Source organism: Mobula birostris, chromosome 6 (genome assembly GCF_030028105.1).
Source record: "Mobula birostris isolate sMobBir1 chromosome 6, sMobBir1.hap1, whole genome shotgun sequence".
In the NCBI taxonomy this organism is placed as follows: Eukaryota; Metazoa; Chordata; class Chondrichthyes; order Myliobatiformes; family Myliobatidae; genus Mobula; species Mobula birostris.
In genome coordinates this window covers 108,282,884-108,354,972 of record NC_092375.1, presented here as the reverse complement: position 1 = coordinate 108,354,972, position 72,089 = coordinate 108,282,884, and positions in this window count along the sequence as shown.

Below are 72,089 nucleotides of genomic sequence, written 5' to 3'. Positions count from 1 at the left end.
GGACCTTCCATTCACTGCACATTACCTTCATACCTCTGTTCAATTATTTAATCTGCCCAATGCATCGCTGGATTAATATAAAAAAAGGGCTCACTGCTGATCAACAATGCCAGTAGTGTGTGTGGTTGAGGAGTTTTGGCCCTGGTCGAGGTTTGCCTTCATTAGCTGCATTCAGAAATGTTTCCATTGTTCGCAGTGAACACAGCAGTAAGAGTAGTTAATTTGCTGCAGTGGGTAAAGAACACAAATGGGTCAGTAAATTTGTACAGCAGTTTTGTCGTACTCTTGTTCTCCTAACCTGGAACATGTAATAATTAACTGCTGATCATTCTACTTAGCAAGAGAGTTCTCCTCCGTGATCCTGGCTGCAGTTGACACACCGCCAAAAGCCAGCAGTAATCAGGCACTCGCGATACTGAATGCTGCCATCTCTAAATAAGAAACAGTCTACCTGACGCATTTCAAATCATAGTTGAGGACTTCAGTCAGGCTTGTTTGAAGAAATCTCTGCTCAGTTACCATCAGCATGGACCCTGCAGCAGCAGAGGTTCTAGTACACTAGACCACAACTTTATTACCGTAAGTTCCATGGCCAGACCACATTTCAGGAAACCTGATCACTTGGCTGTCCTTCTCCCACCTGCATGCAGGCTCCAGAGATTAGGACAATAAAGAGGTGGTTGCAGGAGGCAGAGGAGTGGATACGGGATTGCTTCCAGTCGATTGAGTGGGTCACATTCAGGCACTCATCAGAGAAATTGAACGAATACACCACAGTTGTCACAGATTTATAAAAACAGTTGTAGATGAGTGTGTCTCCACAAGATCACTCAGAGTCTTCACAAATTGGAAGCCCTGGGTGAACTATGAGATCTGCAATCTGCGGAGAGCCAGATCAGAGACATTCAGCTCTGGTGACCAAGTAGATACAAGAGGTCCAGGTACGATCGCCAGAAAACTATCTCACCACTGTCATTGGCTAAATCAAAGGTGGTGACAAATCAGCATATAGAAAGGAGACTGAAAATCTGGCTGAGTGGTGCCACAACAACAACCTCTTACTCAAGGTCAGCAAGACCAAGGAGCTGACTTCAGGAGGAGGAAACCTGAGGTGATTGAGCCAGTTCTCAACCGGGGATCAAAGATGGAAAGGGTCAGTAACTTTGAATTTCTCGGTGTTGTCATTTCAGAGGACCCGACTTGGGCCCCAGCACATAAGTGCAATTATGAAGAAAGCACAGCAGTGTCTCTACTTCCTTAGACGTTTGTGAAGATTTGGCATGAATCTAAAACTTTGTCAAACTTCTACAAAGGTGTCGTGGAGAGTATATTGACTGGCTGCATTATGGCCTAGTATGGCAACACCGATGCTTTTCAATGGAAAATCCTACAAAACGTAGTGGATATGGCTCAGCTGATCACGGGTAAAGCCCTCCCCACCATTGAACACATCTTCACGGAATGCTGTGGCAGGAAAGTGGCATCTATCCTCAAGGACACCCACCATCGTGGCCAGGCTCTCTTCTCACTGCTGCCATTAAAAGGACCCATAACGTCAGGTTCAGGAACAGGTTTTACCTCTCAACCATTGGGCTCCTGAACTAATGGGAATAACTCCATTCAACATCATTCTGCTCATCACTGAACTGTTCCCATAGCCTGTGAACTCACATTCAAGCACTCTCATCTCTTGTTCTCAATATTTATTGCAGATTTATTTATTATTTTTTTCTTTGGTATTTAGATTAGATTAGATTATGAGGACACGCAGTCCTCATTTATTGTCATTTAGAAATGCATGCATTAAAAAATGATACAATGTTCCTCCAGAAAGATATCACAGAAACACAAGACAGACCAAGACTAAAACTGACAAAACCACATAATTATAACATATGGTTACAACAGTGCAAAGCAATACCGTAATTTGATAAAGAACAGACCATGGGCAAGGTTAAAAAAAGTCTCAAGTCCCGATAGACTCATCATCTCACGCAGGCGGCAGAAGGGAGAAACTCTCCCTGCCATGAACTTCCAAGCGCCGCAAACTTGCCGATGCAGCACCATTGGAAGCACCCGACCGCAGCGGACTCTGAGTCCATCTGAAAACTTCGAACCTCCGACCAGCCCTCCGACACAGAGCACCGAGCACCATCTCTGCCGAGCGCTTCGATACCTCCCCGGCCGCCGAGCAACAAGCAAAGCCAAGGACTCGGGGCCTTCCCCTCTGGAGATTCTGGATCACACAGTAGCAGCGGCAACGAAGCAGGCATTTCAGAAGTTTCACCAGATGTTCCTCCGTGCTCTCACGTCTGTCTCCATCAAATCAGGATTGTGCACAGCATCCTACTTGACAGGTAACAGACATCACCACCGGAGTGGCCACGCAAGCTGCGTCGCACTGCCATCTTCTCCTCCCCTTTTCACTGGTTGATTTATTGTTGTTTGGTTTGGTTGGTTTGTCTGTCCTGTTGGGTGTGGTCTTTCATTGATTCCATTACGTTTCTCAGATTTACTGAGCGTGCTCCCAAGAAAACGAACATCAAGGTTGTATATGGTGACGTATACTATATGTTCTTTGTAATAAATTTACTTTGAACTTTGAAATCCGTCATTGTGACTTCAATTCAGAAGTCAAATGAAAGGTGAAGGTAAAACAACCTCTCTCTTCCATTTCAATCTTTTATGGACTGCCGTCATTGCGTCTTGTATTGGTTCCTTAAGATGCTAAGTACAGGAGTCCATTTAGTCCTCTTTTATTTGTTACATGTACATTGAAACATCGAACATACAGTGAAACGTATAGTTTGCATCAATGACCAACTCAGTCCAAGGATTTGCAGGAGGCAGCCCATAAGTGTCACCAACATAGCATGCCCACAACTTACTAGCCCTAACCTGTATGTCTTTGGAATGTAGGAGGAAACTGGAGCACATGCAGGAAACCTTTATGGTCACAGTGAGAACATACAAAGTCCTTATAGACAATGGAGTGAAATGAACACTGATCTTACAACAGGGAGTAACCATACTGATTTACACAGCAGACTTAGGAGGGGAAACGATTTATTATTGCTCCTCTTTTCTAATATAATAATATGTTTGTATTATTCTCAAGATACATTTATCCTGGTAAATATCCTCTGCAACTTTCCAAAGCTTGCACATCCTTCCAATAATGAGGCAACCAGAACTGAACACGGTTTCTCCACTCTGATATTCTTTTTACAACCTTGAAGTGCTTATAGAGTCATAGCATTATAGAGCATTACAGCACAGAAACAGGCCCTACAGCCCATCTAGTCCATGCCAAACTATTATTCTGCCTAGTCCTATTGACTTGTACCTGGATTATAAACCTCCATATCCCTCCCATCCATGTACTTATCCAAATCTCTCTTACATGTTGAAATCAAACCACTTCCACTGGCAGTTTGTTCCACACTCTCACTACCTTCTGAGTGAAGAAGTTCCTCTCATGTTTCCTTTCCACCTTCGCCCTTAACCTATGAACTCTAGTTCTTGTTTCAACCGATCTCAGCGTGAAAAGCCTGCTGGCATTTACCCTAACTATACCCCTTGTAATTTTGTATACCTCCATCAAATCTGCCCTCATTCCCCTGGGCTCCAGGCATTAAAACCCTAATCTATTCAAATTTACTGTCTACCCAGACAACTAACACAGTAACTGTAATACCTGTACAATATTCAGAATACTGTTAGTGCCTTCCCATTGTAGTATCTTGATGTACAGATGTTAAAGAGATAAGATTAAAAATTATTTGTCACACGTACATCAAAATTTTCAGTGAAATATATCGTTTGCATCAAATCAGCGAAGACTGCAAGTGTCACAACACTTCCGGTGTCAAAGCAGCATGCCCACATCTTACGAACCCCAAACATGCATCTTTAAAATGTGGAAGGAAACAGGAAACCCATGCAGTCATAGGAAGAGCATACAAATTCCTTACAGACAGCGGTTGGGACTGAACCCTGATCTTACACAAACCATCACATTATTTTGAAATTATCTATTTGACTGGTACGCAAGTGTTTTCACTATATATCAGTATATGTGACAATAATAAACCAAGTTACCAATTAAATTACCATCGTGTGCAGAACAAATTTTGCAGCAACCTCTCCCCCTCACTCAACCCCTCTAGGAACAAGTCATTTTCTATTTAATATCTCGCAAGGCAGAAAATGACTGCTGAGCACATTTTTCACTCAGTATAATTAGCCCATTACTGAACTTTGTTTGGAGATGGAGATATCGAACCACATCTTTGGAAAACAGATGCAACGCGTTATCTATCTTTCGTGTTTCAATTTAATCACTCAGCTTCTGATTAAATGTGATTCTAATCAGTTGTTTTTTTTTATCTGTACCTGTATTTGAAGTACAAACCTGATCTAAGCACAGAATTGCTTGGCACTCATCCAGTCCCAGATGGGGGCCACAGTTAGAGGATGAGCTGGACGCAATAGCCAACCTTGCTTCAAGCTAACAGAAGGAGCAGGCGGTTAGTGCGACACTCTTACAGCTGGGGATGATCCAAAGTTCAGAGTTCAAGACCGGCACCATCTGTAAGCAATTTGTACATTCTTTCCGTGACCATGTGGATTTCCTCTGGGCACTCTGGTTTCTTCCCACAGTCCAAAGACACACCGGTTAGTAGCTTAATTGGGATTATCAATCGCCCTATGACTGGGCTAGTGTAACGTAGGATGTTTGCTGGTTGGTGTGCCTCGTTGGCACGGAAGGGCCTATTCTGTGCTGGATCTCAAAATAAATAAATGAACGTATATGCTTTCTGGACACTATTTAAAGGGAATTCAGATTCAGATTTACTTATCTTATCGAACATTACAGCCCACAATGTTGTGCTGATCTTTTAACCTGCTCTAACATCAAGCTAACTCTTCCCTGCTACATGGCCCTCCATTTTTCGGTCATCGGCCTGATCTACAGCTAATTGCCACTCTATTAGGCACACCTGTACACCTGCTAGACAATGCAAGTATCCAATCAGACATTCATGAGGCAGCAACTCAGTGCAGAAACGCATGGAGATGTGGTCATGGGGTTTGATTATTGTTCAAACCCAGCATCAGAACTGGGAAGAAATGTGATCCAAGTCACTTTGATCATGAAATGACTATTGGTGCCTGATGGGATGGTTCACGCGTTGCAGAAAGTGCTGATCTCCTAGGATTTTCACGCCAAATAGCCTTTAGAGTTTACAGAGAGAATGGTGCAAAAAACAAAAACAAAAATATCCTGTGAGCAGTAGTTCTGTGAGTGTAAACACTTTATTAATGAGATTGATCAGAGGAGAATGGCCAGACTAGATCATACTGATGGGAAGGTGACAGTAACCTAAATAACCACACATCACAACAGTGGTGTGCAGAAGAGCATCTCTGAAAGCACAACACATCGAACATTGAAGTGGATAGGCAGGAGGTATCTAATAAAGTGGCTACTGAGTGTATGTCCCTTATCATCTTGTATAGCTTGATTATTACCTTTCATCCTCCATCACTCCAGAGAGAAAAGCCCTGCTTGCTCAACCTATCTGTACAAGGCTTGCTCTCTAATCCAGGCAGCATCCAGGTAAGTCTCTTTAGCACCCTCGCTGAAACTTCTACTGCCTTCCTGTTATAAGGTGACCAAAACTGAGCACAGTATTCCAAATAAGGTCTAATCAGAGCTTTATGGAGCTGCAACATTACCTCAAGGCTCTTGAATTGAAACACCTGACTAATGAAGGCCAACATACCATATGCATTCTTAAAAACTTTATCAATTTGCCAAGCAACTTTGGGGGATCTAAGCACATGAACTCCAAGATCCCTCTGTTCCTCCATGGTGGTAAAAATCATGGCATTAACCCTGCATTCGGCCCTCAAATTTAACTTTACAAAGTGAATCACTTCACACTTTTGAGGGTTGAACTCCATCTGCCACTTCTCAGGTCAGCCCTGCTTTCTGTTACTGTGTCATTGTAACCTTTTACACTGTTCACAACTCCACCAACTGTTGTGTCGTCTATACACTTACTAAGCCACCCTTCCACTGCCTCATCCAAATCATTTATAAAAATCACAAAGAGCGAGGCTCCGAGAACAGATTCCTATGGAACACCACTGGTTACAAATCTCCAGGCAGAATACACTCCATCTACAGTACATCCAACCTCTGCATTCTATGTGCAAGCCTTTTCTGAATCCACATACCAGAGTTTCCCTAGATTCCATGCCTCTTGACTTTCTTAAAGAGCCTACCATGGGGAACCTTATCAAATGCCTTATTAAAATCCATATTCTTCTTTATCAAAAACCTTATTAAAATTCATATTTTGCTCTATCTTCATCAATATACTTTGTCACATCCTCGAAGAATTCAGTCAGGCTCATGAGACATGACTTACCCCTCACAAGGGCACACTGACAATCCCTAATCAGACTATGCTTCTCTAAATGCTCATAAATCCTGTCTGTAAGAATCTTCTCAGACAATTTGCCACCAGTAAAATAAGATTCACTGGTATATAATTCCCAGGGTTTCCCTACTCCCTTTCTGGGAAAAGGGAATAGCATTTACCACCCTCCAATCATCAGGAAACTACTGTGGTCAGTGAGGATACAAAGATCATTGCCAAATACACTACAGCCTCCTTCTCATAGTAACCTAGGGTATATCCTGCCCAGCCCCGGGAACTTACCTGTCCTAATGTTTTTAAAAAATTCCAACACATCCCCTTTCTTAATGTCAACATGTTCTAGCTTAATGCTGCCCTCACAAACATCGAAGTACCTCACACTGGTGAATACTGAAGCAAGGCATTCATTGCTGACCTCCCCTGCCTCTTGAGTTTGGAAGAATGAAGGCTTCTCATTTAAACCTACCAAATATTGAAAGGCCTAGATAGAGTGGAAGTGGAATGGATGTATCCATTAGAGGGAGAGTCTAGGACCAGAGAGAAGAGCCTGAGGATAGAAGGGTATACTTTCAGAACAGCGATGAAGAGGAATTTCTTTAGCCAGAGGGTGGTAATCTGTGAAATTCATTGCAGTGGAGGCCAAGTCATTGGGTATATTTTAAGCAGAAGTTGATAAACAAGGAAGCCAAATGTTTGCGGAGAAGACAGGAGAATAGGGTTGAGAGGAACAAATAGATCAGACAATATTGAGTAACAGAGCAGACTCAATGGATTAAATGGCCTAATTCTGCTCCTATGTTTTATGGACTTTTGTTCTAGAACTTGATGTAGTTGTACTTTAATGGTTTTAACAATTAAAGAGAACATTGTACAGATATTGGTCTCGTCCGACAACAATGGAAGCATACACTCAGTGTGTATGTTAGTAGACATCTGCTGCTTTAGTCCATCCACTTCAAGGGTTGACATGTGCATTCAGAGATGCTCTTTTGCATACCATGGTTATAACATGTCGTTATTTGAATTATTGTTACCTTCCTGTTAGTTTGAACCACTTTGGCCATTCTCCTCAGACCTTTCTCATTAGTAAGGCATTTTCTCCCAAAGAACAGCCACTCATTGGATTTTTTTTTTTGTTTTTTGCACCATTCTCTGTAAGCTCTAAAGACTGTTGAGCTTGAAAATCCCAGGAGATCAGCAGTCTCAGGCAGTGTGGCAGTTAGCACAATGTTATTACAGCATGTCGGAGTTCAGAGTTCAATTCTAACGTTCTCTGTAAGGAGTCTGATTGGCGTGAACTCTCCAGGTGCTCCCGTTTCCTCCCATAGTATAAAGATATTCCAGTTAGTAGGTTAATTGGTTATTGCAAACTGTCCTGTGATTAAGCTGGGGTGCAATCAGGTGTTGCTGGGTGGCATGGCTTGAAGGGAAAGAAGGGAGTATTCCATGCTGTATCTCAATTAATCAATTAATAAATAAATTGAATAATTAATTCTGAGATATTCAAACCACCCCATCTGGCACCAACAATTAAAGTCTCTCAAATCACAATTCTTCCCCATTCTGATGTTTAACATGAACAACAATTGAGCCTCTTGACCATGTCTTCATGCTTTTATTCATTGAGTTGCTGCAACATGATTGGCTGATTAGATATTTGCATTAATGAGCAGGTGAATAGGTGGCCACTGAGTGTACAGTACACCACTGACAACAATTGGAGTGTGGGAGGACCTGGGAAAGGCAGAGGTCAAAGTAAATGGCTCAAGACCACAGTCTGTTGTCTAATTTGTATTTGGAATTGGAATTTGTTTATCATTTCCAAATGTACCAAAGTACAGTGAAAAGTCTGTCTTGCCTACTGCTCACATGGGTCAATTCACTATGCAGTGCATTGCACAGTTCTTTTTGAATTAACATGAATTAACTTTTTGAACTTTCCTGTGAGGTTAATGACAGGGGCTTCATGTAATTTGCACTCCTTTCCAAGTACATCTCCTGCACAAAAACCAACAGACCCAATACAAGTCGCCTGATTCTGTTTGAGGGTCAGGCAATGAACCCGGGGCTATTTACAGACTTAGTTACTTATTTAAGCCCATCACCCCTACTGGAACATGGACCGCTGTCAGCAGCTCGCCAGAGTCCTCTGCTCTGGGTCAGTCTTTCAAGTGTAACTCATCTTGAGATCTTTCCTCTCCCAGAGATGAGGTCTTTGGAGCATTTGCTGGCAATTCTGCAGCCCTGGGATTTTACGGATAGGGCTGCTATCCCCAGCACTCCTCCTTTGGCAGCCGGGCGTGGGACCATCCACGGTGAAGTTGCTATCTGCAAAGCTGGCGTAGAAACAGGTCTGCTCAATCGGTGGCCCTTGTTCTTTCTGGGCCTCATTAGTGCTGATAGAAGGGAGTCTGGTCCAAAGCACTAACATCTGTTGTGTTGGCTCAAATGCACATTGTACAGCGAAAAACACGAACCAATGACTCACTCTCACAAGCACAGCACCGGCACACAGAGGGAGGCTCTGCTTGTTAAACATAAAGCGGAATGTAGAACAGGAACAGGTCCTTCAGCCCACAATCTTGTGCTGAACCAATTAAATTAGTATTCAAATGGCCAACTAAACTACACTTCTGCCTGCACAAAGTCACTTTCTACTTTCTTCACATTCTAAATGACTCTTATGTATCTGCCTCTACCACCATGCCAGGCACCCACCAAAGTTCAAAGTTCAAAGTAAATTTATAACCAAAGTGCACATATACAACCCTGAGAATCATTTTCTTGTGGGCATACTCAATAAATCCATAATAGAATGATAACCATAATAGAATCAGTGAAAGACTGCAGGAGCATGGACACTCAACCAGAGTGCAAAAGACAAACACCACAACAAAAAGAAAGAAATGATAATAATAAATAAATAAGCAATAAATATCAAGAACATGAGGTGAAGTGAGTTCATAGGTTGTGTGGATATTTCAACGATGGGACAAGTAAAGTTGAGTGAAGTTGCATAGAACATAGAATAGTACAGCACAGTACAGGCCCTTTGACCCACAATGTTGTGCCAACCCTCAAACCCTGCCTCCCATATAAGCCCCCACCTTAAATTCCTCCATATACCTGTCTCCTTTGGTTCAGGAGCCTGATGGTTGGAGGGGTTGAGGCTGAACCTGGTGGTGTGAGTCCTGAGGCTTCTGAATCTTTTGCCTGATGGCAGCAGTGAGGACGGAGCATGTTCTGGGTGGTGGGGGTCCCTGAGGATGGAAGCCGCTTTCCTGCGACAACGTTTCGTGTAGATGTGCTCAATGGTGGGGAGGGCTTTACCCGTGATGGACTGGGCTGTGTAAAAAAAAATTACTCTGTGTCAAAAATTTCCCCTCACATCCTCTTTGAATTGAATTCCTCTGACCTTCAATGCATTTTTATTTTAGTTCTGCTGCTGTCATGGCCCAGATATGGATAGAAGAAGGTGTTATTACAATATTTAAAAGACATTTGAATAATATAAGCATTCATTTTGAGGGGACTAGAATATAATAGCAAGTAAGTAATACTGAGGCTTTATAAGGCATTAGTCAGACCGCATTGTAGTATTGTGAGCAGTCTTGGCCTTTATCTAAGAAAGGATGTGCTGGCTGTCCAGAGGGTTCAGAGAAGGTTCACGAGACTGATTCCAGGAATGAAAAGGTTAATGTATGAAGGGCATTTGATGGCTCTGGGCCTGTACTCACTGGAGTTTAGTATAATGAGAAGGATCTCATTGAAACCTATTGAATATTGAAATGCCTGGATAGAGTGGATGTGGAGAGGATGTTTCCTGTAGTTAGAGAGTCTAGATCCAGGAGGCAAAGCCTCAGAATAGAGGGATGTCTATTTAGAACAAAGATTATGCGGAATTTCTTCAGCCAGCTGGTGGTGAATCTGTGGAATTCATTACCACAAAAGGCTGCGGAGGGCAAGTCACTGGGTATATTTAAAGGTTGATAGGTTCTTCATTAGTCGGGGTATCAAAGATTATGGGGAAAAGTCAGGAGAATGGGGTGGAGAGGAATTATAAATCAGCCATGATGGAATGGCTGAGCAGACTCGATGGTTTTATGGCCTTATGAACAAATATGTGAATAGGAATGGGTTAGAGGGACATGGGCCAAACGCAGGCAGGTGGAACGAGCTCAGGTAGATAACTTGTTCAGCATGGATGATTTGAGCCAAAAGACCACTTTTCGTGCTGTATAACTCTGGAACTCTAATGCGATAGACTTTCTAGACTTACTGTACCTATAATAAGGAGCTGGAAGCCCCGAATCAGTCATGCTTTGCAATGAAAATGCAGGAGCCCCCGGCACCCACCAATAATTACAGTGTGGTTGCTTGAGGGTTGAATAATGGTGAGAATATCACAATGGCGGCACAGCAGCACCACTGATAGAGCCTCTGCGTCACAGGTTCAATCCTGGCCTCCGGTACTCTGTGTGCGGAGTTTGCACATTCTTGCCATGACGGCATAGGTGAGCGCTGCAGTTTCCTCCTGCTTCCTAAGGCCTTGTGTGTTTGTAGTTAATCAGTTGCTGTAAATTGCTCAGGTCAGCTTGCAAAATGGATGGAATTCTGTGAGCAGACGAAAATGGTGGACAGGAAAGGACTTCCCTTCCATCCAACATCTCCCACACATTTCCCTTTGGAATATGTAAGTGAGTGAGAGAACCTGTGGGGAACTGAGTAGAATTTGGGGAGAATAAAAACTATGGGATTAATGAAGGACGAATGTAAATAGGTGATTAATGACCTACACACGCTCAATGGGCTGAAAGGCCTGTTTTCATGTTGTGTTCCATGACTAAAATTTTGTTTTTGTAGATAGAGCACAGTAAAAGGTCCTTACATCTCAAAGAGCCCTCAGCATCCAATTCCATCCATGGGACCACCTACCAATCCATACATCTTTGGGATGGAGCATCCAGAGGAAATCCACAGGGAGTACAAAGTCCTTACAGACAGCAGCAAAACTGAACCTGGTTCACTGGCACTTTAATAGCATTTTGCTAGCCACCACACTACAGTGCCACCCCTTCTAAATTCTTCGGCTCTTCTTCTCAACAGTGGTCTGGGAACTTCTTTGTCCACCTGATGGGTAACAGACTTTGGTTCAAGTATCAACCAAACGAAAGCACCTACAACTCTACAGCACCCTCTCCGTACTGCAATAGCCAGTTCAATGTCCTGACCAGTGAGGTAGTAATTGAACCCATAATGGGTTCAACGAGACAAGAACAACGTAGATGCAGAGTCTGATCAGGAATAGTCAACATGGCTTTGCAAGGGGCAGGTCATGTCTCACAAGTCTAATTATCAGCATTATCAGGGATGCATCTCACCCTAACCGTGGACTTTTTACTCTCCTCCCATCCGGTAGGTGCTACAGGAGCCTCTGCTCCCACACCAGCAGGCACAGGAAGAGCTTCTTCCCTGAAGCTGTGACACTGCTGAACCTCACATCACAGCGCTAAGCAGTATTGCACCCATATTGTACTGTCTCAGTACTTTTATATTTGTGTGCTGTAGCGCTTTTTTTATTCACAGTTATTTTGTAAATAACACTATTCTTTGCATTTCTGGTCAGATGCTAAATGCATTTCATTGGCTTTGTATCTGTACTCGGCACAATGACAATAAAGTTGAATCTAATCTAATCTAATGAGTTCTTTGACGATACGACTATAATGAGCTAGAGCAGTGGATGTGATGTGTATGGATTTTAGTAAGGAGTTTGATCAGGTAGGCTCATTCAGAAAGCCAGGAGACACGGGATCCAGGGAAACCTGCCTGTGTGGATTCAGAAACGGTTTGCCCAAGGAAGGCAGAGGAGAGTTGTAGACGGTGCAAGATGTTAAAGTATACAAGACGGTAAGAGGCATAGATCAAGTCGGCAGCCAGAGACTTTTCCCAGGGCAGAAATGGTGAATACCAGGCGGCATATGTTTAAGGCGATTGGAAGAAAGTACACAGCAGATACCAGAGGTAAGTTTTTTACATGGAGAGTTTATGTGCAGGTGATTAGGTCAGCATGAGCTAGATGGGCCGAAGGCTCTGCTTCCCTGCTGTAGTACTCTGACTCTATAAACGGAAGCCCCTCATAAGGTTGAGGAAGGGTGGTGAAGGCGGCAGGAGAGGCTGCGTGACTTGAAAGAGTAGCATCAAAGTTCAAAGTAAATTTATTATCGAAGTGTGTGTACGTCACTAAATGCCACCCTGAGATTCACTTTCTTGCAGGCATTCACAGTAGACCAAAGAAATACAATAAAATCAATGAAAAATCTGCACATAAAGACTGACAAATGACCAATGTGCAAAAGAAGACACGCTGTGCAAATGCAAAATAAATATTTAAATAGATGGATGGATAAATATGTTGAAAAACCGAGAGCATGAGTTGTAGAGTTCTTGCAAGTGAATGCATAGTTTGTGGGATCAGTTCAGTGTTGAGGTGAGTGAAGTTATGTACGCCAGTTCAGGAGCCTGATGTTTGAATAACTCTTCCTGAGTCTGGTAGTATGGGACCTTAGGCTTCTGTACCTTCTCCCTGATGGTGGCAACAAGAAGAGAGCATGTATGGTGGGGTCCTTGATGATGGATGCTGCTTTCTTGTGGCAGCATTCCTTGTAGACGTGCTCAGGCAGAAACGTCACACACTTTAGCAGCTGAATCTATCCGACAGTGAGCCTGCAGTGTCTGCACTGATTACAGGAGCTGAAAGTAAATAAGTAATAAGGGATAAAGAAAATAACATCCCAGCCAGGGTCTAACGTCGAGCTGCAGTATACGTTCCTGCCAAAGTCTTTAGGATTTAGCCTGCTTCCAATTTCACATCTGGAGTCCAGCTGCTTGCAGACAATGGGGCTTGTATCTCCTCGAGGACAGGCTGCCACCTACTGCAAAGGAAACAGAAATTCATCCTGGAGACACAAGGGGAGACATAGTCACGTAGCAGTCAACAGAACACTTCACAGCGCAAGTGATCATGGTTCAATTCACACAGCTGTCTATAAGGAGTTTGTACATTCCTCCTGAGTTTCTTCCTTGTACTACAATCCGAAGACACATGTTTAGGGCTAGTAAGTTGTGGGTAGGCTATGTTAGCACCAGGAGGATGGCAACAGTCAAGGACTGACCCCAGCATATTCTTGGACTGTGTTGGTCATTGGCACAGACTACGCTTTTCACTGTATGTTTTAATGTTTTAATATACATGTGACAACAAGGTTAATCTCTATCTGTAAAAGATATTCTGAAAATGCTGGAATCTGGAGTAATAAGCAATCTTCCGGATAAACTCGGTGGGTCACACAGCATCAGTGGGAGGAAGGATATTGTCAACATTTCAGGATGAATCCCTGCATCCATTCCAGGCTGGCACAGGACCTTTGTCTGCTTGGTATTTCTTTTAAGGTCCCATCTTTCCATGTAATTCAGGTCCTGATGCAGGGCTTCAGGGGGAAGCGTTGACGATTTGAGGCAGCACAGTAGCATAATGGTTAGCACAATGCTTTACAATACCAGTGACCTGGGTTCAGCTCCTGCTGATGTCTGTAAAGAGTTTGTACGTTCTCTTGTGAATGCATAGGTTTTCTCTGGGTGCTCCAGTTTCCTCCCACAGTCCAAAGACGTACCAGCTGGTAGGTTAAGTCGTCATTGTAAATTGTCCTGTGATTCGGCTAGGATTAAATCGGGAGATTGCTGGTAGTACAGCATAAGGGCTGGAAGGATCTGTTCCACACTGGATCTCAATAAATAATAAGTAAATAAATTAAAAAATAATAAATAATAATAAATAATTCCTCCATTCCCTGTGCAAATAACTCTCAAGTGTTGCTATATAAACTTCTGGCAGCATATTCCAGTCATCTACCACTATATCTACACTCAGTGGCCACTTTATTAGGTGCCTCCTGTCCCGAGTAAAGTGGCCACTGACTGTTCGTGGTCTGCTGCTGCTGTAGTCCACCCACTTCCCAGCTGCTCTTCTGCACATCATTGTTTTAATATGCGGTTATTTGACTTCCTGTTGCCTTCCCTTCAGCTTGAAACAGTCTGGCCATTCTCCTCTCACCTCTCTCATTAACAAGGTGTTTTTACCCATAAAACCACTGCTCGTTGGATATGTTTTTGTTTTTTGGAACATTTCTGTCTGTAAACTCAAGAGACGTCCTGAGCACAAAAATCCCAGGAGACCAGCAGTTTCTGCCATATTCAAACCGCCCCGTCTGGTACCAACAAATGTTCCATGATCAAAATCACTTAGATCTCACTTCTTCCTCATTCTGATGTTTGATCTAAACAACAACTGAACCTCTTGACCATGTCTGCCTGCTTTTAGGCATTGAGTTGCTGCACGTGATTGGCTGATTAGATATTTCCATTAATGAGCAGGTGTACAGGTGTACCTAATAAAGTGACCACTGAGGGTATGTAAAAATCTTGCCTTGTAAATCTCCTTGTTAAACATTCCCCCTCTCACCAAACCTATTCTCTTTAGTACTTGACGTTTCCATCCTGGGAAAATGTCTCTGACTGTCTAACCTGTCTGTGCCTCTCATAATTTCGTAAACTTCCATCAGGTTTCCCCTTATCCTCCAAGCTTCCAGAAAAAGCAATCAAAATTCATCGAACATCTCCTTGTAGCTAAAATGCTGGTGAATCTCTCCTGTCCACTACATCCGTCCTGTAATGGGGGAGCAACAAAAACTGCATACAATACTCTGAATGTAGTCTAACCATTGCTTTATACAGCTGCAGTGTAACTTCCTGACTTCTATACACAGCACCCCGACCGATGAAGGTAGGTAACCAAATGGTTTACTTGTGTTGCCACTTTCAGGGAGGCATGCACTTGGACCCTGAAATCTCCTGAGAGCCCTTCCACTTACTATAGACTTCTGACTTCAGATCTACCAGGCTGACGCTGAACTGCCCCCTGACCCTTGAACCAAAGGGTAGTGAATCTGTGGAATTCATTGCAGGGAAGTCATACTGAATTTTTAAGGTCAAAGTTTAGTGTAACTTTATTATCAAAGTTCACATATTCTACCCTGAGATTCATTTTCTTGCAGCCATTCACAGCACTAAAAATACAATGAAAAACTACACAGGAATTAGACAAACTCCGCAAATACAAAAATACCAATAAATAAACAAGCAAATAAATAAACAGTAGCTTAATTAATTACTGAATAATACTGGGAACTTGGGTTGTAGAGTCCTTGAAAATAGGCTCATAGGTTGTGGAATCAGTTCAGTGTCGAAGTGAGTGAAACTATCTGTGCTGGTTCAGGAGCCAGATGAACCTGGTGATGTAAGACCTAAGGCTCCTGCACCTCCTTTCCAATGGGAGCAATGAGAAGAAAGCATGGCATGGATTATGGGGGGTCCTTGATGATGGATGCTGCTTTCTTGTGCAAGCACTCCTTGTAGATGTGCTCAATGGTGGGGAGGGTTTTTTCTGTAAAGAACTGGGCTGTATCCACCACTTTTTGTAGGCTTTTTCATTCTTGTGTATTGGTGTTTCCACACCAGGCAGTGAATCTGCGCAAACCTCTAAGAAAGCAAGTCTTATATAACTCTGGTCTGACCTCAGCTGGATTATTGTTTTCCATTCTGGTCCTGAAAGAACAATAGATGGTCCAGAAGAGATTCGCAGGAATAGGGTACACAAGACACGGTAGTTGCTAGAACCTGGAGCAACATGCAGTTTGCTGGAGAAGCTCGGTGGTTTTGTCAGTAATGTAATTCGTGGAAATGTACATAATTCACAGCCACTGACATTGAGTTGGGATTCACTTTAAGAGGCTGGTCTGACATAATTACATGAAATATTTTTACCATGCTTTGTGTTCAGTGTTTGGAGTACAATAAATGAGTTGATACAGTTTTTCTTAAACATAAAATGCCTCACTTCACCTTATTTGCGAAAACCTACATTATGACTCCGATGGTCTTGGACGATTCCAGAGTTATTGAACATGTTGGTGAACACAGTTACTTTGAAACTGCAGAGTTTTAGGAACAAAATGCTGTTGTTTGGTTTGTACAAGCTGAGGCACAATTCATGCTGCGAGAAATCTCTGGCAACAATACCAAGTATTTCTATGTGGTAGCATCGCTCAGCAATTGCACGGCTGTGAGAGTGGTGAGTCTGCTTGGACACCGCCTGAACACGATAAGTATGAATCACTGATGCCAAGCCATTGGACCTAATGGACCACATGCTGTCTCTCCTGGGAAATCACCATCCTTGTTTTGTTTTTAAAGATCTCTTCATGCAGCAAACTCCTGACCAAGATTCCACAGTCCCCACTAATGCACCCATGAAGGGCTATAGGGAGATAGCTAAAATGGCTGGTAGTCTACACTCAGCTAGGCAGCAGTTCATCATTCCTCTTTTCCCTACCTCAATAAGTCTGGTCAGCAAGGCCCTCAGCATAAGGATACCTGCAGCTGTGAAACCAATGATGCCAGGCCTGGTTCAAAGGTTCATTTCATTGTCAAAGTATGCATGTACAGTACAACTCTGATAGTTGTCTTCTCCAGATAGGCGTGAGATACAGAAAAACCACAGAGGTGGTTGAAAGAAAAGACATCAAATCCCCTTCCCGCATGAAAAGGCAAAAGAAACAAAACTCACAAACCCCAAAACCCCCAACCTCTCCCTGGCACAAGAAAAACCAACAGATCTCCCACATGGAAAACAGAAACCCCTCCCTCTCATAAAAACCAACAGACCGTGCACATGGAAAACAGCAGCCAGAATAGCAAAGAACCCAAACTCCCAACCTCGCCTTGCAAAAAAACTGAGAATAATACCAAACCCCCAGCCCCCTCTCTCTCAAAAAAAGAACAGCACCAACAGCACCAGACCCACAAACCCCTCCCCCACACACAAAAAACAACAGATTGCCCACATAGAAAAACTAACTAAAACTTCAGAACCCAAATCCCCAACCCCTCCTTTGTACAAAAACTAGCATATTGCCCACCCGGAACCACAGCCCGTCAATCGGCAACAAGAAAGAAAACACAGAAAACTGAAGGAGCAATATATATTCAGACCAATAATCACATACCTGTAAATCTCAGAATTTTTCAAACATCCTCCCACCAGAACCGAGGATAGCAGACTTCCCGGGAAGAGCAACCACTACACTGCTGACCTGGCTACCAATCGCCGTCGACCCGTGGCCGCTAACTTCCTCTGCATTCGCTGCAACACTTCAATCCTCCTCTGTTCTTCAAAATGGAGGCATTCATGGCCCCGCACTTCTGCACGAGGCAGCTCATACTCATGGCCCTCTCCGGGGATAGCAGAGTGTCAGATTACTAGTTTGAACTCCAAACCGTACGTCACAGGCTCCGAAACACAATTAGGGCAAAAAGAACAAGCAGAAGGCACAGAAGAGGTGAAGTGATTGAAGAGATTGGCTATTAGGCAACAGTACATCATTCCTCCTCTTTTCCAAGCCTCAATAAGCCTGGTCAGCACGCCCCCAACGTAAGGATGCCCACGGCTGCCAAACAGACACCACTGGGCCTGTGCTTTTACCATGCTTGCTTTGCTACGAATGGCAGGAAATGCCGACCGCCTTGCAACTTCAACAGTGCCAGCACATCAGGACATGAGAGGTCTGTCAACGCTGTGGGTTCCAGATGCCCGGGATGTCTACTGTTCACTATGGACACCCTTTCAGGGCGACACTTCCTGTGCGACATGGGTGCTCAAGTGAGTGTGCGGCCGGCATCGGTGATTGATGAGAAGGCAAAGAGCAATGAAACCAGTGGCAGCAGGATTCAGACCTATGGGACATGATGGGTGATGTTCTGCTTCAGCAGGCACCGTTGCACATGAGACTTCATCCTGGCTAAAGTGATTAGACCTCTGCTTAGTGCAGACTTCTTGCGCCCCCAAGGACTATTAGTCGACCTTAGAAACTGCCAGCTTGTGGATGTCAAGGGGAAGAGTAATGTCATGATGATTATCTCTCTCACGGTCAACCATTGAGGCCATGCACAAAGAGGTTGACTGTACCGACATGGCAGCCGACCAAGCTACTGACCCAGAGGTATAGGCTTACCGAACAGCAGCCACAGGCCCGCAGTTGGCTGACATTAAGTTCAGAGAAGCTGGGGCTTCTCTCCTGTGTGATGTCTCAGCAAGTTGCCTGGCCCCCAAACTGGAGGCAGACTGTTTTCAACTCCAGACATGGTCTTTCACAACCAGGCCGGAAAGCCTCACAGAAATGGATTGCACTAAAGTTTGTGTGGCACAGCCTTAGAAAGGATGTGCGTGATCAGGCTACAGCCTGTGTTGAGAGCCAGCAGGCAACCATCATGTTCATGCATTGTTAGCACTTTTTGAGGTCCCTGAGTGATTGTTTGACCTTGCTGGTCCTCTTTCCCTCTCCTGCATTTTCACACACCTCGTTACCATGGTGGACTGTACCACCAGGTGGCCAGAGACCATCTCTCTGGCATTGAGGACAGCCTCAGATGTGGCTCGGGCGTTCATCAGCACCTGGGTTGCTCAGTTTGGCATTCCGTCTGAAATTTCCTCTGACCACGGTCCCCAATTCATGTCAGACCCCTGGGCTGCCAGGTGACCCAGACCCTCGGTGTTAGGATACATCCACACTATGGTGTATCACCCACAGTCCAATGGCCTACATGAGCGGTTTCACTGCTCCTTAAAGGCTGCTCTGAGGGCTTCCCTGACGGACAAGTGTTGGCATGATCATCTTCCACGGGTCCCGCTGGGGCTCACAACAGCTCCAAAACGAGACCTGTGGCTGAGCTGGCATACAGGCAGCCATTAGGAGTGCCAGATTTTATTCCTGACGCACAACCACCCGGCCGGCCTCTCAACAGCGTTCCACCCTCCCCAGTAAATACAATTCCTTTGCACCTATTCCTATTTCCCACTTTGGTGCACAGCACTCTTGGGTTCCTGTTGATTTACGTTCCATCTCATTTGTTTTTGTCCCCTTAGCCCCTTACGGTAGCCTGGTCTGCATCTTGGAATGGAGAGATAAGAGGGGTAAACTTGGATGTATTTTGATAGACAAGATGGAATAGACAAACTGACCCAACAAGGTTTGGAGGATTCCACTACCACGCCCCTGCCATCACGTGTCATGGGCGTGTCAACACACCTCTGGACAAGCCAGAGGCCTCTGAATGAATCATCGGACCTGGGTTGAGCTGCTCGTCCGAGCTCCAGACAGGCTCACGGTGCTGTTTTTCAGGAACCCTGAGAGGGGGATCTGTGTAGGATAATGTAGTTGGTGGAAGTGTACGTAATTCAGAACCACTGACATTGAGTTAGGGTTCACTTTAAGAGGCGGGCCTGACGTGATGATGTGATTATGTAGAGTACTTTTATGATGCTTTGTGTTCAGTGGTTGGAGTACAATAAATGAGGTGTTACAGATTTCCTTAAACACAAAGCACCTCCACTGTTTTCATTTGTGACAACCTAGAGTCTAAGCATCATTTGATATAGGGTATTGACTTGAAATACTGACAGTTCCTCTCCCCCTTATAGATGCTACTTGAACTGCTGAGTTCCTCCAGCAGATTGTTTGTTGCTTCACAATATGGGTTTCCTGAACGAGGGTTCAAGTTACAAGGAACACAGAGATGAGGAGGAATTTCTTTAGCCAGAGTGTAGTGAAGACTGTGGAGGTCAAGTAATTGGGAATAATTCAAGTAGAGCTTCATGTCTTTTTGATTAGTGAGAGTGTCAAAGTTTAAGGAGAGAAAGCAGGAGAATGAGTTGAGAGGAAAAATAAGTCGGCCATGATCGAACTTGGGAGCAGGCTTGATGGGCCGAATGGCCTAATACTGCTCCTGTGTCTTATGGTCTAACAACACAATGACTCTTAATAGACAATAGGTGCAGGAGCCAGCACCACCATTCACTGTGATCATGGCTGATCATCCACAATCAGTACCCTTTTCCTCCCTTCTCCCCATATCCCTTCACTCTGCTATCTTTAAGAGCTCTATCTAACTCTTTCTTGAAAGAATCCAGAAAATTGACCTCCACTGCCTTCTTAGACAGAGCATTCCACAGATCCACAACTCTCTGGGGTGATAAAGTTTTTCCTCAACTCCGTTCTAAATGGCCTATCCCTTATTCTTAAACAGTGGCCTCTGGTTCTGGACTCCCTCAACATCGGGAACATGTTTCCTGCCTCTAGTGTGTCCAATCCCTTAATAATCTTATATGTTTCAATCAGATCCCCTCTCATCTTTCTAAATTCCAGTGTATACAAGCCCAGTCGCTAAAACCTTTCAACATATGACATTGCCGCTACAATCTTTTCTGTATTCTTTCTAGTTTAACAGCATTGCTCTGACAGGAGGGTGACCAAAACTGCAGACAACAGTGGTTCATGAAGACAGCTCGTCAGCACTTTTGCAAGGGAAATTAGGAATTATTTGCAAAAAGCAAGGATGGTGTTTGAACTCCAGTTCATGCCAAATTATTATTCTGTCTAGTCCCATCAACGTGCACTCAGACTATAGGCCTCCTTACCCCTCTCACCCATGTACCAACCAAATTTTTCTTAAGTGTTGAAATCAAACCTGCATGCACCACTTCCACTGGCAATTCGTTCCACACTCACACACCCTCTAGGTGAAGAAGTTCACCCTCAGGTTCCCCTTTATTTATCTACTAAAAATATATTAAAAAGAGGAATCAAAATGGGGAAAGTAATGCGGGAGATTTATAATGTTCTTGTTTAAACTTGACAACAGAATTGACTTTACCACTCTTGAGGAAGGATGTGAAGTGATTCACCAGGTGTCCCAGGGATGAAGGTTTTCAAATTTCAAAAGTAAATTTATTATCAAAGTGCATACATGATTCCATCATAATACCTGAAGATTTGTTTCCTTGCAGGCATTCATTCACAGGGGAACAAAGGCATACAATAGAATCAATGAAAATCTACACAAAGACTGACAAGCAGCTAAAATGCGAAAGAAGACAAAAGGTGCAAATAAAATAAAGCAGGAAAAAAAACATAGAAACCGTAGAAACTACAGCACAGAAACAGGCCTTTTGGCCCTTCTTGGCTGTGCCGAACCATCTTCTGCCTAGTCCCACTGACCTGCACACAGACCATATCCCTCCATACACCTCCCATCCATGTATCTGTCCAATTTATTCTTAAATGTTAAAAAGAACCCGCATTTACCACCTCGTCTGGCAGTTCATTCCATACTCCCACCACTCTCTGTGTGAAGAAGCCCCCCTAATGTTCCCTTTAAACTTTTCCCCCCTCACCCTTAACCCATGTCCTCTGGTTTTTTTCTCCCCTTGCCTCAGTGGAAAAAGCCTGCTTGCATTCACTCTATCTATACCCATCATAATATTATATACCTCTATCAAATCTCCCCTCATTCTTCTACGCTCCAGGGAATAAAGTCCCAACCTATTCAACCTTTCTCTGTAACTGAGTTTCTCAAGTCCCAGCAACATCCTTGTAAACCTTCTCTGCACTCTTTCAACCTTATTTATATCCTTCCTGTAATTTGGTGACCAAAACTGAACACAATACTCCAGATTCAGCCTCACCAATGCCTTATACAACCTCATCATAACATTCCAGCTCTTATACTCAATACTTTGATTAATAAAGGCCAATGTACCAAAAGCTCTCTTTGTGACCCTATCTACCTGTGACGCCACTTTTAGGGAATTTTGTATCTGTATTCCCAGATCCCTCTGTCCCACTGCACTCCTGAGTGCCTTACCATTAACCCTGTATGTTCTACGTTGGTTTGTCCTTCCAACGTGCAATACTTCACACTTGTCAGTATTAAACTCCATCTGCCATTTTTTAGCCCATTCTTCCAGCTGGTCCAAGTCCCCCTGCAGGCTCTGAAAACCTTCCTCACTGTCTACTACACCTCCAATCTTTGTATCATCAGCAAACTTGCTGATCCAATTTACCACATTTTCATCCAGATCATTGATATAGATGACAAATAACAATGGACCCAGCACTGATTCCTGTGGCACACCACTAGTCACAGGCCTCCACTCAGAGAAGCAATTCTCTACCACCACTCTCTGGCTTCTTCCATCGAGCCAATGTCTAATCCAATTTACCACCTCTCCATGTATACCTAGCGACTGAATTTTCCTAACTAACCTCCCATGCGGGACCTTGTCAAAGGCCTTACTGAAGTCCATGTAGACAATATCCATTGCCTTCCCTTCATCCACTTTCCTGGTAACCTCCTCGAAAAACTCCAATAGATTGGTCAAACATAACCTACCACGCTCAAAGCCATGTTGACTCTCCCTAATAAGTTCCAGTCTATCCAAATGCTTGTAGATTCTGTCTCTTAATACCCCCTCCAATAACTTACCTACTACCGACGTTACACTTACTGGCCTATAATTTCCCGGATTACTTTTCGATCCTTTTTTAAACAACGGAACAACATGAACCACTCTCCAATCCTCCGGCACCTCACCTGTAGACAGCGACATTTTAAATATTTCTGCCAGGGCCCCTGCAATTTCAACACTAGTCTCCTTCAAGGTCCGAGGGAACACCCTGTCAGGTCCCGGGGATTTATCCAAAAAGTTGAAAGAAGTTCTGAGAGAGGTGACAAGGCCTTGTTAGATGCAGATAAAATGCAGATCATTTGCTCCAAACCTAACTCTCTGTCCCCTCATTAGTTACCTTTGGGGCACAGGGGAGTTGAGAATGAAAGCCTTTACACAATGACCTTCTTGAAGTAAAGACTTCAAAATTTGCATTGACAAAATGTGAGCAAGTGAGTAAAGGCCTCCGTCAGTCAGGGTCGACCATGGATGTTGTGTCCTGGCTGTCTAGATACACAAGCCTGGGCAGTACGATATGGGGAGCAAGCTGTTGCCCATGGAGCAAGCTGCCACTCTCCTTACACCTGATGAACTCAAAGGAACGACAGAAACGGACCCAGTTTGGCACCAGCAGCGTCACAGGAGTTGCCAGTCAGTGTTGAACGCAACATAGAACTGCCTTAGGGACTCCAGCTCTGGACTTTTCCTTTGGGGTTTACTCCTGAAGCCATCACCATGAATGGGTACAGCTGAAAGGCAGCGGAGGTTAGGATCAGTGTTTTCCTTCTCCTAGATGAGCTGCCAACCACGACTGACGAGCCCCATCTGCCCGAAGCGACTGGTTTTAAGGTGCCAGTAACCCATCTTTGCCCTTCTCCTATCAGTAGAAATGGTTCCGCAGGGCTTAGTAGCTAAGCCACACGTGAAGGCCAGGAGCTGGGCCTGATTGTCAGAGGCTATTTGAGGTGCACGCCATTGGAAGCATTTCATAGGTTGTGGGAGCTTGTCCACATTATCATCCTCAGCTACAATAACCTTAAGGAGGATCATTGGAACTACTTGGATTGCTCTAGAGAGAGTTAGTATTGACTCAATTGACTGAATGTCCTCCTTCTCTTACAGTAGGTGGCCGGCACAGTCGTGTAGTGGCTAGCGTTATATTGTACAGCACTGCGAGTCCACCAGTGGATCTGAACAAAGTTCTTCCTCTGGTTCCCCTTTAACAGTTAACCTTCCATCCTCAACCCATGACCTCTGGTTCTATTCTCACCCAATCTCAGTGGAAAAAGCCTATTTGCACTTACCCTACATATATCCCTCATAATTTTATATACTACTATCAAATCTCCTCTCAGTCTTCTACATTCTATAGAATATAGTCTGAACTTATTCAATCTTTGCTTATAACTTAGGTCCTCAAGTCCAGGCAACATCCTTGATTTGATCTGTTAATTTAAGCCAAGTAAATTGCTTTTAAGTGTACATGTGTGTCTGTTTATATGTATCCTTGTAATCTTTTAACTTCTGAGGTTTGTTTTAATGGCTACTTTTTCAACTACATTTTTATTTTATAAGAAGTGATGAGAGGTTTTGAATGCTTGTTAATACTGTGTTTAATGTTCAGAAGGTGTCATCTACTTCTGGAAGATTAATGTGAAAGATTTCAAACCGTTTTACCTCAGATTCTTCCCGTGGGGGTTAATTCTGACACAAGAACACTTTCAGTCACAAAAAGGGGAAAGGATTCCGCTCTGATTCCACATCTGAAGCACTCTTCAGCTTTACATCTAGTGGGGAGGTAAGGATATGAATGACATACATTTTTCAGATGCTACGTACAAACCACAACAGTCACTTAATGAAGTACAATGGTTATTAAATGCTCAATTGGCTGCGTGAAATTGAACCATTTTCCTGAAAATTCTCTGAGTTCCTCTCAAACTCTTTAAACACATACAAATGAAAAGGTTCCTGCAATAATTAAGCAGATCTTTCTCTTTTTGAAGTTATCTTTCTGTTGTGGGTCTCCCTTATTTCCTGTAAATATGCACTCTGTGGCCTCTTTATTAGGTACCTCCTGTATCCAATAAAGTGGCTACTGGGTGTACAGTATGTTTGTGGTCTTCTGCTGCTGTAGCCCATCCACTTCAAGGTTCAACATGATGTGCATTCAGAGATGCTCTTCTGCACATCACTGTAGTAACGTGCGGTTATCTGAGTTGCTGTCACCTTCCTGTCAGCTTGGAGCCAGTCTGGCCATTCTCCTCTGATCTCTCTCATTAACCAGGCATTTTCACCTACAGAACTGCAACTCACTGGATGCTTCTTACTTATCAATCATTCTCTGTGAAGTTTAGAGGACAGTTGTGCCTGAAAGTTCCAGGAGATCAGCGAATTCGACATATTCAAACCACCCTGTCTGGTCCCAAAAATGTTTCCATGATCAAAGTCACTTAGATCACATTTCTTTCCCATTCTGATGTTTGATCTGAACATCAACTGAATCCCTTCACCACGTCTGTATACTTCTACAGATTGAGTTGCTGCCATATCATTGGCTGACTGGATATTTGAGTTAACGAGCAGGTGTACAGGTGTACATGTAAAATGGCGACTGAGTGTAATCTTGGAGTATTGGAGACAGGCCCTTAATTCAAACATGTCCATGCCCACCAGGATGCCCATCTAAACCAGCACCATCTACCTAAATATGTTCCATGTTCCTATCAAAATACCTGTCCAGATGCCTTTTAAATGCTATAATGGTACCCACTTGATCTGTCAGTTCACTCCATATATTCATGACTCACTGTGTAGAAAAGTTGCATTCTCAGGTCCCTTGCTAAATCCTTCGCCTCTCAATTTAAATGTACGTCTTCTGGTTTGGGACTCCTCTATCCGTGGGGGAATGGCTGTCTCTTTTCACTCTATATGTGACCCTCATGATTGTATGAACCTGCATGAGCTCTTAACTCAACTTCCTACACTCTAGGAAAAACGCCCTAGGCTGTCCAGTCACTTTTTATAACGTAAGTCCTCTAGCCCCATTAACATCCTCACAAATTTCCTCTGCACCCTCTCCAGTCTATTGACATCCTATCTATAATCAGGGTGAGCAGGCTTTTATCAGGCACTCCAAATGTAGCCTTACCAACGTCTTGTACAGCTGTAACCAGAGTCCAGAGTTCAAGGCCTCGTGTTCGGAGTCCTCATCAAGGGTCATCATCCGTTGTCATCGTTCAGACTTGGTGTCGATGCTGAAGATCAAAGCCCAAATGTCAATCAGAAGTCCAGAAGTCTGCAGAAGCCTGGGTCTGTGAGTCTCTGTGGGTCCACTGCGGAAGTTGAAGCTCAATGTCTGTGAATCTATGAGTGCTGGAGGTTGAAGATGCCCTGTCCTGGCGTTGGAGGACTGAGTACTTGGGTGGGTGGAAGTGGGAAACTAGGCTTGTTTTGTTGTGTTCAGTGTTGTTCTGTCTAGCGTTGTGAGTATACTATGTTGCTGCTGGAATGTGCGGTGACATTTGCGGGCTGCTCCCAGCACATCCTTAGGCTATGTTGGCTCTTAATTCAAACAATGCATTTCACAGTATTTGATATGCATCTGATAAATAAATGAATCTGAGTCTGAACAAGTATGTGAAAAAGGATTTCAGGATGTATATTGTATACATTTCTCTGACATTAAATGTACCTATTGAAACCTATTGTAAATATACACATGACCACCAGGTTCAAAGACATCTTCTACCCCGCTGTTATCACACTGCTGAATGGATCTCTTGTACAATAATCTTGGCCTTGTTATGACCTTGCATTTTATTGTTTACCTGCACTGCAGTTTTTGGAAGCTTTTACAATTTGTTCTGCAATTTTATTGTTTTACCTTATTCTCTCACATGCTTTGATTTGTGAGAACAGTATGCAAGACAAGTTTTTTCTGTATCTTAGTACATGTGAGAATAATTTTAAAAAAACACGAACAAAACAACGTGTATTGCCTGTTGTTCATCATCACTGGGTGTAAATCCTTGAACTCCCTCACAATAACGTGGTAGAAAATCTTTACCAGGTTCAAGGAGGGAGTTTACCACCATCTTCTCAAAGAGCATTAAGGAATAGTCAGTAAATGCTGGAGTTGTCAGTGATACTCAGATCCTAGATTGGATTAAATTTTTTTTATAGGCATCCGTTAGTCTCATGAGACCATGGATTTGCGCCTTGCAAGGTTTCCAGGGCACAGGCCTCAGCAAGGTCGTATGGAAGACCGGCAGATGCCCATGCTGCAAGTCTCCCCTCTCCACGCCACCAATGTTGTCCAAGGGAAGGGCATTAGGACTCATACAGCCTGGCACCGGTGTCGTCGCAGAACAATGTGTGGTTAATTGCCTTGCTCAAGGACACAACATGCTGCCTCAGCCAAGGCTCAAACTAGCGACCTTCAAATCACTAGACGTATGCCTTAACCACTTGGCCATGCGCCAATACGATTAAATTAGTTGATTGTCATTTACACCAGGAATGCAAAGGTTGTATGAAGCTCACAGAGAAAATGGCAATAATAAATACAATGATAAATAGAGCATAATGAGTCAGAGTCCATATCAGAATTGCTTTTTTATCACTGACATATGTTGTGAATTTGTTGTTTTGTGGCAGCAGTACAGAGCAATACATAAAAACTACTGTAAGTTACAGAAAAAAATACTAGTACAATAGCACTAATGAGACTGTTTTCATGGACCCTTCAGAAATCTGATTTCAGAGGGAAGGAGGCTGCTAAGTGTGTGTCTTTGTACTCCTGTACCTCCTCCCTGATGGAGGTAATGCAAAGAGAGCATCTCATAGATAGTGAGAGTCCTCAGTGACAGAACTAGAATCAGAATCAGGTTTATTATCACTGACTTATGTCATGAGATTTGCTGGTTTGCGGCAGCAGTACTGTGCAATATATAAAAGAACTACTAAGAGTGACAAGGAAAAATAAGTAAATAAGTTTTGCCTTCCTGGGCCATTACCTTTTGAAGAGGTCCTCAGTGGGGGGTGGGGGGTGGGGGGAGGCTTCTACCTGTGATGGAACTGGCTGAGTATGGAACCAGTCTCTTTCACTCCTCCATCCAGACAGTGATACAACAGTCAGAATGCTCTCCACTGTAAATCGGTAGAAACCCGCTGAAGTGACGGGATCCTGAATTACCCCTATTAACTGTGCTTTTGAAAAGAGAGAGTTATTTAACACCAGGTTGTTTGTAAAAGAGAGAGAGAGAGAGAGAGAGAGAGAGAGACAAAGACTAACGGTTGGACTGTCACTTTAAGGCACTGGAAGTAACTTTGGATTTCTACTGAGCTGAAGTGGAGATAGCACCGAGCAGCTGGTAAGTTGCTATGGTGACTGAAGGCGGTGTTATTTAATGGACACTCGATGTTATGATTTCCGGCAGGTTGTTGAAGCTTTCTTCAAGGATTTTTGCCTGCTTGCTTTTCTTCACAGAGGGAGGAAGGAGGAGTTATTTGAATGACAGGTGGTACCCAGTACAGAAGATAAAATAGGAGGTCAGATGATACAGACCTCAGGCACATGTTCTGGACACTGAATGAGCATTGTCGTACCGGCAGGAAAAGTGGGTTTTGGAGGATCGATCAGGCAGATCGATCCATCGCTTTTGCAGTGAAAAGAGGAAAGGGGTTGACTGGTGGGGAGTTGTCAATGTGTCCACCCTCGCCTGGGGGATAGCTCCACCACAGAAAACTGGTCCCCCTGGTTAAAGTCACAGTCGGTGACTTTTAAAGGGTTTCGAAGGACAACGAGAAGATCGATGGCGTCAGCTCACCTGAAGACTCAAATCTCTCCCTCTCTCTCTCCATCACTACTCAACTAAATACCACGAACTGATCTGAACTGAACTTTATTCATCATTGTAAGACTGTATCTTTTTACCCCTAGACTTAAAGAAGCTTGGTTTTTCATACATATATTTCCAATCTTACTGATATACCTACTTATATATATATAAACTCATTGCTAACCTGTTTGATTTATCTACATTTATATTACTGTATTGTGTAGTTACTAATAAATATTATTAGTTAATAGCAATACTGGACTCTAAAGTGTTTTCCACCTCTGCTGGTTCTTTATTCCCGTTACGGGGTTCGTGACATTGGTGACGTACCAAATCTCCTCAAACTCCAAATAAAGCATAGTCACTGGCATGCCTTCCTTGTAATTGTGTCAACGTGTTGAGCCCAGGATAGGTCCACTGAGATGCTGGTGCCGAGAAACCTGAAGCTGCTCACCTTTCCACCACTGACTCCTCGATGAGCACTGATGTGTGTTTTCCAGAATTCCTCTTCCTGAGGTCCACAGGTCTTACTGACGCTGGGTGCAAGGCTGTTGTTGCGACACCACTCGTCCAGCTGATCTCTCTCTCTCCTGTACACCTCCTCCTCACCATCTGCCATTCAGCCAACAACAGTAGTGTCTTCGGTGAGTTTATAAATGTTGTTTGAGCTGTGCCTATCCGCACAGAGAATAGAGCACTGAACTAAGCTCACATTGTTGAGGTGCATCATAGTTGATTGTTATGAAGAAGGAAGTCTGATCCACACTGACTCTGGTCTTCTGGCGAGCAAGTCAAGGATCCATTTGCAGAGGGAGGTATAGAGGCCCAGGTTTTGAAACTTGTCGATTAATACTGGGGATATGATTATGTTAATGCGCCATACGCAGAACTCCGTACTGAGTACTGAAAGTATAATGGATGAAGGGTTCGGCCCGAAATGTTGATTGTTTATTCATTTCCATAGATGCTGCCCAACTTACTGAGTTCCTTCAGCAATTTGGAGTGTATTGCTCTGGATTTCCAGTGTAATGCCCTGGTTCACACCTTTTCTGTTATGCTGCAGGTATTTCATTTAGCAGCTCAGTAAGAGCTGTTTGTTCTGCTTTCAGCCTGTTTTGGGTTATTGTTGCAGATAAGGGATGATGTGGAATGTGTGCCATCCAATTAGCGGGAGATTTTCTTGGTGAGGGACAATAAGATGGAGAGAGAAGACGCTAGGGAGAACCGGTCATAGCATACCATCTGGTGGGAGACCCGCTTGTTTCGAGGTGGATTGCGAGAGACGTTTGGAAGGTGATGTGTGCTTTCACATTGACCGAAGACCCAGCACGTGAGTGACAGACACGTTCAAGACCAGCTCCAACTTGTGCACGTTTGAGTTTAATTAGAATGGGCCCTTTTCGTTCTCTTGTTCTTTACTAACCCTTTAGTTAAGTTTAGATTCATAAATACAATTCCTTAAATCATTTGCAGTGTACTGTCTGTTATTTTGTGGCACTAATTTGTAACAGGGTAGCAAGTTACACAGTATCCATACAAACTGGAGTTTGGGGTGGGCCGCGCCGTCTCAATCTCTCGAGTTTGGCGGGACTTGAGAGTGTTTCCTCTGCACTTACACAGCTAAGGAAACCAGGATGTTTCACCGGCACCTGCAGAATCTCTTGTTTTATAATGGATGCAACCTTCTGCAGGCTCTTGTGCTCTCAAACCAGCTACGATGCAACCAGTCAAAATTAGAATCAGGTTAGTTGTCACTGAATAACACACACAATGTTGAAGGAACTCAACAGGTCAGCATCTATACAGAGAAATAAAAAGCTAAGTGTAATGTTTGGATCAATTTCTTTTAGAGCAATGACCCCACCCTCTTATCACTATTGTGATGACTAGAACTGTATAATATTACTAAAGCAGATCGCAAAATCATATGAATCACAATAGATGTGTTTGGTGTAAAACTGAAAATGGAACTGGACACAGGATCAGCTTTGTCTATAATTTCAGAGGCTGATTACAACAGACTGTTTTCTAAGATACCTTTAGAGAAGACCTCAGTGATGGCTAAGACCTATACAGGTGAAAAATTGTCTCCCAAAGGAAAACTGAAGGTAAATGAGACATGGAGGCCAAACACCGCAGTATTGAAAGGTGGAGAGCCAACACTTTTCAGACGTGAATGGCTGAGAAAAGTCCAACTAGACTGGCACTCAGTCAAATCTCTCAGTGTGACAACAACAGGCAACGGCAGACCAAACAGTAGCACCAACCAGAGACTGGCACAACTGCTTAATGCCAAAGAAAAGGTGTTCGAGAAGGGGATTGGTAAACTCAAAGGCATGAAGGCCAGAATTGAACTGGGTGAAGCAAAAACACCAAGATTCCATAAAGAGTGTCCGTTGCCTTACAGACTATATCTTAAAGTGGAGGCTGAGCTGCAGAGCTTGGAGGCATCTGAAATTCTCTCCAAGGTTGAGTGGAGCGATTGGGCCATGCCCATTGTCCCAGTGATCAAGAAAGAGAAGGTCAGAGTCGTTCACATATGTGGGGATTTCACAGAGAGCATCAACCCAATGCTGTGTACTGTGCAGTATCCCCTGCCACGAATATAAAACGTTTTTGCATTTTTGGCAGGTGAGGAGAGGTTTTCAAAGATTGACTTGTCACAAGCCTATCTGAAAGTGGAGATTGAGGAGTCAAGCAGGAACACACATAAAAGTTGCTGGTGAACGCAGCAGGCCAGGCAGCATCTCTAGGAAGAGGTACAGTCGACGTTTCAGGCCGAGACCCTTCGTCAGGACTAACTGAAGGAAGAGTGAGTAAGGGATTTGAAAGTTGGAGGGGGAGGGGGAGATCCAAAAAGTCAAGCAAGAAGTTCCTCACAAGGGATTTTTCATGTGTAATCAACCCGTCTTTGGTGTTGCATCAGCTTCAGCAATTTGGCAAAGAGCAATGGTCCAAGTGCTCTCAGATATCCTAGAAACACAATGTTACCCTTGATGACATCACCGTGATGGACAAGAATGATGAAGAGCACCTCCAGAACCTTGGTAAAATGCTTACCAGGCTGAGTGAGTATAGTCTGCGCCCAAGGAGAGAGAAATGTGAGTTTTCAAGAATGGAATCTCATATTGTGGACATGTCATTGACAAGCATGGCTTCCATAAGTCTCAAGAGAAGACTGAAGCAGTGCTACAGGCACCCAAACTGGAAAATGTGTCACAACTCAGGTCATACTTGGGCCTTGTAAACTACTATCACCAGTTTCTCCCAAACATTGCTACAGTGCTGCACCCATTCAATGCACTGTTACAGACAGGAGCAAAGTGGGAATGGTCAGAAAGATGTGAAAGAGCATTCAAGGAAACAAAGAGACTAATAACATCTGATGAACTGCTCACTCATTATGACCCATCCCTGCCCATCAGACTGATGTGTGTTGCGTCCCCTTATGGCAATGGTACTGTTTTGTTATACATTATGAAAGATGGATCTGAATACCCGATTACGTTTGCTTCAAAATCACTGATGGCCAACTCATGGTAACCCTGTGTTTCCAGAGTTCTCAGCAAGAGAACAGTTCCCAACTGTTGGTATGTCAAAGAAAGCGGATGTGTGGATCTCATGTTGTGACTTCTTCTAAACTGTGCACCAGAGTGTTGGAAAATCTACATGAAGGACACCTAGGTACAGTCAAGATGAAGAGTCTCGCACAAACTAAATGTCGTGGCCAGGAATAGATAAACAGATTGAAGAGCTGATTAGATTCCAAAATGTTCAAAGTGCACTCCCACAGGCACTGTTTCACTCATGGAAGTGGCTGTCATCACCACAGCATTGAGTACATATAGACTTTGCCGGGCCATTCGTGGACTCCATGTTTCGGATTGTTGTGGATGCTCATTCAAAGTGCCTGAAAGTTATACCAATGAAGTCAACCACCTCAGCAAAGATGTCTCCACCCTGAGGAGTATCTTCACCAGAACTGGCTTGCCAGAACAAATTGTGAGTGACCACGGACCATGATACACATCAGATGAATTCTGTCTGTTCAAGAAGAAAAAAATTAAGTCATCTCCTCACCACCCAGCAAAGAAAGAGTTAGCTGAAAGGTTTATCAAAACCTTCAAGAAGTCCATTAAAGTGCTGGACAAGGAGGACATTTCTCTACAGTACGAGGTGGATAACTTCCTTTTTGTGTATTGCAACTCTGTTAATGCGACAACAAATCAAACACCTGCAATGTCGTTCATGAGCAGAAATCTGAGATCTCATATAGACCTCCTGAAACCAGACCTATGGAGGGAAGTGCAGAATAAATAGTTTAGCCAGTTGCCAAGTGAATTAGCAAGAAGCTTCGAAGTTGGACAGGAAACCCTAGTGCGTGATTACTGAGAAGACAAGCAGATACCTGGTTGAATAGCTACAAGAACTAGACCACTGATGTACACAGTAGATAGTGGAGATCAGACATGGCAACGTTATGTGGACCAGATACTGGATGCTCAACTGAGTCAACTGCATCCAACAAGACGGACACATTACAGCCACCGGACTTACTCCTCAGCAATAATCATGTCACTGATAGCAACGTGACACCAAAAACCTAGAACGTTGTCTTAGACAAGACACCTCTCAAACCTGATGCCACTCCACAAGTCCAGAAGTGCTATCCGAAAAGAAACAGAGTGCCACCTGAAAGACTGAATCTTTAAAACTGTGAAGTTAGTGGCAGGCTGTTATTGTGAAAGCATGTTTATTTGGAATAGGGATTTAGGAAAGGGAAATTGAATGTTTTGTACATATACAGTTTAATGTTGTATCAGTTTAAAAGGGGAGGAAGTGTAATATATGGATCTATTTCTTTTAGAGCAATGACCCTCCCTCTCTTAGCACCATGAATGGATCTGTTGTCCACACATGTGCATTGTTTTCTCTCTCTCTCTCTCTCCCTCATTCCAATGTGAATACAACAGTTAAAGCCATCTCCCGTGTGCATGCTTTTATTTAATTGATATGTAGTTGTACACAGACATAGTACTAATACTACATATCCAGCTGAGACCCTTCATTAAAACTGGAAAGGAAGGAGGTCCAAAAGGTCGGCTATTTATTTCTCTCCATAGATGCTGCCTGGCCTGCTGAGTCTCTCAGTCATTTTGTATATGTTACTCCAGATTTCCAGAATCTGCAGAATCTCTTGTGTATTGTGAAATTTGTAGTTTTGTGGCAGCAGTACAGTGCAAAACATAGAAACTCCCATAAGTTACGATAAAACATAAATAAATAGTTTAAAAGAAGAATAGTGAGGTAGCGTTCCTTGGTTCATGGACAGTTTAGAATTCTGGCGGCAGAGAAGAAGGGGCTGTTCCTAAAACTTTGAGTGTGGGTGTTTAGGCTCCTGTACCTCCTCACTGATGGTAGCAATGAGAAGAGGGCATGTCCTGGATGGTGAAGTTCCCTGGTGATGAATGCCACCTTCATGAGACACTGCACAAATAGCAGTGCAATTGAAGTTGTGCAAAATCAAATGTTAAAGTGACAAGTAGAATAACTGAGTGGGAAGATTGAAGAGTGAAGAGAGGTAGAACGTTGCAACACTATCAAGAAGGATATGTGAAAGAGGTGAGTGGTTCAGCAGTCTGAGAACAGTGGAAAAAAAGCTGTTCTTGGGTCTGATTATCTGGGATTTCAGGATCCTATGTCTTACCCTAGAAAGTAGAAGAGAAATTAGAAAAGCCAGGGTGGCAGGCATCTTGGTAATTTACTGAGTCTATTGTATTTCTTTATTCTACTGTAAATGCCTGCAAAAAACTTAATCTCAGAAAATGCTGGAGAAAGCTTCTTGCAGTTTATGTGCCAGTTTTAAATTATGTGCCAGTTTTAAAAAGTGAGAAGGGCCAGTTTGGATCTGCCTATTACTTGGGTTATTAGTAATTTAGCCAAAGGGCAATAAAATAAGTTAGGTCTAAATGGCGTGAGCATTGTGAGCGGTGTGAGGGTGTCAGGTTTTGGATCAACGGGCTTCATCAGAAACAGGCAGAGGTTAAGAGTGCTGAGTCTTTCAGAGTCATATATTTGATTGTAGAACTTACACTTGAGAAGTTAGAGCAAACGGTAGGCAAAGTGGTTGTTAAGGCAGCGAATTTCCCTTCTGTTAAATGTGGGATTGCAAGGACAGGTAGGCTCCAGTCAGAAGGAAGGACAAGGACGGCAAGGTAAGAGACTCTTGGATGTCGAGAGAGGTGATGAATTCGGTCAAGAAGCAAAGCTAAACTATGTAAAGCTTGGGAAGCTAGAATCAAACAGAGCCCTTGAGGACTATAAAGAAACCAGAAAAGAACTCAAGAAGGGAATTAGGAAAGCCAGGAATGGCCATGAAAAGTTCTTGTCCAGTAAGATTAAAGAGAATCCCAAGATATTCTATATATATGTAGCCTCCCCTCCCACCAGGCTTATTTGCAAATTTGGCTAGTTAGCCGGCTCTGCTAACAGCCACGTGACTCAGTGATGAGAAGGCCAGCTTTCACGAACAATATGCGTCTAGGGTTGGTATGTTTTGAGGTTCAACCAAACAGGAATGTCATGGGGTTCCAACTTCAGAAACCTCAATTTGAGGGAATGCTGTGTAAATACTGCCCATATGCAATTGTCAGTCAGTAAGCAGAAACATTGTACAAAGCATAAAATTACAAAGCATTTTCAGCTTTATTGAACGGTTAGTATGAAAAAGTAAAGAAAAAAATAAAAGGACCCACTACAGTTAAACCAGTCTAAAATGCACATAAATTTGGAGCTCATCCTGGAGTTGTCTTTTACGTACAGAGCCCACGCTCTGCGTGAAAGCACACACCACATTCTGAACATTGCTCAAAATCCATCTCAAACAAACGGGCTGTCTCTCAGGAGTATTGTCCCTTCCTCCTCGAAGCCATTCATCCTGCATGAAACACATTGCACAAGGGGGACGCTCATTCCCAGGGCATTTTCGGGCACCTTCCCTCCTGTCATCTCTGCAGTTCCTGCCCAAAAAAAAAACAGACCTCTGTCCATCACAACTCTCTCTCTCCAGAATTTTCTCCCAAGTCCACCATATTGATTGGCTGATGCAACATTCCTAGGCTGATCTGGTATTGGGAAATGAACCTGGTCAAGTGTCAAATCTCTCAGTGGGAGAGCATTTTGGAGATAGTGATCACAGTTCATTTACCATAGCATTGGAGAGGGATACGAATAGACAAGTTAGGAAAGCGTTTAATTGGAGTAAGGAGAAATATGAGGCTATCAGGCAGGAACTTGGAAGCATAAATTGGAAACAGATGTTTTCAGTAAAATGTACAGAAGAAATGTGGCAAACGTTCAGGAGATATTTGCGTGGAGTTCTGCATAGGTATGTTGCAATGAGACAGGGAAAGGATGGTAGGGTACGGGAACAGTGGTGTACAAAGGCTGTTGTAAATCTAGTCAAGAAGAAAAGAAGAGCTTACGAAAGGTTCAAAAAACAAGGTAATGATAGAGATTGAGATGAATATAAGGTTAGCAGAAAGGAGCTTAAGAATGAAATTAGGAGAGCTAGAAGGGGCCATGGCAGACAGGATTAAGGAAAACTCCAAGGCATTTGACAAGTGTGTCAAAAGCAAGAGGATAAGACGTGAGAGAATAGGACCAATCAAGTGTGACAATGGAAAAGTGTATATGGAACCGGAGGAGGTACCATATGAGAACTTTGCTTCAGTATTCACTATGGAAAAGGATCTTGGCAATTGTAGAGATGACAAGTGGACTAAAAAGTTTGAGCATGTAGATATTGAGGAAGAGAATGTGCTGGAGCTTTTGGAAAGCATCAAGTTGGATAAGTCACTGGGACCGGACGAGATATACCCCAGGCTACTGTGGGAGGCAAAGGAGGAGATTGCTGAGCCTCTGGTGATGATCTTTGTATCATCAATGGGGACAGAAAAGATTCTGGAGCATTGGAGGGTTGCGGATGTTGTTCCCTTATTCAAGTAAGGGTGTAGAAATAGCCCAGGAAATTATAGACCAGTGAGTCTTACATCAGTGGTTGGTAAGTTGATGGAGAAGATCCTGAGAGGCAGGATTTATGAACATTTGGAGAGGCATAATATGATTAGGAATAGTCAGCATGGCTTTGTCAAAGGCAGGTTGTGCCTCACAGGCCTGATTGAATTTTTTGAGGATGTGACTAAACACATTGTTGAAGGTAGAGCAGTAGATGTAGTGTATATGGATTTCAGCAAGGCATTTGATAAGGTACCCTATGCAAGACTCATTCAGAAAGTAAGGAGGCATGAGATCCAAGGAGAATAGAAGGCTATGGGTAACCCTAGGTAGTTTCTAAGGTAAGGACATGTTTGGCACAGCTTTGTGGGCCAAAGGGCCTGTATTGTGCTGTAGGTTTTCTATGTTTCTATATTTCTAACAGCAGGGCTTTTTACCTCAAGCTGAAACCAAAACATTCTATCAACAGGACATTCTGCTTTTCAGAAACTGCTAAAGTGAAATACATACAGCACAGTGGTAGAAATCTTAGCCAGGGCTTTACATATACACCAAAAGCAAGAGGATAATTAAGGAGAGTGTAGGATTATCCAAGGGTAAATAGGGACCATTTGCTTGGACGTGGAGGATGTGGATGAGGTTATTAATGCATACTTTACATCAGTAGTTTCCAAGGAGGAGGACATGGAGGATAGAGAGATCAGTCCCAGGAGTATTGATATGCTGGGGCATTTCAAGGTAAAGAGGGAAGTAGTGCTGGGTCACTTAAAGAGCATTAAGGTGAATGAGACACCAGGTCTGAGAAAGAGACAGAACAGGATTAAGGGCAGGACTCTTAACAGTGTTGATGAGCAGAGGGACCTTGGAGTCCAGCTTCATAGCTCCCTGAAAGTGGCTGCACAGATTGATAGGGTGGTTCAGAAGGCACATGGCATGCTGGCCTTTATTAGTTGAGGCATTGAGTTCAAAAGTCAGGAAGGTATGTTACAGGTTTATGAAACTCTAGAGTCGTAGAGTCATTGAAAACCACAGCACAGAAACAGGACCTTCGATCCATATAGTCCATGATAAATCATTTAAACCACTTAGTCCCATTGACCTGCCCTCCATACCCCTTCCATCCTACTACTATCCAAACTACTCTTAACTATTAACAATGAAATTGTATCCACCACTTGTGAAGGAAACTCATTTCACACTCTCACCACTTTCTGATAAAAGAAGTTTCCCTTCATGTTCCTCTTAAACATTTCGCCTTTCGGCCTTAACCTATGACCTGTAGTTGTAGTCTCACCCAATGTCAGTGGAAAACACCTGTTTGCATTTATCCTATCTGATGATCCCACTGGTGATAGCACAGGACAGTTAACATCATAGTCCAAGTGCATTTTCAATTCTTTTGTTCTGGACACCAGTGACTACCAGGAATAGTCTGGTTGGCAACTGGGAATAGTCCAGTGACAGTGTGGAGAGACAGCGGACAGTCAGGAAAGACTGGCACCGAGGGTGTCGGGATTGGCAGTCCGGGCACCAGCTCAGAAGAGCACCCACCTCTTGAAACTTCTAGTTTATATGGAGAAACATACCCTCGGGGTCCTCCGAGAAGGAGGGAGAATGATGGACCCAATCAGACGGATACAGTTAATTACAGGGAACGGCTACAACCAAGAGCTAGGATAAGAGGCTCTGAGTGTCCAGTGTGTTGGTGTGGGAGAGGGTTTTCCAGCATTAAAAGTTTACGAGTCCACCAAGCAAAGTTGAAGTGCTATTCCATCTCATGGATGAAGATGAAATTACTTCATCAAGCATAGATGATGTGGTCTTTTCAACCACTGATTCAAAGCCACATTGATTCGCTCTGGAGAGAGCCATCATACTCCAGGTCAGACGAGAGATAACCCAGGTCAAGTTTCAGACCACAGTATCCCGGTAGATCCTTCGCATGATGGCAGTGTTGAGGAGGTAGAGAAGAAGAGGAAGGTCAAGTGGCCAGCAATGGTAAATGAGAAGGCTTGGCGTGTGTTTGATGAAGATATCAGAATGATGTTGGAGAACACCCTCATGGGAACATCAAGGAGAAAGTTAGAAATGATGGGCGATATGATTTACGCTGTTGGAAAGTACCGGTTTGCTTTGGTTGAGTTGAAGAAAGCAAAACCTACACAGACACCAAGCAGGTGCCAGAAGGAGATTAGTAGGTTGAGGAGAGAGCTTAGATTGTTGAGACAGATGTGGAAGGTAATAAGTGAGGGTGACAAGCCAGGGCTTGCTAATCTCCGAGAGCATTTTCAATTAAAGTTAGCATCACTCTGCCGTGCAGAGTCACAACGTAAAAAGAGAAAGACAATAGACAATAGACAATAGGTGCAGGAGTAGGCCATTCGGCCCTTTGAGCCAGCACCGTCATTCACTGTGATCATGGCTGATCATCCACTATCAGTATCCAGTTCCTGCCTTATCCCCATAACCTTTGATTCTGGTATCTTTAAGAGCTCTATCCACCTCTTTTTTGAAAGCATCCAGAGACTTGGCCTCCACAGCCTTCTGGGACAGAGCATTCCATATATCCACCACTCTCTGGGTGAAAAAGAAGAGAGAGAAGGCAAGAAAGTCGTTCTTTGAGAACCCTCACGAATTCACTAAGAAATTGTTTGAACAAAGTAAGAGCAGGCAGCTTAACATCTCTCAACAAGAACTTGAGGATCACCTGGCAACCACTTATTCTAGTGAACAGCGGGAGGCTCCTTTGCTTGACATTTCAGGGCTTGTGAAGCCGACCAAGCCAGGAGTGAAGTTCGATCTGTCAGAACCCAAATTGGCAGAAGTCGAACAGTTCATCAGAAAGGCAAGGTCAGGTTCAGTGCCAGGACCTAATGGAGTGCCGTATAAGGTGTTCAAGAAGTTTGAAGAGCTGAGGAAATACTTGTGGAGATTGTTAAAGGTGGTGTGGAGACAAGGTGTTGTTCCTTTGTCATGGAGTAAGGCTGAAGGAGTATACATCCGGAAGGAAGAGAATTCTACTACATTGAATCAGTTCTGACCAATTTCACTCCTGCATGTAGAGGAGGAGATTATGTTTGGCATTCTAGCAGAAAAATATCTTCATTTGTGGTAGAGAATGGATTGGTAAGTACATAAGGCAGGAATACCAGGCTTCCCAGGATGCCTTGAACATTCTAGTATGATATGGCATACCATCCAGGAGTCGAAAAGGTTGAGAAGAAATCTGGCTGTAGTTTGGCTTGATCTAGCAAATGCGTATGGTCCTGTTCCCCATGTCCTGATTGAGTTTGCGATGGAATTTCTATGGATTCCTGCTAAGGTGAAGAATTTTGTTATGCAGTACTACAACGATTTTCGGATGAGGTTTTCCACCCAGCAGTTTACAACTAGGTGGCAGAGCTTGGATGTTAGAATCCCAATGGGATGTGCAATTTCACCCATCCTTTTTGTGTTAGCCATGGAGGTCATTGTGAGGGCTGCAGAATCAGTGGGACCAGGTGTCGCACTTGATGGTGGAGAGGAGTTACTACCAATACGAGCATTCATGGAGGATGTCACCTTTTTGGGTCCTAGCACGGAGGCAGTGGAAAGTGTACTATCTAGACTCAAGGAGCTAATGGATTGGAGAAGAATGAAGTTCAAGTCCAAGAAGTCAAGGAGCTTGTTCTTAGGAGAGGAAAGCTGGTTGACTTTCATTTCACCTTTTGTGGAGAGGAGATTCTATCCATTCAGGACCAACCAGTTAAGAGCCTCGGGCGATGGTACATAGAGGAGCTGAGAGACACCAAGAGGATTCAAGAGACAGGAGGACAGATCAGCAGAGGTCTAATGTCTGTCGACAAGTGTGGCTTGCCTGGCAAGTTGAAGTTGTGGTGCTTGCAGTACGGACTGATGCCACGGATAATGTGGCCACTAACTGTCTATGAAGTGACAATGTCCCACGTTAAGGCGATGGAACGGAAGATCAACAAGTATGTGATGAAGTGGCTTGGAGTACCGAGCAGCCTCACCAATGTTGCAATCCACAGTAGCCAGACAAAGCCTATCATCCCAGTGCAATCCCTTGTTGAAGAGGTCAAGGTAGCCAAGGTAAGATCATTCTTGATGCTTTGAGACTCAAAAGACCCTGTCATCAAGAACACCCAGCCGGATGTGAGATCAGGCAGGAAGTGGTCAGCCCATGTAACAGTTGATGAGGTAGAGTCTAGATTGAAGCACAAGGAGACAGCTGGGGCTACCCAGCTAGGCCGCCAGGGACTTGGGTGGACAACCCACAAGTGGTGGTCATCTTCTACAGGTAAGGAGCATCGGGAACTTGTAACACAAGAAATACAAGAAGTAGAAGAGGAGAAGAAGTTAGCTAAGACAGCTGGCCTGGCCAAACAAGGGGCTTGGACCTGGTGGGAAAGTGCTGAACAACGTCATCTATCTTGGAATGTCCTGTGGCAGATGGAACCGCTCCGCATTTCTTTTCTATGCAGAGCAGCGTACGATCTGCTCCCAACACCTGCCAACCTCAGCACCTGGTATGAAGATAAGACAGACAGGTGTGCTGCTTGTGGCGAGAAGGGAACACTTCAACATATTTTGAGTGCATGCAGAGTCAATCTTTCCAGTGGCCTGTACATTTGGAGACGTAACGATGTTTTCAAAGTTGTAACAGAAGCGATTGAGCAGAGAGTACTGCAGCACAACTTATCTCATGCCCCATGCTGCACAGAACATCGCATATCATTTGTGAAAGAAGGCTCCAAGTCAAGGGCGTACAGCGCAGGGTCACGATCAAGCATACTTTCGTCAGCCAATGATTGGTGTGTCAAGGCCGACCTGGATGGGAAAGGCAGTTTCCTGGAGCAAATAGCTTTTACCACATTGCGTCCAGATATAATCGTATGGTCTGACAGCAGTAGAGAAGTGGTTATTGGTGAACTCACAGTCCCCTGGGAGGACAACATCAATGAAGCCCATGAACGCAAGTTAACCAAGTATGCAGAATTAAGATCAGAGTGCAGAGACAGAAGGTGGAAGGTCCCGTGCTATACATTCGAAGCAGGTTGCCGTGGCTTTATTGTGTTCACTTTCCAGAAGTGGCTGCATGACCTTGGCTTCACTAGAAGAGAGATCAAGTCAACCAGCAGGGCTGTAGCTGAGGCAGCAGAGAAAGGATCAGCATGGGTGTGGACCAAGTATGTCCAGAGGGGCAGATAGTCAGACAGTGTATACATATCTTGCAAACCCTTCAGTAGTTGCATAGACACCTGAAGAGCAGACTATCTGTTGGATGGAAGTGATCAACAACTCTGATAGAGGCAGATGCCAAGTTTTTAAGCTCACCAGTGGGAGGTGGTGCTTTACACTGCTGGCCCACCACCACGAGGGAGTCTTGATCATAAGCGAGTTGAAACTCCTGAAGACAGGTGGCAGATCAACTGATGATCCCACTGGTGATAGCACAGGACAGTTAACATCTTAGTCCAAGTGTATTTTCAATACAATACTGTACCTCTCATAATTTTGTATACCTCTATCAAATCTCCCCTCAGTCTGTCATGTTCTAGCAAATGAAGCTCTAACCTATTCAATCTTTCTTTATAACTCAATTCCTCCAGTGTCAGCAACATCCTTGTAAATTTTCTCTGTACTCTTTCAACCTTATTTACATCTTTCCTGTAGGAAGGAGACTAAAAATGCACACAGCACTCCAAATTAACCTCACCAACATCTTATACATCTTCAGCATAACATCCCAACTCCTGTACTCAGTAGTTTAATCTATAAAAACCAATGTTCCAAAAGCTTTCTTCATGGCCCTACCTACTTGTGACGCAACTTTCATTGAATTATGGACCTGTATTCCAAGGTCCCTTTGTTCTACCACACTCCTCAGTGCCCTACCACTCACCATGTAAGTCCTACCATCGTTGGTCCTCCCAAAGTGCAACACCTTACACTTGTCTGCATTAAATTACGTCTGCCATTTTTTAGCCAATTTTTTCCATCTGGTCCAAATCCCACTTCAAGGTTTGATAGTCTTCCTCGCTGTCTGGTCTTGATGACATCTTGATTCCCAGTCTTGATGACATCCATTAATTTGCTGATCCAATTAACCACATTATTGTCCAGATCATTGACATAGGTGACAACAGACCCAGTACCGATCACTGCGGCATTCCACTAGCCACAAACCTATCCCTTTCCACAATTACCTTGAAATTAATGGCACTATAATACTAAATACAACCATCAGATGTAGTCAGAGAAGCAATCATCTATTGCCGCTCTCTGGCTTCTCCTGCAAAACCAAAGTTCTAACCCAATTTACTACCTCATCTTGAATTCAAACAACTGAAACTTCTAACACAGGGCCTTGTCGTGATTAAATATGTCGATAAATTTGTTAACTTTACAGCAGCAGTGCAATGAAATATATGATGAATGAATATAGCAAAAAACTGAGTTACATTAAGTATATATACTGTCTATTAAACAGTTAAATTAAGTAAGTAATGCAAAATAACAGAAATAAAACAGTAATGAGGTAGTGTTCATAGCTTCAATGTCCATTTAGGAATTGGATGGCAGAGGGAAAGAAGCTGTTCCTGAATTGCTGAGTGTGTGTCTTCAGGCTTCTGTACCTCCTTCCCGATGGTAACAGTGTGAAGTAGGAATGTCCTGGGTGGTGGGAATCCTTAATGATGGATGTCACCTTCCTAAGGCATCACCCCTTGAAGAAGTCTTGGATACTTTGGAGGCTGGCACCCATGATGGAGCCAACTATTTTACAACTTTCTGCAGTTTATTTTGATCTTGCACAGTAGAACAAACTCCCTCCCCCAGACCAGACACTGATGCAGCTAATCAGAATGCCCTCTACGGTACATTCGTAGAAGTTTTTGAGTGTTTTAGTTGACAACCTAAATCACCTCAAACTCCTTATGAAATATAGCTGCTGTCTTGCCTCCTTTATAGCTGCATCAATATGCTGGGTCCAGGTTAGGTCCTCAGAGACATTGACACCCAGAAATTTGAAACTGCTCACTCTCTGCACTTCTGATGCCTCTATAAGAATTGATATGTGTTCCTTCATCTTACCCTTCCTGAAGTCCACAATCAGCTCTTTGGTCTTACTGGCGCTGAGTGCCAGGTTGTTGCTGCAACACCACTCAATTAACTGGTATATCTCGCTCCTGTCTGGCCTTTCATCACCATCTGAAATTCTGCCAACAATGGTTGTATCATCAGCAGATTTATAGATGCAGTTTGAGCTATGCCTAGCCACACATTCATGGATGTAGAGAAAGTAGAGCAGCGGGCTAAGCACACATCCCTGTGGAGTGCCAGAGTTAATTGTCAGCAAGGTGGAAATGTACTTCCAATTTGCACAGATTGTGGTTTTCTGGTTAGGAAGTTGAGGAACCATTTGCAGAGGGAGGTATGGAGGCTTAGGTTCTGTAGCTTTTCGATCAGGCCTCTAGGGATGATGGTGTTGAATGCTGAGCTATAGTCGATGAACAACATCCTGACATAGGTATTTGCATTGTCCAGGTGATCCGAGGCTACATGGAGAGCCATTGAGATCACGTTTGCTGTAGAACTATTGTGGCGATAGGCAAATTGTAGTGGTTCCAGGTCCTTCCTGAGACGGTTGTTGATTCTAGCCGTGACCAACCTCTCAAAGCAGCGATCCTCATATATCAAATTTGCTGGTGAACGCAGCAGGCCAGGCAGCATCTCTAGGAAGAGGTACAGTCGACGTTTCAGGCCGAGACCCTTCATCAGGACGGGTCTGACGAAGGGTCTCGGACTGAAACGTCGACTGTACCTCTTCCCAGAGATGCTGCTTGGCCTGCTGCATTCACCAGCAACTTTGATGCGTGTTGCTTGAATTTCCAGCATCTGCAGAATTCCTCACGTTACCGATCCTCATAGCTGGGGTTTTATTCGCCCTTTCAAAGTGGGCATGAAAGGCGTTAAGCTCATCTGGTAGTCAAGCATCACTGTTATTCACAATGTTGGGTTTTGCTTTGTAGGAAGTAATAGCTTACAAATCCTGCCAGAGTTGCCGTGCATCCAACCTCTCCCAGAATTATTTCATGGCTCTTGAAATAGCCTTCTGCAAATCATATCTGGTTTTCCTATACAGACCTGGATCACTAGACTTAAACACCACAGATCTAGCCCACAGCAGACTACAAATCTCCTGGTCGCCACGGCTTTTGGTTTGGGAACGTACAGTAAGTTTTGTAGAAACACACTCATCGACACAAGTTTTAATGTGATCGGTGACAACCGTGGCATACTCATCCAGGCTCAAAGATGACCTGAGTACAGTCCAGTCCACTGGTTCGAGGCAGTCCCGTAAGTGCTCCTGTGCTTCTCCGATCTATACATTCTTGGTCCTCAATACTGGTGCTGCAGTCTTCAGTCTCTGCCTATACACGGGGAGTACACATACTTTATACTTTATACTTTATTGTCACCAAACAATTGATACTAGAACGTACAATCATCATAGTGATATTTGATTCTTTGCTTCCCGCTCCCTGGATTACAAATCGATAGTAAATATTAAAATTTAAATTATAAATCATAAATAGAAAATAGAAAAATGGGAAGTCAGGTAGTGCAAAAAAAACTGAGATGCAGGTCCGGATATTTGGTGGGTACGGCCCAGATCTGAGTCAAGATCCGTTCAGCAGTCTTATCACAGTTGGAAAGAAGCTGTTCCCAAATCTGCCCATACGAGTCTTCAAGCTCCTGAGCCTTCTCCCAGAGGGAAGCGGGACGAAAAGTGTGTTGGCTGGTTGGGTCATGTCCTTGATTATCCTGGCAGCACTGCTCCGACAGCGTGCGGTGTAAAGTGAGTCCAAGGATGGAAGATTGGTTTGTGTGATGTGCTGCGCTGTGTTCACGATCTTCTGCAGCTTCTTCCGGTCTTGGACAAGACAACTTCCATACCAGGTTGTGATGCACCCTGGAAGAATGATTTCTAGGGTGCATCTATCAAAATTAGCGAGGGTTTTAGGGAACAGGCCAAATTTCTTTAGTTTTCTCAGGAAGTAAAGGCCCTGGTGGGCCTTCTTGGCAGTGGACTCTGCTTGGTTGGACCAAGTCAGGTCATTTGTGATATTGACCCTGAGGAACTTAAAGCTTTTGACCTGTTCCACTTGCACACCACCGATGTAAATTGGGTCGTACAGTCCACTACTCCTTCTGAAGTCAACAACCAATTCCTTCGTCTTGCTGACGTTGAGGGATAGGTTATTGTCTTCGCACCATGCCACCAGGTTCTTAATTTCCTCTCTGTACTCAAACTCATTAGTACCCAAGATACGGCCTACAATTGTTGTGTCATCAACAAACTTAATATATTGAGTTCGATGGAAACTCCCTTTAAATAGACCCAATGACTTGGTGTCCACACCCGTCTGTGGCAATGAATTCCACAGGGTCACCACACTCTGGTTAAAGAAATTCCTCCTCATCTCTATTCTAGAGGGCGATCGTTCTAATCTGAGGCTGTGGCCACTTGTTCTAGACTCTCCCACTATTGAGAACATCCCCAGCTATAGAGACACAGAGACAGAGAAGTGTTATGTAGGACAGTCACAGACACTCTAAAGCCCACTGTTTGTTGAGCACCCACTTACGAAAATCACACATTAATACCACGTTATTCTACATATATTTCCTTCAGATTTTAGTACTCATCTCCATACTGGGACCAATTCCATTGGACAAAAAATTTAAAAAGCCTGAAAGCACACACCACCAGAATCAAGAACAGCTTCTACCTTGCAGTTATAAAACAATAAAAGAGCTCCCTTGTACAGTAAATTGGATCGTTACAGCTACCTCCTCATGATCTTGCTCCTTATTGTTTACCTGCACTCTATCTGTAGTTGTTACACTTTATTATTATTGTTTTCACCTTGTTCTGCCCCCAGTGCACTGATCTACTGTATACGTGCATATTGCAAGAGAATCTTTTCACTGTTTCTTATTAGCTGTCACGATAATAAACCAATATCAGTCTACAATGGTCAGTTAATCTTCTGATCTGCTTGCTTTTGTGAGAGGGAGAATGTGCATTTTTCATTTAGACAGCATCAGAGGTTAGGATTGAACCTGGGTTTACAGACGGAATCACTAACAGAGTGAAGCTCGCGCAGAAAACCAAGGAGACATAAGTGTGACCAGCCATTGAGCCTCAACTAAAAGACGGGCTGGTTTAACCCCTGGGACCTCCAGTACAAAAAAAATGGCTTGCTTTGAAATTGACAGGTCACTGATGAATGAAAGTAATGCGTGCAGCACTGATTGTGACTGACACTGTCCCCTGATGTCACTTTTGTCCCTTGTAAGGATTGATCAGCTGGCTTGAACTCCTGCTGGGAAGTGGGCAAAGCACAGGAGCAGCTGGGAGGTGGGAAGCACAGATGTGGGCCGGAGCCAGAGGCCAGCAGGATCACTGCACTTCACTTTCTTCTCAGCTGTTAAACTTCAATCTGCACTCTGTTACTGTTTAACGTTGTAGTGATCTGACCTGTATGAATAGTATGCATGACAAGCTTTTCACTGTATCTCAGTAGATATGATAATAATGAACTAATACCAATCACAATTCATTCTACACACGTTCCCATGGTCCTCACTGTTAACTGATGCTTGGAACTGAAGCACAGTTTTGGTTGGGATTGATGTTGGAGTTAATGTTAGCATTAGGGCTTTGATTGGTATTTGGGATGGGATTGGTGTTTGAGATGGGATTGGTGATTGGGTTGGGTTGGTGTTTGGGATGAGATTGGTGACTGGGATGGGATTGGTGTTTGGGATGGGATTGGTGACTGGGATGGGATTGGTGTTTGGGATGGGATTGGTGACTGGGATGGGATTGGTGTTTGGGATGGGATTGGTATTTGAGATGGGATTGATATTGGGGGTTGGTGTTTGAATTGGGGTTGGTGTTTGGGTTGGGATTGATGCTTGGGATGGGATTGGTGTTTGGGATGAGATTGGTGATTGGGATGGGATTGGTGTTTGGGATGGGATTGGTGATTGGGATGGGATTGGTGTTTGGGATGAGATTGGTGACTGGGGTGGGATTGGTTTTTTGGGATGGGATTGGTGTTTGAGATGGGATTGGTATTTGAGATGGGATTGATATTTGGGGTTGGTGTTTGGATTGGGGTTGGTGTTTGGGTTGGGATTGATGCTTGGGATGGGATTGGTGTTTGGGATGCAATTGGTGTTTGGGATGGGATTGGAGCTTGGCATGGGATTGGTGTTAGGGATCGGGTTGGTGTTTGGGATATAAAAACACAATAAGATAAAGAACACAATAATTAATATACACAATAAATATACAGTAAATACACAAGCTAACTAATATACATAGATTATATGTTTTTAAAGTGACTAGACACAGGAGTGTCTGTACAAATGATGACTCTGACAGGAAGTGATAAGGTACTGAAGGGGGGAGTGAAGGGGTGGGTTAGTAGGTGGAGGTGTTGATCAGCTTTACTGCTTGGGGAAAGTAACTGTTTTTGAGTCCGGTGGTCCTGGTATGGATGCTACGTAGCCTCCTCCCTGATGGGAGTGGGACAAATGGTCCATGAGCTGGGTGGGCAGGCTTCTTTATGATGTTACAGGTCCTTTTCCAGCACTTTCCTGTAAAATGTCCTTGCTGGTGGGTAAGCTGGTGCTGGTGATTCATTGGGCAGTTTTGATGACCCATTTTAGAACTTTCCTGTCAGCTGTAGTGCAGTTTCCATGCCACGCAGTGAGGCAGCACGTTAGGATGCTCTCTACTGCGCAAATGTAGGACATGAGTATAGATGTGCATATGCTAGCCCTCATAAGCCTTCTTAGGAAACAGAGGTGGTGGTGAGCTTTCCTGATTGTGTGGGACGTGTTCTGGGGCCATGAGAGGTTATGCGAGATGTACACTCCTGGCCCTGCTCAGTTTCTGCTGCTGTGCTGCCCATGTAAAGGTGGGCATGAGTGGTGTGATTTTGCCGGAAGTAGATAACCTTTGGCTGGATGACCTTGAGGAAGAGGTTATTTGCCTGTCACCAGGCCTCAAGTCCTTACACTTTCTCTCTGTAGACCATCTCATTGTTATCGGTAATAGGCAATTGTTGAACTTGACAATGAGATTATTCACAAACAAGAGAAAATTTGCAGATGCTGGAAATTCGAGTAACAGACACACAAAATGCTGGAGGAACTCAGCAGGCCTGGCAGCATCTATGGAAAAAAGTTCAGCAGGAATTCTGCTGAAGGGTCTCCGCTCAAAATATGCTCTTTTCCTAGATGCTGCCTGGCCTGCTGAGTTCCTCCGGCATTTTGTGTGTGCTGATGTGATTACTTGAGTGTTTGATCGTGCAGTTGTGTGTGAGTCGAGTGTGCAGCAACGGGCTCAGCGCACAGCTCTGGGGGGCCCCCGTGTTGAGGGTGATAGGGAGGGAGGTGCAGTTGTGCATCCTGACTATCTGAAGTCTGTTGGCTAGGAAGTCCCACACCCATTTGCACAGTGGCATATTTAGACCCAGGAGTAAGAGTTTGCTCTCCAAGGTCTGTGGGACAATAGTGTTGAATGCTGAACTGAAATCCAGAAACAGCATTCTGACACAAGTGTCCTTGCTTTCTAGGTGTGTCAGGGCCAGGTGCATGACGGATGCTATGGCATCTGTCTTGGAGCGGTTCTGTTGGTGAGTGTCCAGTGTAGAAGGAATGGAGGTAATTATTTACACGGGCAGTGTGGACTCATTGAGCCAGAAGGGCCTGTTACCATGCTGTTGGAAGACAGTGGCACATCCCAACAGTAGTGAAGGTAGGGGAAGTACTGCAGCAGTCAAAGGTCTCCAGTCATCTTCTGTTCCATGCTACTGGGCCCTGACCCCTGACCCTGATCTGGCAAGGACCGTGTGGTGTCTGCCCATGAATCAGGCCTCCCCACATTAAACAAAGTCACACATGGTCGTTCTCCATTTAGAGAATCTGTCCTCCATTATGTGGATCCCAGATCGTCCTCTACAACCTCCTGAGGACCCATCAGTAGACAACCCCTCAGGAGAACATCACACTCGACTCGCATGATAGCACTGCCTTCTATCTCTAAATAAGTAACTGACAGCCTGGGTCATTTGGACAAATTGCTGTCTCCATAATGTCCTTTCAGTGCAGCTCCCTGTGGCTTGGTGTTGATAGTGAGGAGCAACAGAAGGCAAACAGGCCCATCCTGTCCAGATCCCTGATCACTTCTATTAAATGTCTGTAGGGAGGAACAGCTGGCTGGTGAAGGAACAGCAGGCCCCCTGTCCTCTTTATGCCTTGGAGACCACTTCAATATGTTTGCCTCATCCATCACTGTCTTAACTAGGGTGGTACCTTCAGCTCAAATAGGAAAATAAGATGACAGACAGGAGCTACAGGGAGGTAGTCACACCTAAGTTTCAGGATGCAGGTAGCTGGGTGACTATCAGCAGAAAGAAAGGGAATAGGCAGCCAATGCAGAGTCCCCCTGTGGCCGTCCCCCTCAATAATAAGTGTAACAGTTTGGATATTGCTGGGGGACAACCTACCGGGGGGAGCCACAGCGACTGGATCTCTGGCACTGAGTCTGGCTTTGAGACTCAAAAAGGAAGGGGGCAGAAGGGAAATGCAGTAGTGATGGGGTGTCATGGTCCGGTCTGTGAAGTCCGCATTCTGGTTCACGGTCCGGTCCATCAACCCTTGCTCCAGGTTTTCCTGTCTACCCTGTTTCTGTTCCTGTTGAGCACTAATTGAGGCAGCTGATGCTAGTTGGGTCTGGCTGCATAAATACCTCCAGAGACCAGGGTGTGGCTGCTGGATTGTTCTTGTCCTTACTCCTTGTATCCCTTCCCCTGCCTTCTGTTTCCTTGCTTGAAGCTTTGCCTTGTCTTGCTGGTAACTCTCGCCTTGCCTCGCCTGAACTCTTGTCTTGGAGCCACCCTGGATCTAGGTCCCTTCCTGTCCCTTGCCTCCGCCAGGTAAGTCAGGCCAGATTGCTGTTTCCCTGCAGTGGGTTCTGTCCCTTCCTGTCCCTTGCTTCCATCGGGTAGAGATCCATGCCCTGCCCAGGAGTAGGAGGAGAAGCTTCAAGACCCCAAGCCTCTAGCCAAGCCTCGCCTCAAGTCTCTAGCTGAGCCTCGCCTCAAGTTTCCAGCTGGGCCTTGCCCCAAGCCAAGCTTCAAGTCCCCAAGCCTCAAGCCTCTAGTCTCAAGCTTCTGGTCCCCAGCCTCGCCTCGAGTCTCTGGTCTCCAGCCTCGCCTCGAGTCTCTGGTCTCCAGCCTCGCCTCGAGTCTCTGGTCCCCAGCCTCGCCTCGAGTCTCTGGTCCCCAGCCTCGCCTCGAGTCTCTGGTCCCCAGCCTCGCCTCGAATCTCTGGTCCCAAGCGTCACCTCAAGTCTCTGCTCCCAAGCCTCACCTCAAGTCTCAAGCCTGAAGACTCCAGCCTTATCCTGTCTGCCAGCCAAGTCATGTCCTTGCCTAGTTCTGGGGTCTGAGCCAGAGGCAAGACCCAGGTTCTGGGTCCTTGTCCAGTCTCTGGCTCGGAGTCCAAGCCCCGGCTCCTATCTCTCTTGTCCTGTCTTGTTCCGGGTTCCCAGTTTTCGTGTCATTGTCCTAGCCCTCACCCTGTATCCTAGTCTCTTGTTCCAGCCTCGCCTCAAGTCTCTGGTCCCCAGCCTCGCCTCAAGTCTCTGGTCCCCAGCCTCGCCTCAAGTCTCTAGCCTCGCCTCAGGTCTCTAGCCTCACCTCAAGTCTCAAGCCAGAAGACTCCAGCCTTGTCCTGCCTGCCAGCCAAGTCACGCCCTTGCCTAGTTCCAGGGTCCAAGCCAGAGGCAAGACCCAGGTTCTGGGTCCTTGTCCAGTTTCTGGCTCGGAGTCCAAGCCCTGGCTTCTAGCTCTCTTGTCCTGTCCTGTTCCGGGTTCCCGGTTTTCGTGTCCATGTCCTTGCCCTCAGCCTGTATCCTAGTCCTGTCCCTAGTACTTCAGTGTCTGTGTCTTGCACTTGGGTCCGTTCCCAGTCACCTCCTTATGACATGGGGATTCATAATTAGAGAAGGAGAAAGCAGATTCTGTGGGTGTGAAAGAGACTCCAGATGATATGTTGCCTCCCAGGTTCCAGGATCAGAGATGTCTCGGATCTGGTCCATGGCTTTCTAAAGGGGGAGAGAGAATAGCCAGAAGACATGGTACGTATTGGTACCAATGACTTCAGTAGGAAAAGGGATGAGGTCCTGAAGAGAGAATATAGGGAGTTACGCAAAAAGGTGAAAAGAAGCAGTCTCTAGATTGGGGCCCATGCCACATGCCAGTGAGGCTCAGAATAGGATGATTTGTGAGACGAATGCGCGGGTGAAGAATTGGTACAAGGGCAGGGTTTACAGATTTCTATATCACATAGGGCATAATTGCAGTCAATGGGATGGGTTAAAGAGTAACAAGGGCCCAAGAGAAAAAGGATGATTGAAGGTGTTATATTTGAAAGCACTCAGTATGTGGAATAAGGTAGATGATCTTTAACGCAGTTAGAGATTGGCAGGTACGACATTGTGGGCATCACTGAGTCATGGCTGAAAGAAGTTCATAGCTGGGAGCTCAATATTCAAGGATACACATTGTATCAAAAGGGCAGGCTGGTAGGCAGATAGAGTGGGGTGGCTCTGTTGGTAAAAAACAAAATCAAACCGTTAGGAAGAGGTGGTATAGGGTCAGAAGATCCTTCTGGGTAGAGTTAACAAACTGTAAGGGTAAAGAGACTCCGATGAGAGTTATATACAGACCTCGGAACAGTAGCCGGGATGTGGGCTACAAATTACAATTGGAGATGAAAAAGGCATGTAAAAAGGGTAATGTTGCGATAATCATGGAGATTTCAATATGCAGGTAGGTTGGGAAAATCAGTTTGGTTCTGGATCTCAAGATGGAGAATTTGAAAAATACTTATGAGATGGGTTTTCAGAGCAGCTTGAGGTTGAGCCTACTCAGGGACAGTAATTCTGGATTAAATGCTATGTAGTGACCCAGATTTGATTTGAGAGCTTGAGATAAAAGAACCCATAGGAGAAGTGATAATGATATAATAGAATTTTGAGAAGAAGAGGCTAAAATCGGATGTATCAGTATTACAGTGGAGTAAAAGGAAATACAGAAGCAAGAGAGAGGTGCTGTCCAAAATTGATTGGAAGGACACACTAGTATGGATGACAGCAGAACAGCAATGGCTGGTGTTTCAGAAGGAACAGGAAAGATGAAGAGGTATTCTAGAGGAAGGATGAGGCAACTGTGGCTGCAAAGATAGCATAAAAGCTAAAGAGAGGGCATATAAATAGCACAAGTTAGTGGGAAGGTTAGGATTGGGAAGCTTTTAAACAAAAAGAAGGCAACTAAAAAAACATTAAGAGAGAAAAGATGAAATATGAAGGAAAGCCAGGCAAAAATATAAAAGAGGATACAAAAGCTTTTTCACATATACAGTATACAAGTAAAAGAGGGACAAGAGTGGATATCGGACCACTGGAAAATGATGCTGTAGTGGTAGTAATGGGAGACAAAGAAATAACATAAGAAGTGATTGAATATTTTGTGGAATATGTGTGGAAGACACATATTCTTTACTGTGGAAGACAGAAGAATGCCAGAAATGTGGGAGGGCCAGGGGGTAGAAGTGACTCACACTGTTGTCACTAAGGAGAAGATGATTGGGGAAACTGAGTAGTCTGAAGATAGATAAATAACCAAGACCAGATGGACTACATCCCAGGGTTCAAAAAGAGGTAGCTGAAGAGAATGTGGAAGCATTAGTAATGATCTCTTAAGTATTACTAGATTCTGGAATGGTTCCTGAGGGCTGGAAAATTACAAATGTTACTCCACACTTTAACAGGGCAGGGAGGCAGAAGAAAGGAAATTATAGACCAGTTAGCCAAACTTCAGTGGTTGAAAAGATGTTGGAGTCTAATATTAAAGATGAGGTTTCAGAGTACTTGGAGGCACATTACAAAATAGGCCAAAGAGAGCATGTTTTTCTCAAGGGGAAACCTTGCAGGCAAGAAAGACAAAGGAGAGTTAGTGGATGTTGGTAGTGTTGAGAAAGCAGGGAGTCTGCAGAATAACTTGGACAGATTGGAAGAATAGGCAAAAAAGTGGCAGATGGAATATAGAGTCAGTAAGTGTATGGTCATGCACCTTGGTAGAAGAAATAAATTTGGTTGAAGAAACATTTTCTAAATGGAGAGAAAATTCAAAAATCTGAGGTGTAAAGGGACTTGGGAGTCCTTGTGCAGGATTCCCTCAAGGTTAATTTGCAGGTTGAGTTGGTGGTGAGGAAAGCAAATGCGATGTCACCAATAATTTCAAGAGGACTAGAATATAAAAGTAAAGATGAATTGCTGAAGCTTTATAAGGCATTGGTCAGATTGCACTTGGAGTATTATGAGCAGTTTTGGGCCCCCTATCTACTAAACAATGTGTGGCATTGGAAAGGATCCAGAGGAGGTTAAAGAACATGGAAATCTACAGGATATTACAGGCCCCTTGACCCGCAATGTTGTGCCAACCATGTAACCTACCCTAGAAACTGCCTAGAATTACCATACTATATAGCTCTCTATTTTTCTAAGCTCCATTAACCTATCTAAGAGTCTCTTAAAAGACTTTATTGTATCCGTTTCTACCACCATCGCTGGCAGTGCATTCGTGTACCCACCACTCTCTGTGTGAAAAACTTAACCATAACATCCCCCCCATACCTGCTTCCAAACACCTTAAAACTACGTCCCGTCATGTTAGCCATTTCAGCCCTGGGAAGAAACCTCTTGCTATCCATACGATCAAAGCCTCTCATCATCTTGTACACCTCTCATCCTCCATCGCTCCAAGGAGAAAAGGCCAAGTTCGCTCAACCTATTCTCATAAGGCATGCCCTCCAATCTAGGCAACATCCTGTGCACTCTCTCTATAGTATCCACATCCTTCCTATAGTGAGATGACCAGAACTGAACATAGTACTCCAAGTGGGGTCTAACTAAGGTCGTGTACAGCTGTATCATTACCTCACAGCCCATGGTTGATGAAGGCCATCACACCATACGCCTTCTTAACAACACTGTCATCCTGCGCAGCAGCTTTGATTGTCCCGTTGACATGAACCCCAAGATCCCTCTGATCCTCCACACTGCCAAGAGTCTTACCATTAATATTATATTCTGCTATCATATTTGACCTATCAAAATGAACCACTTCACACTTATCTGGGTTGAACTCATCTGCCACTTCTCAGTCCATTCTATCAATGTCCTTCTGGAACCTCTGACAACCCTCTAGAGTATTCACAACACCCCCAACCTTTGTGTCATCAGCAAACTTACTAATCCACCCTTCTAATTCTTCAACCAGGTCATTAATAAAAATCACAAAGACGATGGGTTCCAGAATAGATCCCTGCAGAACACAACTGATCACCAATCTCCACGCAGAATACAAACCATCTACAACCATCATTGCCTTCTGTGGGAAAGCCAATTCCAGATCCACAAAGCAAGGTCTCCCTGGAACATATGCCTCCTTACCTTCTGAATGAGTCTTGCATGGGGAACCTTATCAACTTACAGAAATCTATATACACTACCTCCACTACTCTACCTTCATCAATGTGTTTTATTACATCCTCAAAGAATTCAATCAGGCTTGTAAGGCACGGCCTGCCCTTGACAAAACCATTCTGACTATCCCTAATCAGATTATGTCTTTCCAAATGCTCATAAGTCCTGCTTCTCCAACAACTTGTCCACTATCGAAGTTAGTCTCACTGGTCTATAATTTCCTGGGTTATTGCTACTCCCTTTCTTGAACAAGGGAACAACATTTGCAACCCTCCAATCTTCTGATATTTTCCCATCCTTGTTGATGATGCAAAGATCTTCGCCAGAGGATTAGCAATCTCCTCCTTCACTTCCTAGAGTTCACGAGAATGATCCCGAGAAGGAAAGGGTCAACATATGAAGAGAGTTTGAGGGTTCTGGGCCTGTACTCATTGGAGTTTAGAAAGAATGAGGGGGGATCTCCTTGAAACCTATTGAATATTGCAAGGCCTAGATAGAGTGTAAGTGGAGTGGATGCATGCTATAGTGGGTGAGTCTAAGACCAGATGGCATAGCCTCAGAATTGAAGGATGTTCATTTAGAACCCAAGATGAGGAAAAATTTCTTCAGCCAGAAGGTGGTGAATCTGTGTAATTAATTGCCACGAATGGCTGTGTAGTGCAATTCATTGTGTATTTTTAAGGCGGAAGTTGATAGGTTCTTGATTAATCAAGGTGTCAAAGGTTACAGGGAGAAGGTAAGAGAATGGGGTTGAGAGGGATAATAAATCAGCCACAATGGAATGGCAGGGCAGACTCGATGGGCTGAATGTCCTAATTCTGCTCCTATGTCTTATTTCTCTAAGGTCTTATGGTTTTCCCACTCCAGCCATACAGTGGGATGTCCTTGCTGTGGAGAGGAAGCGTGGATGGTGTGACCGGTAGATGCTGGAGTCTGGGCTCTTGTTTATTACTGTTATTTAGCAAACTATTAAATTGTAGGGATTACCAGGTTCCAAGAATAAACTGTACTGACAGACAGACTGGCATTGTGCATGGCTCCCACTTCAGTGAATCAGTATCATTTCTTAAAGCCTCCAGGTCCCACCATTACCACGGGTCAGAATATAAGAATGTCCCTTTAGGACAGAGATGAGGAAGAATTTCTTTAGGCAGAGGGTGGTGAATCTGTGGAATTCATTGCCACAGACAGCTCTGGAAGCAAAGTCATTGGGTATATTTAAAGCACAGTTTGATAGCTTCTTGATTTGTAAGGTCGTCAAAGGTTATATGGAGAAGACGGGAGAATGCAGTTGAGAGAGATAATAAATTAGACATGATGAAATAGCAGATTAGCCTCAATGGGCTGAATGGACTAGTTCTGCTCCAAAATCTTATGGTCTTATGGTCTCAATCCTCTGCTTGCTTGAATTTATTTCACACTGAATAAAGTTGTCCTTACACCTCACAATACCCTGCACTTGCTTTAACCTGACCACATCCAATGACCTATATACACTGCTGTTGTTCTTATTCTGTTCTGGAGATACACTGTCATAATCACGATATTGTCTGGTCCTAATCTGAAATTCACCTAAAATTGGGATCAACGTCCATAGATCCCTGAAAGTCGCTCCACAGTTGATAGGGTGGTTATGATAGGGTACCCTGGAAAAAGTGGCAGAGGGTTGTAAACTCAACAGCTGCATCAGGGGCACTAGTCTCCCCAACATTGAAGGCATCTTCAAAAGGCTATTTCCTCAAGTACTCGGCATCCATCATAAGGACACTCACCATCCAGGATATTCCATCTCCTCATTGCCACCACCAAGGAGAAGGCACAGGAGCCTGAAGACAAACACTCAATGTTTTAGTCAAAGCTTTTTCCCCTCCACCATCAAATTTCTGAAGAGTCCATAAGCCCGTGCTCTCTTTCGGCACTAATTAATTTTTTATATTCCTTATTGTAAAATAGTAATTTTTATGTATTGCACTATGTCGCTGCTGCAAAACAAGAAATTTCATCACATGTCAATGATAATAAACCTGATTCTAATTCTGGAAAGGCATATAGTTTGTCAGCCTTTATTAGTCAGGGGATTGAGTTCACGAGCTGCAAGGTAACGTTGCAGCTCTGTAAGACTCAGGTTAGAAAATGCCTGTAGGACTGTGTTTCTGAACAGCTGCTACCACACTATTTTTGTGCTCTCTTTGAATGACATTTAAATTTTTATACATATTTCTTATTGCAATTTGCAGCATACTTTAGATATTTCACTGACAGGATATTTGACATATCCACAGTGATCTTCACGATTTGTCATTGATACTTCATGGAAAGCACCTGGATGCATCATGACTTGGTTTGGCCACTGTCCTGCCTGTCACCACAAGATAGAGTGGATGTGGAGAGGAGGTTTCTTATAGTCGGGGTGTTTAAGACCAGAAGGCACAGCTTCAGAGTACAAGGAAGCCTTTCAGAACAGAGGTGAGAAGGAATTTCTGTAGCCAGAGGGTGCTGGAATTCTGCTATTTGTTGCCACGGGTGTCTGCGGAGGCCAGGTCATTGGATATATTTAAAGTGGAGCTTGATAGGTTGTTAGTTAGTCGGGGTGTCAAAGGTTATGGGGAGAAGGCAGGAGAATGGGGTTGAGAGGGATAATAAATCAGCATAATGAAATGGCAGAGCAGACTCAATGGGACAAATGGCCTAATTCTGCTCCTATATCTTATAGAGTCATAGAGAAGTGCAGCATAGAAATAGGCCCTTCAGCCCATCTAGTTCATGCTGAAACAACATAAACAGCCTACTCCCATCGACCTGCAGTGGGACCATATCCCTACCATCCATGTACCTATTCAAACTTCTCTTAAACATTGAAATTGAGCTCACTTGTATCACTTGAGCTAGCAGCTCATTCCACACTCTCACAACACTCTAGGCGAAGAGGTTTTCCTTCATGTTCCCCTTAAACTTCTCACCTTTCATTCTTAAGCCATGATCTCTGGTTGTAGTGTCACCCACCCTCAGTGGAAAAAGCTTGCTTGCATTTACCCGATCTGTCTTATGGTCTTCTGGAAGCTGCAGAGAGATGTGGACATAGCTGAGCATATCACAGGGTGCCATGGTAGTGTAGCAGTTAGCACAGGGCTATTTCAGCTATAGGAGTTCAGAGTTCAGAGTTCAATTCCAGCACTGTCTGAAAGGACTTTGTACGTTCTCCCTGTTACCATGTGGATTTCCTACAGGTGCTCCAGTTTCCTCCCAAAGTCCAAAGATGTACCATTTAGTTGGTTAATTTGTGGTTAGGGTACTGTTAAATAGGTGCGTTGCTGGGTAGTGCAGCTTGCTGGGCTGGGAGGGCTGTATCTTAAAATAAATAAAAAACAACTCACAGAAATCAGCCTCCCCTCCATGGTCTCTGTCCACACTTTTTACTGCCTCGGTAAATCAGCCAGCGTGATCACAGATCCCACTCACCCTGAGCATTCTCTCTTCCCCTCTCTCAATCAGAGTGAAGTTACAAAAGCTTCAGAACACAGACCACCAGGTTTCAGCATGGCTCTGTTGGGCCAAAGGACCTGCTTCTGTGCTGTTTAACTCCACGACTCAAGGGCAGCTTCTATCCTGCTAATGGATCTCTTACAAAAACACCTGATTGCCTAATCTACCTCATCATGACTGAGCACCTTAGTTGTCTACCTGCACTTTACTTTCTCCATAACTAACTCCTTCTTCTGCATTCTGTTTTTTTTACCACATCGATGCAGTTAAGTATGGTATGATCTGTCAGGATGACACACAAACAAAAGCATTTCACTGTATTTCATACCGTGCGACAATATCCCCAAGAGTGACCAGAGTGGTGGTGGTGTGAGCCAAAGGGGGTGATGATGGTGCGTTAACTGCCACTGCCTGAAGGAGATGTAAATGAAAGAAAATGAGAAAGGAGAGAACAATTGAAAACAAAACTGAATACCAGAATATTTGGAGCACTTGGAGACGCGGCCCATTCCGACCAGCACCTCTCCGGAGCAGACGACCACACAGAAGTGACGGCGGAGACCTCAAGGTGCCCCAGCCACTTCCCCGGAGCGACCACCGTAAAGCCCCGTTGGTGGCATTCACAGCTGCCGGAAGTGAGGCCTCCGCCGCCGATCTTGGAAATCGAGCCGGAGGCTCGACTGGAGCGGAGGCCTCCGCAACCGTGACTCCGCTTAAAGACTTGTTTCAGCAAGCAGCCTGGCCCTCCGGGATTAAGTGTCGGCTTCGGGGCCCGACCCAATCGACTGCCCCGGCCCACGGCAGCTGGAAGTGGCAGCGGAGCCTCCCCCGTTACTTGGCCTGACCCAGAGCGCACGACGACGCAGCCCGCCCATCGATTCCCACGGGACGCATCCACCTACCTCAAGGAGCTGACAACAACACACCACATCAATGGAAACCTGGAAAGATGCACTACTTACCGAGGAAGCGTGGGAAAAGAGCTAGGCTGCTGGTCAGATTGAAGATGAGGGGCTTCAGGGTCCCTATGCCCACCATCCTACTAGCTAATGTGCAAGTTGGATGATCTTAAAGGGAGACTCACCTACTGTAGGGAGATGCAGAACTTCTGTGTATTCTGTTTCACCGAGACCTGGCTCTCCCCTGCCACCCCCGACTGTGCCATCCGACTGGAGGGATTTTCGATCCATCAGATGGACCGCACGGCGTCTTCGGGCAAGACGAGGGGAGGTGGTGTCTGCCTACTGATCAACACTGGGTGGTGCTTGGACACAGTGGCACTGACAAGCTCCTGCAGCCCGGACCTGGAACACCTGTCGGTGAAATGTCGTCCCTACTACCTGCCATGGGAATTCACCTCGGTCATACTGACAGCGGTCTACATTCCCCCCCCAGGCAGACGTGGAGTGTGCTTTGAATGTACTGTATGCCAACATCAGTGAACTTGAGACCAGGTATCGGAGGCTTTGCTCATTACAGCTGGGGACTTTAGCCAGGCCAACCTCAGAAAGGCGCTGCCAAAGTTATATGAACATGTCTCCTGCCCCACTAGAGACCTAAATATACTTGACCACTGCTACACAGCAGTCAAGGATGCCTACCGTTCCGTCCCATGACCTCACTTCGGAAAATTAGACCATCAGGCCGTACTCCTCCTCCCAGCTTACAAACAGAAACTGAAGCAGAAGGTCACGGTGTCAAAAGTAGTGTCGCGTTGGATGGAGGAAACGAATGAGGTCCTCCGTGATTGCTTTGAATTAGTGGACTGGTTAGTATTCAAGTAAAGTAGGTAAGTAACAATTATGGTTTATTATTATTTGTTGTACTTTGTTCTCAGCTCAAGCTGGTAAAACCTGAGGTACAGGGATAGCCAAGCACACCAATTTCTCAATTGCCAGGAACTTTTGGACTATTCTAGTGGTGTTTAATATTGTGGCTTTCTGAAGATTGACATAAATATTGCTGTGTAGCCTAATTGTTTAATGCTATTGTGTAGTGACTTTGGGATGATACCAGTTGTAGATGTAACTCTCGCTTCACCTAACAGCTTAATATAGTGGGTGATAACCCCCTGCCCGACGAAACTTAAGAGATCTTGTTTGGGTGAATGCTGCGTGATATGTCCCCTGTTACAAATCAGTACCCTGAAATAACAAACAGTACACAATAGGCGATTAAACAATTAAGCTTTATAATTCTTATTTTGACTCTATGGTTAGTAGAGAAACAAAATATTAAAAAAGGGCCCAAATCTTATTAAACAGTCTGTGCACAAAGTTGGAGCTCACTCATAGGCCAATCAGTCCCCATAGACCTCCTCTGATCGTCACTGCCCTTTGGAACCTCGCTGAGAGTCCACTCCATCCGGTGGTCTACCAACTCTGTCCATGCGCATCTTCTCTCCTCATTCTCTCTCTCTCTCTCTCTCTCTCCCTCTCTGGCAAAAGCCCATGAAAACAACTGCTTCCAGATTCACAAGACAGGGCAACAAAATTCTGATTGGCTAACGTGCATCCACAGTCCTGTTATCTCCAGCCATAACCCAAACATTGCTGCTACAGAGTAACTGTTACTTCAGCAGTGAACATTACAAAAAAACCATTGCATTAGCAGTGAAATCTTACAGCGCATTACATAGATATTACTATTGAGACAATGTATATCCTGTTCATCAGCCACAGTCTTTCAATTTTATATTTGAATCCAGCATGTTTCTGCTGTTTTGCATTTAATGGTTTTTGTTTGGAATGGCTATACTCTATCTATTAAGTAAGTTTTTCTTGCTTGTTTATCCTGTATTACTATATCCGGACAGTTATTATGGATTGTCCTATCTGTAATAACAGATCAGTTGTAATATAATTTGTGGGACTCTGACTCTAAAACTGGATCAGGCTTGTACTTATGGTAAGACATGGTTTATTTTATGAGTTTGTATTTTAAAGCAAGACTTTGGTGAATGATATTTGGCTCTTTGATTGTGCTTGTGTAAGTAATCAGATTGAGTTAAACTGCTGCAAGATCCTGCAACATGTTGGATTGTTTCTGTTTTTTCTTGGCATTTTCTGCATTTATCATCTGGAATTTGTTGGTCTTTTATTATATATTGTTGATATAATTTTTGTGCTAACCACCTGGTCCTGTATTACCACAAGGAAACCCTCTGTTTCTGTGGAGAGGTTGCTAACTCTGAATCAGGTGTTCATTGCTTAATTGTCAACATCCAGTCTGCTCAGATCATGTGGAAGTCTTCCACTGGTTAACTTTTTCTTCAATAGTGATAATTTCTTCATTTTTCTGGGTACTGTTTTCATTTAAGTTTAGTGGTGGGCACCTCTTATCAGAATTGCATATGCTCATGTAGGGTGCTGAATCCTATTTCCATTGATGAAACTATACCGTTAGATGTTTACTTGACTGTTGTATAAATTTTTTATGTCTGTTATTCCTCTTCATCTTTCTGTCCCGGGCAGTGTTAATCTAAGTGTGTTTGAGCGTACATAGTGTTTTCTAAAATTTCTCATTTCATTTCCTAGTTTTCTTTGTAAATTTTCCAGATCAGTTTCAGAAGAAGACACTATGCCAAAAGAATACATTAATATGGGTATAGCGAAAGTGTTTATTGCCTATGTTATATTTTCACTTTTGAGCTCTGTTTGGCAGATTTTCTTACTGTATTGAAGAAAAGTCTGTCAAAAGTTTTCCTTTTATCACACTATGATCTATTTTCTTTGCTTGTTGATATCCCAGATACTTATATGTTTAATATTCATCCATTAGTTGTATTGTATCCTGCTGCTCTGCTTTGTATTCTATTAGCTCTATTGCACCTTTCTTTATGTTTAATGTTCTGCACTTATCCATTTCACATCACATTTATATCTTATGAAAATAGTTCTACTATTTGAATTAATTGCTTTAGATCTACTGGTGAAGGAATATATAATTTCAAATCATCCATTTATAGAAGGTGTGTCAATGTATAATTCGTTTGGTTGTCTCTGATTCAATACCTTATTTTTGTCTGATTCTGTAAATTAGAGAGCAGGGTTAAAGCTAGACAAAACCATAGTGGGCTTAGAGAGTTGCCCTGGAAAATGCCTCTGTTTATTTTGATAATGGTGGTTGTTCTTTTTTTGGTTGTTAATAGTTAGAGTGATTATTGTACACCGAAGTTTCATCAGATGTCATAACAATGTCACAAGTATTGGGTGTAATTTATTTATACTGTGTGAAGGGTGTAAGTAATAAAGGTAATTCAATTCAATATCAAGAACTTCTATTAACCATGATTGGGGGACCGAATCAAATGCTTTTTGATAGTCAACATAACAATGAAGATTTCTGCTTTACCTCCGGGTTTCATTTAGAACTACAGAATCAGTTGTTCTTCACATCATTTCATACCCTTACGTTACGGCATCCTTTCCTCTCTTCTGTAAGTATATTGTGGCTATCTAAGTGAGTGGTGACCCTTGTGAGATAAATGTTACAATTTTATATTAGTTTGTAAACAAATAATTTTGATATTCATTTACTCAATGATCACATTATTGTCACGTGACTGAGGTACAGTTTTGGAGACCATCCATATTGATTATTTCACACATCAGTACAGTACATCAAGATAGTACAAGGGAAAACCAATAACAGGATGCAGAATAAAGTGTTATAGTAGCAGCGCAGGTGGAAAATAACACAGCAAAAACATAATACGTAAACACAAGAGATTCTGCAGATGTTGAAAATCCAGAGTAACACACACAAAATGCTGGAGCAACTCAGCAGATCAGGCAGCATCCATGGTAAGGAATAAACAGTCAATGTTTTGGGTCGAGACCCATCAGTACAGATCTGCAATAAAACCAGAAAAGCCTGAAAAGGCACAGTGGGTCAGGCCACATTTGAGGAAAAATTTGCGGAGTTAATGCTTCGGTTCTGAGATTGTTGAATATAGTGAAACATGCTGAGAACTGTAACCAAACATGGGATTTTTCACTTTGTTTTTAAAACTCTAATGGAAGCTCATCTCCTCTGAAATGTTGACTCTGTTTCTCTTTCCACATATGCTGCTGGCCTGTGAAGTATTACTGTTTTTAACTCAGATTTTCAGTGTAAACAGTATTTTAGTTTTGATCAGAAAATGGCTGGTAATCTTACCCAGCACCACATGCTCCTGTGGATCAGCAGTGCCACATGGTGGTCTACACTGGTTCTGCAATTACAATTAAAATATTTTGTTTCTCCTAATAAAAAATAGTAAAGCACCTCGCTAAAAAATTGCTTTCTTCCTGTATTTGTAATTAGTATAATTGTCAATACCAATTCAGTTACTCTTTGTAGAGTCATAGTCGTAGAGCACAAACAGCCCCTTTGGGGCCAAACTATTATTCTACCTAGACCCATTGACCCCCCCCCTCATGAATAATAGCCCTTATACCCCTCCCATTCATGTACTTATTCAAACTTCTCTTAAATGTTGAAGTTGAACCCACATCCACTGCTTCCACTGACAGCTTGATCCAAACTCACACCATCCTCTGAGTGAAGAAGATTCCCCTCAGGTTCCCCTTAAATATTTCATCTTTTACCTATCACCTATCACCTCTAGTTCTGGTCTCAGTGGCAAAAGCCTGCTTGCATTGACCCTATCTACAGTATACACCTCATGGTTTTGTATACCTCTATGAAATCTCTCTTCCAATGCTACAGGGAATAAAGTTCTAACCTATTTAACTTTTCCCTATAATTCAGGTCCTCAAGTCCCAGCAACATCCTGCCTTTAAACTTTAAACACAAAAGACTCTGCAGATGCTGGAAATCCAGAGTAACATGCACAAAATGCTGGAGGAACTCAGCAGGACAGGCAGCATCCACACAGAGAAATAAACAGTTGATGTTTTGGGCCAAAACTATCAAGCTCCTTCAACAGAATCCTGATGAAGCATCTTGTACCAAAACATTGACTGTTCATTCCTCTTCATAGATGCTGCATCATCTGCTGAGTCCTCCGTCTATACTTCATTTGAAGTTTGAAGAGATTTGGGTCGTCACCAAAGAATCTAGCAAATTTCTAAACATGGGGAGCATTCGAACTGGTTGCATCACCAAACCACAGGCACCAAAAGAGACAACTGAAGACTGTAGACTCAGCAATCTGCACAATGGACATAGATCTCTCCACCGTCAAGAACTTCTTCAAAGGGGGCCACTTAAACCCTCACCATTCAGGACACGGTTTCTTCTAATTACTATGAATGATCCATGAACCCATGAAGACAACTTCACTGTTCCTCTTTTGCACCATTCTTCTACTTATTGTGACGACAACTTGAATGACCAACTAATAATTCGGGAGCTTATCGGAAGTTTTGGCCAACCCAATAACTACGTGACAGTGGACTGCAGCTGAAGATGAAAATGGCTGTCACTGTAATGGATATTACTCTGAAACTAACTGAGTTACTAAATGTTGAAGCTTAGGGCTGCTAGTAGGCTTTCTCAACAAAGAGCTTGCAAAGGACACAAATCATGACACATTCCCTCTTCTCCCCTCTGTGACATTAAACAAACAAATACCAAATTGGAATTGGAAATGGTTTGTCACACTTGCTGTGCATACTGTTCATACAGATCAAATCATTACACAGTGCATTGAGGCAGACACAGATCAATGGGCAACCTCGCTTCCTGTCCGAACATCAGATAGTAGGGCGAGTACCCCGTAGCGTCATTGCGAGTACAATTGTAACAATGAACCAAATGGGCAATGTGCTGACTCCACTTACTCTTCTGTCCAATCTCCAAGGTGCCGAGCATGTCCAGAAGGGTCCAGTTAAACCTCTCGGGCTGAGGATCATCCTGCGGGTGATAGGGGGTGATAGGGGGTGGTTCTGGACTTTTCAACCCCAAGCGTAAAACTATAATAGATTGAAGAATAAAGTGTAAGGGCTAGAGAAAGTGCACTGATAAAGAGTTGGAGGCATTTACCATCTGCATACCTCAGCTGCCATCTAGTGGGGCAAAGTGAAGCAGGTGGCCATTCAACCCATCAAACTTATTCTAACAGTTTAAAGAGTAAGGGACAATTTGACTGAACTTTTCAAGGGCTGAAGGAAAATTTAGAGGAACCTCATTTTGCTATAGACTAGGCTCGTGGCTTAGGAGAATAGATCAAAGATGGCTTATTATCTAATTAGCAAGTGGGTTATTGATAATTGGTGTGGGCTTATTAGGCCTTCCTTCTTCCAACAGGAAAACAGGCCCTTTGGCCCATCTCATTCTAGTCAACCAAGTTGCCTCAGTAGAGTCTTGGAACTTATGACACAATAAACCAATTTCCCAAGCCAATTATTCAAAACATCCCAATCGAAGATGTTCTTTTGCGCATCCCCGTCAGAGATGTTTCTTTACACCTCTGTATTGGTGATGTTTCTTTCCACACCTGTATCGGTGATGTTCCCTTGTGTGTGCATAATAGTTTGGTACTGTAACTGCTCAGCATGTGACCACAACAAGCTGCAGGGAGATTTGAACACACCTCAGTAACCAGCCTCCCCTCTATAGACTCTTCCTAGTGTTCTCACTGCCTCAGTGAAAGAGTCAGCATCAAAGACCCCCTCACCCTTGTCATACTTCTCCTCTCTTCCATTGAGCAGATGATGCAAAAGCCTGAAGGCATGGAACACCAGGGTCAAGGACAATTTCAACACCGTTATTATAAAACAAGAGCCCAGTACAGTAAGTCGGGCCCTTGCCCTCACTATCTGCCTTGTTATGATCTTGCACTTTATCCTCTGCTTGCACCGCACTTATCTGTAGCTGTTACACTTTATTCCACATCAGGTTATTGTTTTATCTTATTCTACGTATCTCAACACACAGTGTAATGAATTGATTGATATGCATGACATACAAGACAAGTTTTTTACCACATCTTGGTGCGTGGACGATTATAAACTAATTGCAATTCCTGTACCAAAGGAAATCAAACATTATGGGATAGGAAAAGACAGAAAGTCATAGCAGAGCAGGCTAAAGGGGCTTTCTTATCTTGGTATGCAAACAACAGGAATTCTGCAGATGTTGGAAATTCAAGGACTAACGAAGGGTCTCGGCCTGAAACGTCGACTGCACCTCTTCCTGGAGATGCTGCCTGGCCTGCTGCGTTCACCAGCAACTTTGAGCTGTGTTGCTTTCTTATCTTGGTATTGGTATGACAATAGATTTTTTATTGTCACAGTACAGTGAAAAACTTGTCTTGCTTACTGTTCATACAGATCAGATACATTCAGACAAAACAAAGTAAAGCAATAGCAATGCAGAATAAAGTGCAACAGCTACCAAAGAAGTGCAATGTAGATACACAGTAGGATTATGAAGCCAAGAGTCAAACCTTATTGTACAAGAAGTCCGTTCAGGGGTCTGGTAACAGTAACATTGGAACTGTCTTTGTGCCTGGTGCTACGTGCTGTCAGGCTTTTGTATCTTCAACCCGATGGGAGCGGGGAGAAAGGAGATTGTCTGGCGTAGGAGGAGTCTTTGATTATGCAGTCTGCGTTAGAGTACTTGTGAAAGGGAAGACAGTCATTAAATCAAATGCTCCCATTTCTCAATTGATCTCCAAAGAAAGTTTAATTTAAGAACAACCAGGAACAGATGAAAGGCTCTGGTAAGAAGGTAATCCCTACTTTACAGAATTGTTTTAGAATTAGTGTTTAGTTAAGTACAGTGGGGCTGGGGCTTAATAATAGCAGCAGAGAGCTTGTTCATGACAACGAGCTATTTGTTGATACCTTCGCCCATGCTAATACTGGGCATGCTGCAGGACATCAAACATGGAAAGAGATCTTGCAGACACAAGAGATTCTGCAGATGCTGGAAATCTTGAGCAACTCACACAAAATACTGGAGGAACTCAGCAGGTCAGGCAGACCTACCTTCCCAGTTCTGCTGAAGGTACTCAGCCCAAAATATCCTCTGTTTATTCGCCTCCATAGATGCTGCCTCATCCACTGAGTTCAAAGTTCAAAGTAAATTTTATTATTGAAGTACATAACGACACCATATACAACCCCGAGATTCATTTTCTTGTGGGTATGCTTAACAAATAGAATAATAACCATAACAGAATGAATGAAAGACCGCTCATCTAGGGCATTCAACCACAATGCAGAAGACAATAAACTGTGCAAATACACAGCAGAAATAATAATAATAATGAATAAACAAGCAATAAATATCAAAAGCGGAGTTTAGGAGGGTTAATGGTGCCTAATGGCGATTCCTTTGCTTGCATCTTCAGAAACAGCTCCATTTCCATCTTTAATATCTCTATTTTTTCCTTTCTGGGTTCTTTTGAAGACCCTGACCTGGAGCTATACGCTGACTACGATTCATTGCGAGAATGGGACTTGCTCTCAGAGTTCTACGATCGACCGTTGTTGTTCAGCATGCCAAGGGCTTGGCCTAAGAGTCCAGCTTGGATTCGGAATCCTAGGATCTCGGGGCTCTGGAGACGAGCGGGTCAAGGGTCGGTGTCATGACAGGAGACCCTTGTGTCGTCAGGGGAGTTGGGTTATCTGCGACTGTGTAGCTAGAGACCTGGGATCTTTGCAATCTTCAGGCACTAAGATCGAAAAAAGTGACGTGGTGGATTTCTAACATTGTAAACCAGTGAGTTATTAGGGAGAGAGCGAGCCTGTGGTATGTCGAATGCCGGGTGTAACACGAAGTCTTTGGGGTAACTGCAAGTCTGTGTCTTTGCCATTGTTTTCCTCACATTGAGTGCCTGGTGGTGGCGCCGATGCTTCTTTCTCGCCGGTGGGGGGAGGGGGATTGTTGCTCGCTGCCGCTTACGCACGGGAAAGGGGAGCTGGGGGGGGGACTTTGAGGTTCTAACATTTAACTGTTGTTCATTCTTTGGGGCGCTCCTCTGTTTTCGTGGATGGTTGTGAAGAAAAAGCACTTCAGAATGTATATTGTATACATTTCTCTGACATTAAGTTGCACCTTTGAACCTTTGAACAAGAGATGAAGAGTCCATGAATGTGAATCCATTGGTTGTGAGAACATTTTAATGATGGGGCAAGGGAAGGTAAGTGAAGCTATCCCCTTAAGTTCAAGAGCCTTGATGTCTGAGGGGTAAAATTGTTCCTGAACCTGGTGGTGTGAATCCTGGGGCTCCTGTGCTTTCTTCCTGATGGCAGCAGTGAGAAGAGAGCATGTCCTGGGTGGTGGGTGCTGCTTTCCTGTAACAGCGTTTCATATATATGTGCTCGATGGTGGGGAGGGCTTTACCTATAATGGACTTGCCATATCCATTGCTTTTTGTAGGATTTTCCATTCAAGGTCATTGGTATTTCCATACCAGGCTAAGAGGCAGCCAATTAATCTACTCTCCCCTGTACATCTAGAGAACTTTGTCGAAGTTTTAGATGTCATGCTGAATCTCTGCATTGAATCATTGGAGTTCCTCCAGTATGTTGTGTCTGCTCTCAAGAAATCCAGTGGTCTCATTACTTTGGTGCCTGAATCACTGCCAAACTTCCAGGAGCAATCTATGAGTTCACCTGATTACTAACTAACCGGACTTGCCCCCGACCCAGAGGTCAGTGAAGTCCAGGGAGCAAAGTTAAAAGTCAAAGTCCAGAGCACGGTGATTCCAAAGGTAGGAGCCCAACGGTCAAAGGTCAAACTTGGCAAGTTCAGAGGTAGAGGCCTGAAGGTTGAAGTTTCTGTGTCAGCTTGTCTGGAATTAGAGGCTTGATATCTGCCAAGGACCAGAGGCACAGAGGCAATCTGTCCTGAGGTAGGAGGCTTGACTCTGTGTGTGTGAGTGAGAGGATGGGAAAGGGCCTTGTTTTGCTGTTGTTGTTTACTTTCGTTTTATTGTTGTTGCAGCTTCTGTTGTTCTACTGAACATTGTGGGCATGCTCTGATTCCAGAGTGAGGAGTTGGCCAAAGTAGTTGGAAGTAGATGCTGGCAGGGATGATGTCGCATGTCATGTGACATCAAGGATTTATGGGGGTTGTAGTTCCTATCTCAGTTAGTAGGCTTTCGGTGCTGGCAGGCCCATTGCTGAGAAAGAATGAGCTCATGATGTGTGGGAAGTGCATGCTGGCATGAGTCTCCTCTTCAAAAGCGGAGATGACAGCAGAGTAACAATGGCATGAGTTTCTGGGGAAAAAACGAGGAAGGTGCAGGATAGATGAACTCCAAAAATGAAGAAACACTCAAATGGTAAAATGATACAACTGTAGTTGACAAGGGAAGTCAAAGCTAATGTAAAAGCAAAAGAGAGAGCATACAACAAAGCAAAAATTAGTGGGAAAATAGAGGATAGGGGAGCTTTTAAAAACCTACAGAGATCAACTAAAAGAATTATTAGGGGGGAAAGATGAAAAGATGAAGCAAGCTAGCAAACAATATCAAGTGGATAGTAAAAACTTTTTCAAGTATGCAAAAAATAAAAGAGAGATGAGAGTGGATATAGGACCACTAGAAAATGAGGCCAGAGAAATTCTAATGGGGGACAAGGAGGTGGCAGCTGAACTAAATGAGTATTTTGCATCAGACTTCACTGTGGAAAACACTAGCAGTATTGCAGATGTTGAAGGGTGTGAGGGAAGAGAAGTGAGTGCAGTTACTATTACAAGGTAGAAGGTGCTCAAAAAGCTGAAAGACCTAAGGGAAGATAAGTCACCCGGACCATGTGAACTGCACCTTGGGCTCCTATGTCTTATGGGCTTATGGAAACGTAGAAAAACCTACAGCACAATACAGGCCCTTCAGCTCACAAAGCTGTGCTGAACATGTCCTTACTTTAGAACTACCTAGGGTTACCCATAGCCCTCTATTTTTCTAAGCTCCATGTAGCCATCCAGGAGTCTCTTAAAAGACCCTATTGTTTCCGCCTCCACCACCGCCGCCAGCAGCCCATTCCATGTACTCACCACTCTCTGCGTAAAAAAACTTACCCCTGACATCTCCTCTGTACCTACTTCCAAGCACCTTAAAACTATGCCCTCGTGTGCTAGCCATTTCAGCCCTGGAAAAAAGCCTCTGACTTTCCACACAATCAATTCCTCTCATTATTTTCTACATCTCTATCAGGTCACCCCTCATCCTCTGTCGCTCCAAGGAGAAAAGGCCGAGCTTATTCAATCTGTTCTCATAAGGCATGCTCCCCAATCCAGGCAACATCCTTGTAAATCTCCTCTGCACTCTTTCTATGATTTCCACATCCTTCCTGTAGTGAGGCGACCAGAACTGAGCACAGTACTCCAAGTGGGGTCTGACCAGGGTCCTATGTAGCTGCAACATTACCTCTTGGCTCTCAAACTCAAACCCACAGTTGATGAAGCCCAAATGCACCGTATGTCTTCTTAACCACAGAGTCAACCTGCGCAGCAGTTTTGAGTGTCCTGTGGACTCAGACCCCAAGATCCCTCTGAACCTCCACACTGCCAAAAGTCTTATCATTCATGCTATATTCTGCCATCATATTTGACCTGCTAAAATGAACCTCCTCACACTTATCTGGGTTGAATTCCATCTGCCACTTCTCAGCCCAGTTTTACATCCTATCAATATCCTGCTGTAACCTCTGACAGCCCTCCACACTATCCACAGCACCCCCAACCTTTGCGTCATCAGCAAATTTACTAAGCGATCCCTCCACTTCCTTATCCAGGTTATTTATAAAAATCACGAAAAGTACGGGTCCCAGAACAGATCCCTGAGGCACACCACTGGTCACCGACCTCCATGCAGAATATGACCCATCTACAACCACTCTTTACCTTCTGCGGGCAAGCCAGTTCTGGATCCACAAAGCAATGTCCCCTTGGATCCCATGCCTCCCTATTTTCTCAAGAAGCCTTGCATGGGGTACCTTATCAAATGCCTTGCTGAAATCCATATACACTACATCTACTGCTCTACATTCATCAATGTGTTTAGTCACATCCCCAAAAAATTCAATCAGGCTCGTAAGGCATAACCGGCCTTTGACAAAGCCATGCCAACTATTCTTAATCATATTATGCCTCTCCAAATGTTCATAAATCCTGCCTCTCAGGATCTTCTCCATCAACTTACCAACCACTGATGTAAGACTCACTGGACTATAATTTCCTGGGCTATCCCTACTCCCTTGCTTGAATAAGGGAACAACATCAGCAACCCTTCAATCCTCCAGAACCTCTCCCGTCCTCATTGATGATGCAAAGATCATCGCCAGAGGCTCAGCAATCTC